This window comes from Bufo gargarizans, chromosome 10 (assembly GCF_014858855.1).
Source record: "Bufo gargarizans isolate SCDJY-AF-19 chromosome 10, ASM1485885v1, whole genome shotgun sequence".
NCBI classification, from domain to species: domain Eukaryota; kingdom Metazoa; phylum Chordata; class Amphibia; order Anura; family Bufonidae; genus Bufo; species Bufo gargarizans.
In genome coordinates this window covers 38,743,142-38,815,230 of record NC_058089.1, presented here as the reverse complement: position 1 = coordinate 38,815,230, position 72,089 = coordinate 38,743,142, and the positions used below count along the sequence as shown (strand labels likewise).

General features: G+C 45.6%; 2 protein-coding genes across 2 annotated transcripts; one reads left to right on the top strand and one right to left on the bottom strand.

The window, feature by feature from the left end:
* Window positions 1-1,960: 1,960 nt before the first annotated feature.
* On the top strand, window positions 1,961-4,200 carry ZNHIT2 (zinc finger HIT-type containing 2). Its single transcript, XM_044270317.1, has one exon. It carries the CDS (start codon window positions 2,320-2,322, stop codon window positions 3,805-3,807), a length of 1,488 nt encoding a protein of 495 aa, XP_044126252.1. The 5' UTR covers window positions 1,961-2,319; the 3' UTR covers window positions 3,808-4,200.
* A 23,917-nt stretch (window positions 4,201-28,117) lies between these two features.
* TM7SF2 (transmembrane 7 superfamily member 2) lies at window positions 28,118-58,173 on the bottom strand. Its single transcript, XM_044269769.1, has 11 exons — window positions 58,094-58,173; window positions 47,903-47,968; window positions 47,612-47,808; window positions 46,718-46,772; window positions 44,139-44,333; window positions 39,495-39,598; window positions 36,645-36,764; window positions 36,372-36,540; window positions 33,711-33,791; window positions 29,746-29,868; window positions 28,118-28,505 (listed from the first exon to the last, which is right to left on the bottom strand). The coding sequence occupies exons 2-11, from the start codon at window positions 47,958-47,960 to the stop codon at window positions 28,345-28,347; spliced, it is 1,263 nt and encodes a 420-aa protein (XP_044125704.1). The 5' UTR covers window positions 47,961-47,968; window positions 58,094-58,173; the 3' UTR covers window positions 28,118-28,344.
* Window positions 58,174-72,089: the final 13,916 nt, after the last annotated feature.

The following is a 72,089-nucleotide window of genomic DNA, read 5'->3' as shown; positions in this document are numbered from 1 at the left end:
CCTTTCTCCTCTGCCTGGGTTCTGGGCCTAAATTTATGAAAATTGACTCTTACAGTGGTGGGTGACGTGAAGCCTGATTCTCTGCTATGATATGAAGACTGATTCTCTGCTGACATGAAGCCAGATTGTCTGTTACGGGACCTTTCTCCTCTGCCTGGGTTCTGGGCCTAAATTTATGAAAATTGACTCTTACAGTGGTGGGTGACGTGAAGCCTGATTCTCTGCTATGATATGAAGACTGATTCTCTGCTGACATGAAGCCAGATTGTCTGTTACGGGACCTTTCTCCTCTGCCTGGGTTCTGGGCCTAAATTTATGAAAATTGACTCTTACAGTGGTGGGTGACGTGAAGCCTGATTCTCTGCTATGATATGAAGACTGATTCTCTGCTGACATGAAGCCAGATTGTCTGTTACGGGACCTTTCTCCTCTGCCTGGGTTCTGGGCCTAAATTTATGAAAATTGACTCTTACAGTGGTGGGTGACGTGAAGCCTGATTCTCTGCTATGATATGAAGACTGATTCTCTGCTGACATGAAGCCAGATTCTCTGTTACGGGACCTCTCTCCTCTGCCTGGGTGCTGGGCCTAAATTTATGACAATGGACTGTTGCAGTGGTGGCTGACGTGAAGCCTGATTCTCTGCTATGACATGCAGACTGATTCTCTGCTGACATGAAGCCAGATTCTCTGTTACGGGACCTCTCTCCTCTGCCTGTGTGTGTGCTGGGCCTAAATATATGCCAATGGACTGTTGCAGTGGTGGCTGACGTGAAGCCTCATTCTCTGCTATGACATGCAGACTAATTCTCTGCTGACATGAAGACAGATTCTCTGTTACGGGACCTCTCTCCTCTGCCTGGGTGCCGGGGCCTAAATATCTGAGAATGGACTGTTCCAGTGGTGGGTGACGGGAAGCCAGATTCTCTGCTATGGAACCTCTCTCCAATTGATTTTGGTTAATTTTTATTTATTTAATTTTTATTTTAATTCATTTCCCTATCCACATTTGTTTGCAGGGGATTTACCTACATGTTGCTGCCTTTTGCAGCCCTCTAGCTCTTTCCTGGGCTGTTTTACAGCCTTTTTAGTGCCGAAAAGTTCGGGTCCCCATTGACTTCAATGGGGTTCGGGTTCGGGACGAAGTTCGGATCGGGTTCGGATCCCGAACCCGAACATTTCCGGGATGTTCGGCCGAACTTCTCGAACCCGAACATCCAGGTGTTCGCTCAACTCTAGTCGTGACGTTTCGGCTGACTCACAGCCTTTATCAAGGTGTTTGATAAAGGCTGTGAGTCAGCCGAAACGTCACGACCCTCTGCACGTTTGTTCACCTGAGCGGCTCCCAATAAAGGGATCTTTATGTATCGGACATGCTGCCTCCATCTTCTTTTATGGGACTTGTTACATAGGAGCCCTGATGGATCTTGGACTCCAGGTAGGCTACTGCATTCCGGGTGACCACGAGATCTGGTGAGTGCGATTCCACAACACTTTGTTACTGTCTGGAGTCACAGTTGCAGGCATAGTCCAAGCACGCATGTTAGGATACGTAAGGGAATATAGCGTTAAGTAAGGAGGCCGAGTCAGTAGACGCAGCTTTCATTTTCATATTAATATTCAGGATGGATATCGATCATTAATATTTTCCTATTACAACTGAAATCCACTGTCTGGACTCCTGCGCAGGCGAGGATGAGTCTGCTCCATTCTGTTACCGCAGCAGTCCGGACGGTTTGTTTCTGCGCAGCTTTGGGAGCGGACAGCGGTGGAACTGAGGAGCTGTAGGAAAATAAAAGATAGTGACCTGGACTCCTCATGTATTACTTCAGATAGTAGTCCAGAATTTAGGCTGACACGTTCCCTTTAAAAACAGGGGGAAATTACTTTTATTTAAGAAAGAGTGGCAAAAACTCCATTTGGGAAAGCTGCACCCAGGGTTGCAATGTAGGTCACCATCACATGGATGTCTGCCTGTGTGTTTCACTGACATCTGCCCACAAACCTCGCACTTCTGATCTCATTGGGGAATGCACCTGTGTATTTTCCGGCAGATTCTATTGCGGGTTAAAGAGAGAGTTATTTTCCTGCCACGTTTAACCCGCAATCTTTCCATGTAGCAGACAATGTACATATGGCTCACAGGTTCAGCCACAGGCGCCCTCTACGGCCCACTTTGGAGTACTGTGTACGGAGAGCGCCAAGGATCAATCGCGCGCAGTCATACACGTGGTGAGGAGCGGCTTCCGGTTCCGGGGTCACTGGCGGTATGCTTCATCCTCATTGGTAGACGCTGGACATAGCGTAGGTCGGCACCACAATGGAGGCTCTAGAACCTGAAATCGTCCTGCCGGGTCGCAGTTCTCCTCCCTCACCTTCCGTAACCACGCGGAATGAAGATGGCGGCGCGGGCCCGGTGGTGTGCGCGCTGTGCCTGTCCGCTCCCGCCAAATACACGTGCCCGCGGTGTAACGCCCCGTACTGCAGCCTGCCGTGTTACAGGGGGGCCCGGCACTCGGACTGCTCCGAGCTCTTCTACCGGGACTCAGTGCTGCAGGCTCTGGGGGCCGAGGAACCGGGGAGCAGAGGGAGGAAGCAGGTGGAGGAGATGCTGCTGAAGCTGAGGGAGGAGGAAGAGCTGCAGGAGGAGGAGGAGGAGGAAAGCAGCTTGTGGAGCAGTCTCTCCTGCCAGGAGAAGGAGCATTTCAGCAACTTGATAAAGAGCGGCCACATTGCTTCTCTGGTCCCTCAGTGGAGGCCTTGGTGGGACACCCCTGAGCAGTCACAGCGATGTAAGATCATGATGCTCCGCCATGGAGATCCTCTGCCAACCAGTGGGCAAGAGCATGGCACCCAACAACAGGCCTGCCCTGCCCACAGTGACACCCCAGGAATGAAACCCTCGCAAAGTTCTGAGGAAAACAACCAGGAGGTCACTGAAGAAGCCAGAAGTCGTCCTGAGAAGACTGAAGATGTCCACGAGATGGCATCTCATATGGTCAATGGAAGGAAAGACTCTGAAGACTGTTTTCCTGCTGAGAATCTACGTAATGAACCATCTGCTAAACATGGCCACCATAGGAGCGCTTCATGGGAGGACAGGGTGAAGGAACGTGAAACACTAGGAAGAGACCCGAGTGTAGATGACATGTCTGTGGTATCGGAGGTCCCGCCGCTTCTCCATTCTATCCCACCCTTGTGCTCGCTGACTCGTAAGTCCTCCCCACTGGTCCGCTTCGCCGTGGTCAATGTCGTTTACAGCTATTCCTTCTCTCTCTTACGACACAACGGTGACCTGAGTGACGATGACATCATGCTGGACTTTATCGGGACCCTGCTGTCTGTGTCTGGCGCTCTCAGTACCACCGCGGTGTACCAGTCTACAGCCCATGCCTTGAAGAGTGCTGTGCGAGCCGCCTCTGACCCTTTGCTGGGCGGAGATGAAGGTGTCGCTGTTTTGGCAATGGAGGCTACAGGAAAGATTCTTGTGGGTGATGGCGGCAAAAGGTATTCCCTGGCCGCTCTCTCCCACTTATACCATTTACTGGGGAAGGTCCGTAAACTGGGGACTGAAGAGAAGGATGTGCGGAAAGGCGCCTTTAATGCCAAGAAAAAATGCTTGTTCCTGGCAGCGTGGGTGAACGAGAACGGAGAGCGTTTGGGCGAACTATCTGCAGAGGTTAGGATGGAGTATAATCAGCATCTCAAAGAGGTCAAGGAAGTGGAGGCGATATCAAAAGGACTTCAGAGGGTCTGGAGCGGAAAAAGACCACCAGCCAAAAAGAAACTCATAGAAGAAGTAGAGTGAAGGGTTATGTGGACGTGTATATGACATACATCCTGGTGATAGAACTGCACCTCTGGAGACATGTCTGCGAGCTCTACTGGTGGTTCTTAGGACTCGTTCACATCCTCGCCGAGCTTTCCATTCTTCTGATGCATCACAGGCACAGAAAACTCATACGCTTTAATACCCATTTGTTTGAAGGGGTATCAGTCGTGCTTAGTTTGCATCCGTCAGAACAGATACATTTTAAAAATAACTAATTAGTCTAAGGGTCCATTCACATTTCAATGGGGCCATGAAATCCGCGGACAGTACATCAAGTGCTATATCCACATCCGTACGCCTGTTCCATCGCCCTGCACACAAAATAGAACATATCCTATTCTTGTCCGTTTTGCAGACAAGAATAGGCATTTCTAACTAGGGCTGCAACGATTAATCGATGTAATCGATTATATTCGATAACTGGATTCGTTGTCGACGAATCCAGTTATCGAATAATCGCCGATTCGTTGCTATTCGGGCGGGCGGGCGGTCGCTGCATCTTTATTTTACCTTTTTACAATGACGCTCCCGCTCCTGTAACAGCCAGGCAGAGCGGACGGCGGCGTAACGTCACTCACGTGACACGCCTGCTCCGCCTCCTTCATTCATGAAGGGGGCGGAGCAGGCGCGTCACGTGATTGAGTGACGTTACGCCGCCGTCCGCTCTGCCTGGCTGTTACAGGAGCGGGAGCGTCATTGTAAAAAGGTAAAATAAAGATGCAAGCATCGGGGCCGGGGCTGTTAGGGGGAGGGGGGATCTGTCTATGGCACTGCTATGGGAAGGGGGATCTGTCTATGGCACTGCTATGGGAAGGGGGATCTGTCTATGGCACTGCTATGGGAAGGGGGGTCTGTGTATAGCACTGCTATGGGGAGGGGGGAGGCTCTGTCTATGGCACTGCTATGGGGAGGGGGGTCTGTGTATGGCACTGCTATGGGAAGGGGGGCCTGTGCATTGTTATGAGGAAAGGGATCTGTGCACTGTTATGCCCATAACAGTGCACATATCCCCCTCTCCATAACTACGCCGTCCACAGATCCCCCCCCTCTCCATAACTACGCCGTCCACAGATCCCCCTCTCCATAACTACGCCGTCCACAGATCCCCCTCTCCATAACTACGCCGTCCACAGATCCCCCATAATAGTGTCGTCCACAGATCCCCCATAATAGTGTCGTCCACAGATCCCCCATAATAGTGTCGTCCACAGATCCCCCATAATAGTGTCGTCCACAGATCCCCCATAATAGTGTCGTCCACAGATCCCCCATAATAGTGTCGTCCACAGATCCCCCATAATAGTGTCGTCCACAGATCCCCCATAATAGTGTCGTCCACAGATCCCCCATAATAGTGTCGTCCACAGATCCCCCATAATAGTGTCGTCCACAGATCCCCCATAATAGTGTCGTCCACAGATCCCCCATAATAGTGTCGTCCACAGATCCCCCATAATAGTGTCGTCCACAGATCCCCCCATAATAGTGTCGTCCACAGATCCCCCCCATAATAGTGTCGTCCACAGATCCCCCCATAATAGTGTCGTCCACAGATCCCCCCATAATAGTGTCGTCCACAGATCCCCCCATAATAGTGTCGTCCACAGATCCCCCCATAATAGTGTCGTCCACAGATCCCCCATAATAGTGTCGTCCACAGATCCCCCATAATAGTGTCGTCCACAGATCCCCCATAATAGTGTCGTCCACAGATCCCCCCCATAAGTGTCGTCCACAGATCCCCCCCATAAGTGTCGTCCACAGATCCCCCATAATAGTGTCGTCCACAATTTGTTTTAATATGACCTTTGAACATAATTTTTCAAGTAAGATCATATAAACCTCTCTGTTTTGTAATTTTGTCGTTTTTCCCGATTAATCGATTAATCGTAGAAATTAATCGGCAACTAATCGATTATTCAAATAATCGTTAGCTGCAGCCCTATTTCTAACTCTGGGTAGAATGTGCGGGACCACAAAATGGATACGGTCATGTGAATGGTCCCTTACTTTGTGCATCAGTTTGTGTCAGTTCTGTCAGACATCAGTTATTTTTTAGAAAAAATTCTGCCTGCTGTACTTTTTTTCTCCCGTTAAAAATAACTGATGCCTGACAACTTACGCAAACTGATGCACCCAGTTACTGGGAGCAGTTATTTTCCATTTATCTATTCTTCTGACGAATGAGAGGAATGAAAAGCTCAACCTAGGGGTGAACAAGCCCTTAAAGGGAACCTGTCACAGGGATTTTGTGTATAGAGCTGAGGACATGGGTTGCTAGATGGCCGCTAGCACATCCGCAATACCCAGTCCCCATAGCTCTGTGTGCTTTTATTGTGTAAAAATACAGATTTTATACATATGCAAATTAACCTGAGATGAGTCCTGTCCCTGACTCATCTCACATACAGGACTCATCTCAGGTTATTTACACAATAAAAGCACCCAGAGCTATGGGGACTGGGTATTGCGGATGTGCTAGCGGCCATCTAGCAACCCATGACCTCAGCTCTATACACAAAATCCCGGTGACAGGTTCCCTTTAAAGGAGTTTTCTGAGAATTTTTTTTTTTTTTTTTACCGATGACCTATCCTATGGATAGGTTATCAGTATCTGATCAGTGGGGGTCTGACACTTGCGACCCCTGTCGATCAGCTGTTTGAGATGGCAGCAGCTCACCTGTGAGCGCCACTGCCTTATCTTAGCTCTGCCTAGGACATGTGATGTCACTTTCATCGATCACGTGGCCTAGGAGCAGCTCTGGGGCTGAGCGCGATACCAAGCATGGTCGCTATACAATGTACGGCGCTGCGAGAAGGCCGTGGCACTCACAGCACTGCTTCCTTCTCAAAAAAGCTGATCAGTAAAAAATAAAATCTTGGAAACTCCTTTTAAATCCATGACTCTAGTAATGATTTTGTTTAAAGAGGACCTGTTGCCTGTTGCCACAAAATGCAGTGTAATCTGCAGGCAGCATGATCGGAGGAGCGGAGCAGATTGATACATAGTTTTATGGAAAATATTCAGTAAAACTTCTATTCTGACCTCATTGTTCACGTCATCTGTGATTGATGGCATTCTCTGCGTAAGTCCTCATGCCCATGACTGCATGTTTTTTGCGATCTGCAAAATATGGTTGACATCTGTGTTGCATTTATTTTATTGTGGATCTGTTGACCTCAGTGGGTCCGTGTTCTGCATTTTGCACCAAGTATAGGACATGTTCTGTCCTTTTGTGGAATGGACATATAGATGCAGAAAGCAAACAGATCATCCATGTGCTTTCTGCATCCATATGTCCGTTCTGCAAAAAGATAGAACATGTCCTATACGGACCATGGACCCATTGAAGTCAACGGGTCATCAAAAAACAAATGCAACACAGACGACATCCGTGTTTTGCGGACTGCAGAATACATACGGCCGTGTGCATGAGTCCTAAGGCCTCATGCACACGGCCGTAGTTTTGGTCCACACCCAATCCGCATTTCTTGCAGATCAGATGCGGACACGTTCACTTCAATGGTTCCATAAAAGATGTAGACCGCACCCCGTGTGCTATCCGCACGTCCTTTCCACAGCCCTGCAAAAAAAAAATAGAACATGTCCTAATCTTGTCTGTTTTGTGGACAAAGGATAGGACATTTCTACAGGATTTTGAAATAAAATGGTGACCGATACACTGTCAGGATCCGGACGTGTGCACGAGCCCTACGTGTGTTATACAGGGAGCTGTACGCTGGGGGGTCTTGCATTAGAAAAAGCTGAAATATAAATGTATAAATTACAAGTTTTACTAAATCTTTTCACACAAAACTATGTATCCAGATCCGCCTGCTGTATAACATGCTGCTGCTGCAGACTGACAGGTTTCCTTTAATGGAGAAGGCAGTTTTTCAGAAATTATCCTTTCTATATTTAAAGCACTTTGCGCTTTGTTGGGTTTCGTACGTCTTGGGGGGGCTCTGTTCCCAGCTAGAAGGGCTGCCATCATGTCTGGAATACCGACGTGTCGTACAACATAACTGTGACCTGAGCTTTTCTGTAGATCTGCTCAGGTAAAGCTCTGAGAGTGATCCTTTCGCATTATTATATTTTTGTTTTCTTAAATAAAACGCATCTATTTTTTTATCAAATGGCTGCAGTAGTGTTACAGATGTGAGCGGTGCAGGCCGGGGCATTCCGAAACCACCTCACCCGTGCCCAGGACTGTTTGGTATTGCACTTCAGTAACTTAGTAGTACCTTAAAGGGGAACTAAACATTTGTTAAAAAGGGCAGGAGTGCTCTGTTTTTTCAGGTCTGCTCGGCTTTTCAAGCGTGTGCAGTACGGATCCATGGAAGGTGTATGGGATCTGTACTTCATGTGTTACAGAAGCCAAGCGGAGCCGATGAGCGTGGAAGGACCAGGGCTCTGAGCAGCACTTCTGCCCCTTTATTTGTCAATGAGGGGTTTAACATAACCCACAGACCAGAGTGGTGCAGAGAGGAGAAAGGAGCATTTCTTTTCTCTGTCAGACAAAACTTTGAAACTGTTGAATGAGGCTCTTCTACCCCAGCAAACAGACGTCCAATGTACAGGTCAGACAATGGCAGCATATGCAGGTGATGCTCCTGTCCCTTCCAAGACATATATTGGATCCACAGCAATGTATTGTAGGTTACTAGACCTGCACACACTGCCATGGTTTTGGTTGTACGTTGGAATCCCAGGAAAAGAGCCCTGGGTCTGCAGCATGTCTTGCAGTTTGAGATCCCTCCAGTTAGATTGTCATCCCCTATCTACATTTTTAAGATCGGTAAATATTAGATTGGTGGGGGTCCTACCGCTGGGACCCCCCGATCATGAGAATACCCCCTGCAATGAAAAGCGTGGTCAGTTGGGCATGTGTGCGGCCACTTCTGTAGGAATTCCAGAGAGCACTGTACCAGGCAAACTGCGGCTCACTAGGCTATCTTCAGATCTCCCATAGAAATGAATGGAGTGGCTACGCACATGTGCGACCGGCTGCTCTGTTCAGTTCAGGGGGCTGCAGGCGGTACGGGACCCAGCAGTAGGACCTCCACCGATCTGAGTTTTTCCCTTATCCTAAATACAACCAGAATACTCCTTTAACCACTTCAGCCCCGCTAGCTGAAACCCCCTTCATGACCAGAGCACTTTTTACACTTCGGCACTACACTACTTTCACCGTTTATCGCTCGGTCATGCAACTTACCACCCAAATGAATTTTACCTCCTTTTCTTCTCACTAATAGAGCTTTCATTGGGTGGTATTTTATTGCTGACATTTTTACTTTTTTTGTTATTAATCAAAATGTAACGATTTTTTTTGCAAAAAAATGAAATTTTTCACTTTCAGCTGTAAAATTTTGCAAAAAAAACGACATCCATATATAAATTTTTCGCCAAATTTATTGTTCTACATGTCTTTGATAAAAAATAAAATGTTTGGGCAAAAAAAAAAATGGTTTGGGTAAAAGTTATAGCGTTTACAAACTATGGTACAAAAATGTGAATTTCCGCTTTTTGAAGCAGCTCTGATTTTCTGAGCACCTGTCATGTTCCCTGAGGTTCTACAATGCCCAAACAGTATAAAAACCCCACAAATGACCCCATTTCGGAAAGTAGACACCCTAAGGTATTCGCTGATGGGCATAGTGAGTTCATAGAACTTTTTATTTTTTGTCACAAGTTAGCGGAAAATGATGATGATTTTATTTATTTTTTTCTTACAAAGTCTCATATTCCACTAACTTGCGACAAAAAATAAAAAATTCTAGGAACTCACCATGCCCCTCACAGAATACCTTGGGGTGTCTTCTTTCCAAAATGGGGTCACTTGTGGCGTAGTTATACTGCCCTGGCAATTTAGGGGCCCATATGTGTGAGAAGTACTTTGCAATCAAAATGTGTAAAAAATGGCCTGTGAAATCCGAAAGGTGCTCTTTGGAATATGTGCCCCTTTGCCCATCTTGGCAGCAAAAAAGTGTCACACATCTGGTATTGCTGTACTCAGGAGAAGTTGGGGAATGTGTTTTGGGGTGTCATTTTACATATACCCATGCTGGGTGAGAGAAATATCTTGGCAAAAGACAACTTTTCCCATTTTTTTTATACAAAGTTGGCATTTGACCAAGATATTTATCTCACCCAGCATGGGTATATGTAAAATGACACCCCCAAAACACATTCCCCAGCTTCTCCTGAGTACGGCGATACCAGATGTGTGATGTGTGCATCTAGGCTGCAAAATTGCCCAAATTCCTTTTAGGAGGGCATTTTTAGACATTTGGATCCCAGACTTCTTCTCACGCTTTAGGGCCCCTAAAAAGCCAAGGCAGTATAAATACCCCACATGTGACCCCACTTTGGAAAGAAGACACCCCAAGGTATTCAATGAGGGGCATGGCGAGTTCATAGAAATGCATTTTTTTGGCATAAGTTAGCGGAAATTGATTTTTTTTTGTTTTTTCTCACAAAATCTCACTTTCCGCTAACTTTGGACAAAAATTGAAATCTTTCATGGACTCAATATGCCCCTCAGCGAATACCTTGGGGTGTCTTCTTTCCAAAATGGGGTCAGTTGTGGGGTGTTTGTACTGCCCTGGCATTTGAGGGTCTCCGCAATCATTACATGTATGGCCAGCATTAGGAGTTTCTGCTATTCTCCTTATATTGAGCATACAGGTAATGAGATTTTTTTTTCCGTTCAGCCTCTGGGCTGAAAGAAAAAAATGAATGGCACAGATTTCTTCATTCGCATCGATCAATGTGGATGAAAAAATCTCTGCCAAAAAAAAAAAAAGGAGGGGAAAGGCGTCTGCCAGGACATAGGAGCTCCGCCCTACATCCATACCCACTTAGCTCGTATGCCCTGGCAAACCAGATTTCTCCATTCACATCAATCGATGTGGATGAATAAATCATTGCCGGGATTTTTTTTTATTTTTTTTATATACAAAGTATTTGCCAAAGCATAGGAACGCCGCCTCCTCCTCAGCTCGTATGCCTCGGCAAACGTATCTGTTACTGCAGAGTAGAAATCTCGTCTTGCAGCGCCACATACACCGACTTGCGTGTAATCTGACAGCAGCGCAATGCTTCTGTCAGAATGCACATCAGTGCTGCAGCTAGTAGATCGGTTGGTCCACCTGGAAGGTAAAAAAAAAAAGAAAAAACCAGGCCACAACGCAATAATTTTATTAACTTTGGAACAGAACATATAAACTTTAACTTTTTGAACTAAACATTAACCTGTTTGCTTACTGGTGTTTTTTTTTTTTTTTTACCTTTATAGAACAAACCTCTCCTTCCCCATGGGTCAATGTGCAAAGCGCAAAGCGCCCAAAGATGTGGCGAAGTGCGTTATGCACTTTGTCCCAGGTGAAAGGAGACGTTTGCAGCAGCTGTGTGAGTGAATGGGCCCTAATAGCCCTGTGTGCCTGTCCTGGTGAGATGATCCCTATGCTAATAGTGTACCTGTGAGTGGTACTTCCGGAAACACTCTCCAAAGCATAGGGCAGGGTGGTCAGGACAGAAATAGCGGGTGTCACGCCTTATTCCACTCCTGCTACAGACACGACATCTTTTTCGGGGTGACTGTTGGGTTGAGGTACCAGGAACGACATTGGGGAAATGTCGCTCGTGTAGACGGCTAACTACACTGGTGGATAAGGCCACGGAACCTCCTGGGTACAGGAGGTTCGCGATGATCTCTTCCTGAAATTTGAGGAAGGATCCAGTTCTCCCAGCCTTACTGTAGAGAACAAAACTATTGTACAGAGCCAATTGAATTAAATATACAGACACCTTCTTATACCAGCGTCTGGTTCTGCGGGAAACTAAATACGGAGCCAACATCTGGTCATTGAAGTCCACCCCTCCCATGTGAAGGTTATAGTCGTGGACTGAGAGGGGCTTTTCAATGACACGGGTTGCTCGCTCAATTTGGATTGTCGTGTCTGCGTGAATGGAGGAGAGCATGTAAACGTCACGCTTGTCTCTCCATTTCACCGCGAGCAGTTCTTCGTTACACAGTGCGGCCCTCTGCCCCCTTGCAAGACGGGTGGTAACGAGCCGTTGGGGGAAGCCCGTGCGACTAGTTCGCGCGGTACCACAGGCGCCAATCCGTTCTAGAAACAAATGCCTAAAGAGGGCCACACTTGTGTAAAAATTGTCCACATAAAGATGGTACCCCTTGCCGAATAAGGGTGACACCAAGTCCCAAACTGTCTTCCCACTGCTCCCCAGGTAGTCAGGGCAACCGACCGGCTCCAGGGTCTGATCTTTTCCCTCATAGATCCGAAATTTGTGGGTATAGCCTGTGGCCCTTTCACAGAGCTTATACAATTTGACCCCATACCGGGCGCGCTTGCTTGGGATGTATTGTTTGAAGCCAAGGCGCCCGGTAAAATGTATTAGGGACTCGTCTACGCAGATGTTTTGCTCAGGGGTATACAAATCTGCAAATTTCAGGTTGAAATGGTCTATGAGGGGCTGAATTTTGTGGAGCCGGTCAAAAGCAGGGTGGCCTCTGGGACGGGAGGCGGTGTTGTCACTAAAGTGCAGGAAACGCAGGATGGTCTCAAATCGTGTCCTGGACATAGCAGAAGAGAACATGGGCATGTGATGAATCGGGTTCGTGGACCAATATGACCGCAATTCATGCTTTTTAGTTAGACCCATGTTGAGGAGGAGGCCCAGAAAAGTTTTAATTTCGGAAACTTGGACTGGTTTCCACCGGAAAGACTGGGCATAAGAGCTTCCCGGGTTGGCGGATATAAATTGTGTGGCATACCGATTTGTTTCGGCCACGACTAAGTCCAAGAGCTCCACAGTCAAGAACAGCTCAAAAAATCCCAGGGCCGAACCGATCTGAGCTGTCTCAACCCGAACTCCAGACTGGGCAGTGAAAGGGAAAACTACAGGTGCGGCTGAAGTTGGGGACTGCCAATCAGGGTTTGCCAGCACCTCAGGGATTCTAGGGGCTCTACGGGCCTGTCTATGCGGTGGCTGCGACGGGTAACTACTGCACGTGCCACCGTACCAGCTTCAACTGCCCTTCTGGTGCTCGCTACTTCACCAGGTTGTACGGCAGTGCTGGTACTAGGTCCAGGAAGGGCTGCGCTGCTGGTGTATGCCTCACCACGTAATCCGACAGCACCAGCCCCACTCTGCTGCTCTTGAAGCGGATCCTGCGCAACCTGTGGTCTAGCGACACGGGGCCGGGTGCGCCTGGTGGTATCAGGGACCTCAGCCTCCTGCTTTCTACAGGTTCGTATTCTGACCCGCTAGATTCATCAGATGAGGGTTCTCATTCCTCATCCGACTGGGTCAGAAGCCTGTAGGCCTCTTCAGAAGAATACCCCCTGTTAGACATTTGGGCAACTAAATTTAGGGGTATTCCCTGAGACTACCCAAGAAAAAAAAAGCAAGCCTGTCTTACAAAGGGGAGGCTAGCGAAGTACCGGAGGCCGCTGCGGTTGATAAAAAATATCAAAACTGATTTTTTTTATCGCCGCAGTGCGTGTAAGGCCTCATGCACACGACAGTTTTTTTTCATGGCCCGCAAAAACGGGGTCCGTGATCCGTGAACCTCAGATCCGACAGTATATTCTAACACAGAGGCGTTCCCATGGTGATGGGGACGCTTCAGGTTAGAATACACTACAAACTTTGTACAAGACTGCCCCCTGCTGCCTGGCAGCACCCGATCTCTTACTGGGGGATATGATAGCACAATTAACCCCTTTAGGTGCGGCACCTAAAGGGGTTAATTGTACTATCATATTCCCCTGTAAGAGATCAGGGCTGCCAGGCAGCAGGGGGCAGCCCCCCCCTCCCCAGTTTGAATATCGTTGGTGGCACAGTGTGCCCCCACCATCGCCCCCCCCCTCCCTCCCTCTATTGTATTAAATCGTTGGTGGCACAGTGTGCCAACCACCATCGGCCCCCCTCCCTCCCTCTATTGTATTAAATCGTTGGTGGCACAGTGTGCCAACCACCATCGGCCCCCCCTCCCTCCCTCTATTGTATTAAATCGTTGGTGGCACAGTGTGCCAACCACCATCGGCCCCCCTCCCTCCCTCTATTGTATTAAATCGTTGGTGGCACAGTGTGCCAACCACCATCGCCCCCCCCCCTCCCTCTATAGCAGTAACATTGGTGGCAGTGTGCGGTCTCAACAGTAGAAGATTCATACTTACCTGCTTGCTGCTGCGATGTCTGTGTCCGGCCGGGAGCTCCTCCTACTGGTAAGTGAAAGGTCTGTGCGGCGCATTGCTAAAGAACTGTCACTTACCAGTAGGAGGAGCTCCTCCTACTGGTAAGTGACAGTTCTTTAGCAATGCGCCGCACAGACCTTTCACTTACCAGTAGGAGGAGCTCCCGGCCGTTCACAGACATCGCAGCAGCAAGCAGGTAAGTATGAATCTTCTACTGTTGAGACCGCACACTGCCACCAATGTTACTGCTATAGAGGGAGGGGGGGGCGATGGTGGTTGGCACACTGTGCCACCAACGATTTAATACAATAGAGGGAGGGAGGGGGGCTGATGGTGGTTGGCACACTGTGCCACCAACGATTTAATACAATAGAGGGAGGGAGGGGGGCCGATGGTGGTTGGCACACTGTGCCACCAACGATTTAATACAATAGAGGGAGGGAGGGGGGCCGATGGTGGTTGGCACACTGTGCCACCAACGATATTCAAACTGGGGAGGGGGGGGGGGTGGGTATGTCCCCTGCTGCCTGGCAGCCCTGATCTCTTACAGGGGAATATGATAGTACAATTAACCCCTTTAGGTGCCGCACCTGAAGGGGTTAATTGTGCTATCATATCCCCCTGTAAGAGATCGGGTGCTGCCAGGCAGCAGGGGGCAGCCTTGTACAAAGTTTGCAGTGTATTCTAACTAGAAGCGTCCCCATCACCATGGGAACGCTTCTGTGTTAGAATATACTGTCGGAAATGAGTTTTCACGAAGTGAAAACTTAGATCAGAAAAAGCTTTTATGCAGACGGATCTTCGGATCCATCTGTATGAAAGCAACCTACGGCCACGGATCACGGACACGGATGCCAATCTTGTGTGCATCCGTGTTCTTTCACGGACCCATTGACTTGAATGGGTCCGTGAACCGTTGTCCGTCAAAAAAATAGGACAGGTCATATTTTTTTGACGGACAGGATACACGGATCACAGCCTCGGCTGCAAAACGGTGCATTTTCCGATTTTTCCACGGACCCATTGAAAGTCAATGGGTCCGCGAAAAAAAACGGAAAACGGCACAACGGCCACGGATGCACACAACGGTCGTGTGCATGAGGCCTAAAGTGAATGTGCAGTGATCAAAAAAAATAATTTTTTTGTCACTGCGGTGGGGCGGGTGTGGGCGAACGCACGTGTGGGCGACCGATCAGGCCTGATCGGGCAAACACTGCGTTTTGGGTGGAGGGCAAACTAAAGTGACACTAATACTATTATAGATCTGACCGTGATCAGTTTTGATCACTTCCAGATACTATAAAAGTACAAATGCTGATTAGCGATACGCTAATCAGCGAATAACGGACTGCGGTGCGGTGGGCTGGGCGCTAACTGATCGCTAAACTACCTAACCAAGGGGCCTAAACTAACCTAAAACCTAACGGTCAATACCAGTGAAAAAAAAAGTGACAGTTTGCACTGATCACTTTTTTCCTTTTCACTAGTGATTGACAGGGGCAAGAAGGGGTGATCAAAGGGTTAATTGGGTGCTGGGAGGTGATCTGGGGGCTAAATGTGGTGTGGTGGGTACTCACAGTAATGATGTGCTCCTCTGCTCCTCTGCTGGAACCAACCGACCAAAAGAAGGAGCAGAGGAGCACAGCAGCCATATAACCCCATCATATTTACTAATATGATGGGTTATGTGGCTTCTGATTGTTTTTTTTTGAAAATCATCAACCTGCCAGCCAATGATCGTGGCCGGCAGGTTGATGACGAACTTCTTCTTTGAATTTTGCCGGGCCGCGATGCGCGGGCTGGCTTCCCCGGAAATCTCGCGTCTCGCGAGAGGACGCACCGGCGCGTCCACCCAGAGCTGCACGACCGCCGAGAAGACGCAATCCTGCGTACGGTGGTCGTGAGCAGGTTAAAGGATATGGACACCTCTGTAAAAAAAGAAATACAAAATGTTTACACAATTTATTTTGTGGAGAAAATCATTTCTCCAATTGGTTCTCTGTATCTATTTTAGTTTTTGTTCTACAGCAGCTGTGCTTCCTATGTAACTCCTGTGTGCACTGTCTCCCTCTCCTTCAGAGACAGTCTGCTTCAAATTGCAGACATAACCCCTTCTATGCCATGTTCCTTAGGGACCGCTGTATGGAAGGTGCTAGCCATGGGGCCATTTCTCTGCTAATAACCGTGCCAAAAAAAGCCCACATTTTTTTTATCACCTTAAAACACACTAAGCCAAGCGATCAAAATGTCATATGTGCCCCAAAATTATACCAATCAAACCGCCATCTTGTCCCACAAAAAATGAGACCTATCTAAGACAATCGCCCCCAAAAAAATATGGCTTTCAGAAAATGGAAACACAAAAACATGATAAAAAATAAATAAAATGTAATTGTGTAAATCCCCCCCCCCCCCCCCAAAAAAAAAAGACATTAGGTATCGCCGCATCTTTAAAAATATCATATTATCTACTCTGTCAGGTGAACATTGTAAAAAATAAAAACTGCGCCAGAACAGCCATTTTTTGGTTACTTTGCCTCACAAAAAAAGTTATACACACACACAAACACTGCACAACTACCCCTAGAAAAAGATTTAAATACTGCAGGAATAACCCTAGTAAATATATACAGGTCCTTCTAAAAAAAATTAGCATATTGTGATAAAGTTCATTATTTTCTGTAATGTACTGATAAACATTAGACTTTCATATATTTTAGATTCATTACACACCAACTGAAGTAGTTCAAGCCTTTTATTGTTTTAATATTGATGATTTTGGCTCATTAAAACCCAAAATTCCTATCTAAAAAAATTAGCATATCATGAAAAGGTTCTCTAAACGAGCTATTAACCTAATCATCTGAATCAACTAATTAACTCTAAACACCTGCAAAAGATTCCTGAGGCTTTTAAAAACTCCCAGCCTGGTTCATTACTCAAAACCGCAATCATGGGTAAGACTGCCGACCTGACTGCTGTCCAGAAGGCCATCATTGACACCCTCAAGCAAGAGGGTAAGACACAGAAAGAAATTTCTGAAGGAATAGGCTGTTCCCAGAGTGCTGTATCAAGGCACCTCAGTGGGAAGTCTGTGGGAAGGAAAAAGTGTGGCAGAAAACGCTGCACAACGAGAAGAGGTGACCGGACCCTGAGGAAGATTGTGGAGAAGGACCGATTCCAGACCTTGGGGGACCTGCGGAAGCAGTGGACTGAGTCTGGAGTAGAAACATCCAGAGCCACCGTGTACAGGCGTGTGCAGGAAATGGGCTACAGGTGCCGCATTCCCCAGGTCAAGCCACTTTTGAACCAGAAACAGCGGCAGAAGCGCCTGACCTGGGCTACAGAGAAGCAGCACTGGACTGTTGCATGTCATTCGGAAATCAAGGTGCCAGAGTCTGGGGGAAGACTGGGGAGAGAGAAATGCCAAAATGCCTGAAGTCCAGTGTCAAGTACCCACAGTCAGTGATGGTCTGGGGTGCCATGTCAGCTGCTGGTGTTGGTCCACTGTGTTTTATCAAGGGCAGGGTCAATACAGCTAGCTATCAGGAGATTTTGGAGCACTTCGTGCTTCCATCTGCTGAAAAGCTTTATGGAGATGAAGATTTCCTTTTTCAGCACGACCTGGCACCTGCTCACAGTGCCAAAACCACTGGTAAATGGTTTACTGACCATGGTATTACTGGGCTCAATTGGCCTGCCAACTCTCCTGACCTGAACCCCATAGAGAATCTGTGGGATATTGGGAAGAGAAAGTTGAGAGACGCAAGACCCAACACTCTGGATGAGCTTAAGGCCGCTATCGAAGCATCCTGGGTCTCCATAACACCTCAGCAGTGCCACAGGCTGATTGCCTCCATGCCACGCCGCATTGAAGCCTCCTGGGCCTCTATAACACCTCAGCAGTGCCACAGGCTGATTGCCTCCATGCCACGCCGCATTGAAGCCGTCATTTCTGCAAAAGGATTCCCGACCAAGTATTGAGTGCATAACTGAACATAATTATTTGAAGGTTGACTTTTTTTGTATTAAAAACACTTTTCTTTTATTGGTCGGATGAAATATGCTAATTTTTTTAGATAGGAAATTTGGGTTTTCATGAGCTGTATGCCAAAATCATCAATATTAAAACAATAAAAGGCTTGAACTACTTCAGTTGGTGTGTAATGAATCTAGAATATATGAAAGTCTAATGTTTATCAGTACATTACAGAAAATAATGAACTTTATCACAATATGCAAATTTTTCTAGAAGGACCTGTATATATATATATATATATATATATATACAATGGCAGCACATCTGGCCAAATACAATTTACAGAGGTGCGGGCCAATGGGTCCGGCAACAAATCCAGGACAATAAAAGAATAAATAAAAAAATGGCAGCACTCTTAAAACGAACGAGTGAAAAGAAAAACACTTTATTCACCCCTGTGGTCGCAACTAGGGATGAGTGAACTTGTGTTTGAAGTTTGGTGTACAAAGTTCAATTTCGGGTTATGTAAGAATTCTGTTAAGGGTCCATTCACACGTCCCCATAATGGGTCCGCATCCATCCACACTTCCGTTCCGCGGCCCCGCATAAAAAAAAATGGAGCTTGCCCTATTCTTGTCCGCAGCCACAGACAAGAATAAGCATTTCAATCCTAGTGCTGGCTATGTGTGCTTCGCAAAATGCGGAACGCACATGGCCGGTGTCCGTGTTTTGCAGATACGCAATTTACGGACCGCAAAACAGTTGCAGATGTGCGTATGGACCCTTATGGTCGGTGGTAGCGGAATCCATAACGGAATTCTTAGGCTACTTTCACACTAGCGTTCGGGGCTCCGCTTGTGAGTTCCGTTTGAAGGTTCTCACAAGCGGCCCCGAACGCATCCGTGCAGCCCTAATGCATTCTGAGTGGATGCGGATCCGCTCAGAATGCATCAGTCTGGCAGCGTTTGGCCTCCGCTCCGCTCAGCAGACGGACACCTGAACGCTGCTTGCAGCGTTCGGTTGTCCGCCTGACCGTGTGGAGGCAAACAGATCCGTCCAGACTTACAATGTAAGTCAATGGGGACGGATTCGTTTGAAAAATAAAAGCTGCTTGCAGCGTTCGGGTGTCCGCCTGGCCGTGTGGAGGCAAACGGATTCGTCCAGACTTACAATGTAAGTCAATGGGGACGGATCCGTTTGAATTTGACACAATATGGCTCAATTTTCAAACGGATCCGTCCCCCATTGACTTTCAATGTAAAGTCTGGACGGATTCGTCTAAAGCTACTTTCACACTTAGAATTTTTCTACAATATAATGCAGACGGATCCATTCTGAACGCAAGTGTGAAAGTAGCCTTAGATAACCTGGACCTTGCAAGCCGAACTTGAAACACAAACTCACTCAACACTTGTCGCAACGTTTTAGCTCATAGCTTGAAAAGAGACTCTGTGAATGAGCTGAAAACATTGCAACCACAGGAGTGAATAAAGTTTGAGAGCGCGGACATTTTTACATATATATAGTCATTTATCAAACTGGTGTAAAGTAGAACTGGCTTAGTTGCCCATAGCAACCATTCAGATTCCACCTTTCGTTTTCCAATGAAGCTGTGAAAAATGAAAGGTCGAATCTGATTGGTTTCTATGGGCAACTAAGCCAGTTCTATTTTACACCAGTTTTGATAAATCTCCCCCACTGTGTACATAGCATTGTGTGCGGTCACACTGTACTGATCTGTGTTGGAAAAGTGACCGCTCACTGTGCGGACTGCACACGATACTGTGCTCAGAAGAGAGTCCATGTAGTGAGAGCTGTCCGTAATGAGATTAGAGATGAGCGAATTTCATATTTTGAAAATCGTTCACGCTTCGTTTACTGGTAAAAGGTGAATTGCGTTATGTATTCCGTTACCACGGTCCATAACGCAATTCTATGATGGAATGCATAATAGAATGCTTTTAGAGGCATTCCGTTATTTATTCCGCCATAATAGAAGTCTATGGCCCGCATAACGTATCCGTCCCGTCTGTTATGCAGCCCATAGACTTTTATTATGACGGAATCCATAACGCAATTCACCTTTTACCAGTGAACGAATCGCAAACTATTTTCATAACTGGAAATTCGCTCATCTCTAAATGAGATCTATATCCTACTTATAACGCTATGGTTCTGACTATTAGATCGCTGCACTAACATTATCAGCAGAAACATCTATTGTGTCTACAAATAATGGACTTTCTACAGAATGGAAAGTGAGAAATAGATCTGCTGATTACAGGCTGTAGCATACTGGAACGCTCCATTCACACGTCCGCAATTTTCCTTACGGTCCGTTTTTTTGCGGATCCGTGTTTCCGTAAAAACCTTCAGTTTTTTACAAAAGTGCATCCACATCCATTCCGTGTTTCTGTTTTTCCGCAGATATAAAAAAGGAAGGAGGAATACATGCTGCTAGGGTAATGCGGATGATAAGCGGATGACATTTGGTGTCTTTCCGCATGTCATCCGCTTTTTTGCGGACCCACTGAGTACAATGGGTCCGCGGACCGCATTTGCGGCCAAAAGTAGGACATGCTTCATTTTTTTTGCGGAACCGCATCACGGAAGTGCTGATGCGGACAGCAATTACTCCCCCATTGAAATGAATGGATCCGCATCTGTTCCGCAAAATTGCGGAACAGATGCAGAAGGAAAATTGTGGACGTGTGAATGGAGCCTTAGACTCACCATGTTGTGGATTGGAATGAAATGTTACAAGTTTCAGCAGCCTATATGTACGTGGCTGATAGCTGTGCTGTGTAACAGGATGCGTGGGCGGGGCAGCAGAGCTTGTGCTGGTGCATGTGAAATCCACAACAACGCCCACAGATTGTCACAGGAGATGACAGCAGTGAGCAAAACTCATAGAAGAGCATTTCTGAGTGCATGTGAAGCAAAGCTGATACCAATAAACTAACAAGTGCAATTGTATTATGTGCTGCATTACGGTAAGATATGGGGTTATTGATTATTAGTGCACAAAGGTGTCCATAGCCTTTAAAATCGCAAGGTACCTGCACATGACATGCATTTGTTGGAGTTGTGTGCATCTATAACACAGGTGAGAACATTATCCTTTGCTCTGATTGGTTTATTGTATCATGTTACCTAGGCTATTGTGTTTGTATTGAACCTTTCTCTTTTTCCCCCTCTAGAGTCTAGCAGGTTTTCCATGTCTGCACATCATTCAGTAGTGTCATGTAGCCTGTCCCAACCACAGGGTTCATAACCCTAACAGCATCATACACAAGCTGAGGAAATATTCTGCTCAGTACCTGTAAGCCAAAACCAGTAGTGGGTCCAAAACACCAGAAATGTGCATTTTTATAGTTTTTCTCTTAGGCCCCTTTCACACGGGCGAGTTTTCCGTGCGGGTGCGATGCGTGAGGTGAACGTATTGCCCCTGCACTGAATCCTGACCCATTCATTTCTATGGGGCTGTGCACATGAGCGGTGATTTTCACGCATCACTTGTGCGTTGAGTGAAAATCGCAGCATGCTCTATATTGTCCGATTTTCACGCGACGCAGGCCCCATAGAAGTGAATGGGAAGCGTGAAAATCGCATAGCATCCGCAAGCAAGTACGGATGCGGTGCGATTTTCACGCACGGTTGCTATAACATGGTTATAAGGGAAAATAATAGCATTCTGAATACAGAATGCATAGTAAAACAGCGCTAGAGGGGTTAAAAAAAATAAAAAATAATTTAACTCACCTTAGTCCACTTGATCGCGAAGCCCGGCATCTCCTTGTGTCTCCTCTGCTGAACAGGACCTGGGGTGAGCATTAAATAGAGGTTAAGGACCTTTGATGACGTCACTCCGGTCATCACATGGTCTTTTACCATGGTGAATCACCATGGTAAAAGATCATGTGACGTACCATGTGATGACCGGAGTGACGTCATCAAAGGTCCTTAACCTCTATTTAATGGTCACCCCAGGTCCTGTTCAGCAGAGGAGACACAAGGAGATGCCGGGCTTCGCGATCAAGTAGACTAAGGTGAGTTAAATTATTTTATTTGTTCCTCTAGCGCTGTTTTACTATGCATTCTGTATTCAGAATGCTATTATTTTCCCCTATAACCATGTTATAAGGGAAAATAATACAATCTTCAGAACATCAATCCCAAGCCCGAACTTCTGTGAAGAAGTTCGGGTTTGGGTACCAAACATGCGCGATTTTTCTCACGCGAGTGCAACGCATGACAATGTTTTGCACTTGCGCGGAAAAATAGTGCATTTTCCCGCAACTCACCCGCCTCTTGTCCAGGCAAAAAAACTGACGCCCGTGTGAAAGAGGCCTTAAGGTTCCACTCCTGGATTTAGCTTGCATAATATTGCCTTTGTTGCCTCAGTATAAGGGCTCATGCACACCACTGTATGTATTTTGCGGTCTGCAAAACCTGGATCCGCCAAAAATACGGATGACGTCCATGTGCATTCCGTATTTAGCGCAACAGAACAGCTGGCCCCTAGTAGAACAGTCCTAGTCTTGTCCATAATAGGACATGTTTGATTTTTTGGGCGGAACGGACATACAAACTGAATGCACACGGAGCAAATTTCCCTTTTTTTTGCGGATCCATTGAAATAAACTGTTCCGCATACGGTCTGCAAAAAAAAAACGGAATGGACATGGAAAGAAAATACGTTTGTGTGCACTGTGTTCACACAGTTAAAATCCTCAGCAGATTTCATAGCAGAATGTGGCCATATTCTGTGGCAAAATCAAGATGCTACCGACAACTGGTTTCTAATTTGCTTCAGAAATAGCATGTTACTACTTAGAAGCAGATTTTAGCTGTGTCATTCCCTGTTGAAGTCAGAGAGGACTAAAATAACTAGGATTAGTTGGCAGCGCCACCAAAAACGCTCTGTTTAGAGGCGTATCATCCTACTGATCTGCCACTTTTCTGCACAGCAGGTTAAAGTGAAAACAGCCTAAATTATAGGCTCACTGATAGTCTGTTCCAGCAGCGTAGCAGACTACCAGAGTTACCGTATCTGTAATAGCCGGACACAGTGGGTTCCCTAGTCACTATAATGGGATCCAGCAGAAATTTGGCATTTATGCAGGAAATCTGCCAGACCCCATCGTAGTGAATAGGGATCCAGCGTTGTCTGACTATGCCAGATATGCAGAAAACGAAAAAACAAAAAAATTTATTAGTGGCAATTTTGGAGGAGCTGCTCAACCCCAGACACAGTAGCGTGTCCTCAATCAGGGGGAGCAACCCGACCGCATGTGGACCGCGGTAATCGACTAACCCCAGCAAAATATGCATACAATGGAGGACGTCGGCGCGGTCCACATGCACCACAAGAGCAAACTACACAGAATGTAGCAATCATATGAAACACAGAGAAAGAATGCACCAAACAGATATAACACTGACTATACTGGCAAGACACAAATAAAGATATTAAAAGCTGAGACTTTAGCCAATATATACCAGTGATGGATATATCGGAGCCCATCATGCACCACGTCACGGTTCTCAGCATGGCAAGGGGTCCTAACCGCTGCTCTAACTATGGTGTGAACACGGTCTGGGGGTGATATAATTCAGCTCGCAGCAAAGCTTCCCACAAACGCCCAGCATGAATGCTGCGGTTGTGCGATGTGAATGAAGCCAGGCTGCAAGCCACACCCACATCAGACCATGTGATGGAGGTGACCAGGTGCAAAGGAGTGTTTAAATGCCAGGTAAAGGCAGACACACTCGAATCTAGCAAAGCAGAAAACGAAAAAACAAAAAAATTTATTAGTGGCAATTTTGGAGGAGCTGCTCAACCCCAGACACAGTAGCGTGTCCTCAATCAGGGGGAGCAACCCGACCGCATGTGGACCGCGGTAATCGACTAACCCCAGCAAAATATGCATACAATGGAGGACGTCGGCGCGGTCCACATGCACCACAAGAGCAAACTACACAGAATGTAGCAATCATATGAAACACAGAGAAAGAATGCACCAAACAGATATAACACTGACTATAGACTACCAGATATGGTAACTGGTAGTCTGCTCCTCTGCTGATGTACAGATGTAAACATAGCTTTAAGGCCTCCTTCACATTTCTGTGTCCATTTGATGTCCATGGAAAATCCGTCCAGAAAGAATCTGTTTGGTCCATTTGTCCGTTTTCTGCCCTGCATGTGTCGCCCATATTCCATGGACACTGACCTTTGGGGGCATTTTTTATTTATTTATTATTAGTATTGCATTGTACTCATTTTGAGCTAAAAAAATCTTTTTTCAATTGGTCTTTATTAAAAATATGGAGCACATTTTTTCTGTACGTAGCTGAGATGCTCTAGCAGCAGCCTCTTGATTTTCTCTCTTTTCCGTCAGTTGGGGAGCTGACATAAACGCTCATTATAGCTCAGTTCTTATTTTACTGATAAGGGCTCATGCACACGAACGTGCCGTGTTTTGCGGATCCGCAAAACACAGATGCTGCGCATATGCCTTCCGCAATTTGCGGAATAGACGGCCCATTATAGAAATGCCTATTCTTGTCTGCAAAACGGACAAGAATAGGACATGATCTATCATTTTTGCGGGGCCACGGAACGGAGCAATGGATGCGGACAGCACACGGACTGCTGTCCGCATCTTTTGCAGCCCCATTGAAGTGAATGGGTCTGCATCCTATCCGCAAACCACATTCGTGTGAATGCGCCCTAAGTGTTTATGACCACTTAGGGTTATCGGATGACCGTCAGAAAGTGAAAGTACCAGTCACACAGTCAGAAAAACAGATAATCCTTTGTGACCGAACGCCTAAATATTTTTAATAAAGGCCAATTAAAATAATTATTTGGTCAAAAATGAGTAAAATTCAATCATAAATAAAAATTGCCTCCGAAGGTGTACATAGCCTTTACCATCAGTGGGCAGGTGTGCAGAACTTGGACAGCGCATGTTCGTGATTCGCTGAAGTGTGTATGTACGTGTGAAACCACGCACCCTTTTGTAGCAGTGGCTGGTAGAAAGCAGCCATAGATGACACTGGCACATTCAGCCAGTGGGTAGCGGCTCGGGTGACTTCTATTGCTGCACAGGTAGTTACTGGCGCTGATATGAAAGGAGACATCTTTTCTGCAGAGCATTAGTGCAGATGAGGCGGTAGAGGCAGTAGTCCTACTATACAAGGTGAAAGTGTGTGGCAGTGCTACTAGTGGGGAAAGAAATAGTATCATGATTGAACTGGGAGCAAAGTTACCCAGGTATAGGGGGCAGGCTGCCGCCATTATTACTGGAGAACCCCTTTAAGGCTAGTTTCAAAAGAGCTTGTTCATTCCAGGAAACCTGCCCTGTGTTGTAGTGTGAATGACACTCTTGTGACACGGACTCACAACATTATAATGATTTATGGTGCTGTGGGTTCCTGCCCACATTCCAGTCAGTACAGTTCATTACAGCGGACATCAGGCAGGAACGAGCAGTCATATCATTATAATCATGTGAGTACATGTCATAACAGCAGTGTTCAGGACGGGAAATAACGCACACGGAGCATGTTGCCCGAAATGAACACATTAGTCAACGCCAACCTAGTCATACTCGCCAGCCCCATACACAAAACATCACTGCTGTAGTCACTAGAGATGAGCGAATTTCGGATAACAGATCTGTTATGCAGGCCATAGATTTGTATTATGATGGAATCTAAAGGGATTCCGTTATGCATTCCGTCATAGAATTGCGTTATTGTCCGTGGTAAAGAAATCAAATTCTGCTTTTACCACCAAACGAAGCGTGAACGAATTTCATAACATGAAATTCGCTCATCTCTAGTAGTCACAATAAAAGGACAATTTTTCTATTAATTAAAAAAAACTTTTTTTTTATTGCATTTTCTTTTTTTTTTTATTATAGAAATTGTACTGCACAAAAATGTTTTATGGGTTAGATCAATAATCAGAAATATTACTTCAAGCAGCCTTAGTACAGCTGTGTGTAGGAATTCAGTGCCACGAAGGCGATCAGATCCCATCCATCAGGCAGAGTTAGGCTAGGTCTACACAGCGACATTTGTTGCACCAATGTCGCGTGACAATTTTTATAATGGTAGTCTATGGTGTCGCACTGCAACATGCGACATGCTGCAACTGCGATGCGACAGTCGCAAAAAATCCATTCAAGGTGGATTTTTTTGCGACTGTCGCGTCGCAGCATGTTGCAGTGCGACACCATAGACTGCCATTATAAAAATTGTCACGCGACATTGGTGCGACAAACTGTAGTGCGGACCCCCGCCAATCTGATATTGATGACCTGTCCTGAGTATAGGTCAATATTAACGGCTGGACAACCCCTTTAAGGCCGTATGAATACAGCCTTAGGCCTCATTCAGACGGCCACAAATCTTATCCCACCGCAGGTCTAATGAGCTAAACTTAATGCATCGTAGATTCTAATGATGCGTTAGTTTGGGTCATTAGACTCTAAGGCCTCTTGCACACGACTATATGTATTTTGCAGTCTGCAAAAACCAGATCCGCAAAAAATACGGATGACGTCCGTGTGCATTCCGTATTTTACGGAACAGCTGGCCCCTAATAGAACAGTCCTATCCTTGTCCGTTTTGCGGACAATAATAGGACAAGTTATATCTTTTAGCAGAACAGATATACGGAAACTGAATGCACACGGAGTACCTTCAGGTTTTTTTGCAGACCCGTTGAAATGAATAGTTCTATATACGGTCCACAAAAAACCCAGAACGAACACGGAATTAAAATACGTTTGTGTGCAAGAGGCCTAAGTCGGGTTGGGATCTGAAGCTGTTGGGTTCGGCTACACAGAGATTTGTGCCCTGATGTGTCGCGAGCCCAAGTGTTGTAGCGTAGCAGGACAGCCATAAGAATGAAGGAGTCACTCACAGGTTTGCTAAAAATTCAACACTGCTGGATTTTTTGCGGTCGTGGCAAACCCCATTCATTTCTATGGCTGCCTGGCGACACTCCAAGACGTGTGGGTGCGCGTCAAGTGTGGTGCCCAAAATCGCCATATAGCTGAACCCTAAAACAGATACTAAGTGCATCCATATTACATGTCTGAATAAGGCCTTACAGAGACTGACTTTACATGAGATCACTTTCATTTGTGTTAAAAAAATCACATTGTTTTTAAAATTCTAAGGCCTCTTGCACACTAGTCAATAGTCCCGTGGGCGGCCCAACGTGCACAGCATCATTATAACGTATGATGCTGTGCGCTCCCGTGAGCACGATCAATGCCGCTCCGGGACATATGGAGCGCTCACGGACCGTATATCTCGGAGGGCATACCGTCGTGTGCAAGAGGCCTAAGGCGGGGGTCACACTTGACTGATTAGCTGCAGATTTTCGTGCCGCAGATCCACAGCGTTGTACAATACCAGTAAGTGGATGGGGATTTCTGAATTCAAAAGCTTCGGTATTGCAGTTTTGAAATCCGCAGCACCTCAGTTGTATAAGCAGATTTCACACTTCTTAATGGAGAGAGGGAAATCCGCTGGCTTTTCCGAAACCAAAACCGCTGCAGATTTTTCCATCACATTTCCTGTCATGTGTGTCCCTGGCCTAACATGGTTGTTGGGTCATTAAAAATGACTGAACAGCAATATCATTGTACCTTCTGCCCACGGACTCCCATTACATATAAACACTGGTGAACTCTTCCAGTCTTGTGCCCTATTATTGCCAGCAGTCTACTTTCCAGTAATTAAATGTCACCAGGAACGTCACTGTTACAGCAGGCACACATGCCAATCTGTTGCTTCATTCTAGAGAAAATGCTTCTAGTGCTCTTAATTCATATGCAAATGAGCAGTTAAGTGCACCGAGAGCAAGCCCAAGCCCCTCGTGCACCCTTGCTCCTCTGCCTTCTTCCATAAGACTCTCCTTTATTCATAGGGCCAAGTGTGATAACTGTGCAGGAACCTGGACCTGCCAATCAGGAAGCAGAGAGGCGTTGTCGGAGGAGGAAGGATGCACACGGTGTCTTGGGCCCGCCCTTGATGCACTTAACTGCTCATTTGCATATGGATTACAAGTACTTTTTCTCCAGTGTGAAGCAACATTCAGCTGAGCTAGTACTAGAAGGCATTGTCCCTGGTTGAACAGTGAATTTCCTAGTGACTTACTTTTCAGATAACATTGCGGTTTCTATAATGAATCTTATACCATTCACATCTCTGCAGGTAGCAGTCGGTTTTTCTTGCCCTTGCCAGACTACAGCTCAGCTATTAGTTGTCGGATGGATGAATCAATAGATATATGGAAATATCCTGTAAGGAACTCTTTTACAGTATTCCTGCCAGGCCAGGCCATACTTCTTCAAACACTGGTGCTCATCTCTTGCCTCGCGGTGAATCAGGAGACCAGTGAAATAAATAACGTAGAAGTATGGTAAGATGTGACCGAGACCTGTTGGAAATAAACACAGTCAGTAAAGTCCGTTTGTTTCGAAACTCATTACGACCAAGAGCTGTACATGTACGGAACAGGACTAAAGCTCCTGCCATCGAGCAGGTCAGGTGCCTAGCTGCCAGTGACTCCAGGGACCCCGAGGAGAAGACCAGTGGTTCATTACAGCTTCTGCCTTCTACTATTCTCAGAGCATAGCGCTCAGTCTAGGTGGACATGTTCCTTTTAGCTGCCTACACTAGATAGATAGTTGTAGGCTGGCCACATTTTTATTCTGTGCATAAAAATATAACATGGTTATAAGGGAAAATAATAGCATTCTTAATACATAATGCATAGTACAATTAGCGCTGGAGAGGTTAAAATAAAATAAAAAATAATTTAACTCACCTTAATCCACTTGTTCGCGCAGTCCGGCTTCTCTTCTGTCTTCATCTTTGCTGTGCACAGGAAAAGGACCTGTGGTGACGTCACTGCATTCATCACATGGTCCTTCACATGATCTTTTACCATGTGACGGACCATGTGATGAGCGTAGTGCCGTCATCAAAGGTCCTTTTCCTGTGCACAGCAAAGATGAAGACAGCCCTATTGTACTATGCATTCTGTATTAATAATGCTATTATTTTCCCTTATTACCATGTTATAGGGGAAAATAATACAGTCTACACAACACCTAACCCAAACCCGAACTCCTGTGAAGAAGTTTGGGTTTGGGTACCAAATATGCAGATTTTTCTAACGCGCGTGCAAAACGCATTACAATGTTTTGCACTTGCGCTGAAAAATTGTGCATTTTCCCACAACGCACCCGCATCTTATCCGGGCCAAAACCATGACGCCCGTGTGAACGAGGCCTTATAATGCTCTGTGTTCCTGGCTGAACTAAGCTGTCCTGAACTGTACTGATGGCAATATGTGAGTATATGTGGGCTGGAACACGCAGAATTATAAATCATTACAATGCTGTGAGTTCGTGTCACAAGGGCAGTGTTCAGTCCGGGAAATACTGACGTCACATGAAGCGTATTTCCTCCCATTGAATGTGATTGTGTGAATTTTAAATAAGGTTCAGGAGGGAAGGATCATTTTTAAAAGAAACTAAACCTTAGAACAAGGCGTGCCATCCTCTATTTATCTCAGATAATCCCTTTAAGACATTGCTTCCATTGTCCCGTCCTCTCCAGTTATTACGGCCTACTCAGGTTAGGTTTGCACTGGTAGCACTATAGTGACTCACCACACGGCAGTGACCAGGCCAGGGCCATAATTAAATCGCCAAGGTAATTCGGGTGACGAACAAGACCCCACCATCCAGATACAAGAAGCTTCTTTCCTGTTGCTGTTGGGATGGTTTCCAATCCTAAGATCGATGGAAGAAGTGTTTTACAAAATGAAAATGTTACACATTGACGTGCAAGGATATCGCATAGAGGTATAAATACTATTCCGCTACATCGTCATATACTGTGTCATCTTTCTCACGGAGACTCTACTTGTTCAGCTATTTATGGATGGCCGAGCTGAATATTATGGAGAAATGCTTCATTACCAAAGACAAGGTCGTAAAGGGGTTGTGCGGTATTATAATCCGGGATATCCGATATCAGATTGGCGAGGGGCGGACTCCTGGCAAGTGAATGGGACAGGCGATTGTAGTTACACTGTATTACCGGTACAAGGAAGGTGGCATAGAGGACGCAGCAAGAGCGGAGCAACCCCTTGAAATAGCTGATAAGTGGGGTTACCGTGAGTCAGACCCCCGCCGATCTAATATTCATGACCTATCCCGAGGATAGGCCATCAATATTATCCTACTAGACAATCTCTTTAAAAGGGTTGGCCTGTTTATAACAGCACGTGCATGCAGCTACTAACAGGTCATCAATATAGGAAGCCGGGAAACCCTTTAAAGGGTTTCTACCACCAGAAATACTGTTATGTAGCGGACTGACATTGGCGATGCGCTAATGTCAGCACTACATAACAGTGTGTTATTTACATTTCTCCCTGCAGCCGTTACACTAAAATACACACTTTTAAAATATGCTAATGAGCCTCTAGGTGCTATGTGGGCGTAAAATCAGCACCTAGCGGCTCCGTCTACTCACGCTTTATCCCGCAAAGGTTCTCCGTTCTGCCCGCCCCGATCCTCTTGATTGATGTCCAAGATCCATGCATCGTTGAGGAAATCCTGCGCCTGCGCCGTTCACTTCTGTATCTGGCGCAGGCGCAGTGAGTGAAGGCCGCGCTACTGGTGCTGGCTTCCTCACTGTGATGTAGTCGGCGCAGGTGCAGTAAAGGATCCGGCGCCAGGAGCGCGTCCGACAGTCACTGCGTCAGCGAAGATGGCCGCAGACAGAAGTGAAATAAGAACACTGTTATGTAGTGCTGACATTAGCACATCGCTAGTGTCAGTCCGCTACATATCACAAAATCTGGTGGTAGAAACCCTTTAATGAGGTCAGTGGTTGCTGTATACACACCCTTATTAATCAGCATTCAGAAAGATGGCCTTTTATTACTTGACTATGTTTGGGGAAGACCAATATTTGGAGCTCTATTAAGATTTATTATTCATTTAATCAGCACAAGATCATCTGTCACCAGCGACCTCCCCATCACACTGTTTGCATAGACACATAACTGTGGTTCATCTGATGAAAATGCTGTTTTTATTTTTGTTTATCCAAAGCTCTGTTCCCACTTTTTCTTAATATGCTAATTAGGTCTTTGGTGCAATGAGGGCGTCACCATTGCTGGGGTTGCACACAAGCTCCTCTCCTTTCTGTGGCCAGCCCCTCTCTGGCTGCCTTGCCACTGCCTGGTCCTGTCAATCAAAGCAGCCAGGGAGGGGCTGGCCACAGAAAGGAGAGGAGCTTGGGTGTAACAGGAGCAATAGTGACGTCCTCGTTGCACCAAAAGTCTAATTTGCATATTAAAAAGTATCATAACTCAAGAACGGAACCTGGGCTCAACAAAAGAATGAACTACAGCTATGTATCTGTGCAAACAGTGTGATGGGGAGGTCACTGGTAACAGATTCCCTTTAAAGCTAGATTGCTTGCAGTCACAGTTTTTCTGCACATCACATTTACTTTCTAGGAGATCATAAGAAATGTATCACCTAGTTTGGGGAAAGGGTTAAAATGTAACCAGTGTCTAAAAGATCCAGTTTGATACCAATTTATTTCACTAAGGAGTTAAAGGGCATCTGTCAGCAGATTTGTACCTATGACACTGGCTGACCTGTTACATGTGCGCTTGGCAGCTGAAGGCGTCTGTTTTGGTCCCTTGTTCATATGTGTCCGCATTGCTGAGGAAAATTTTTATATATATGCAAAAGAAAAAAGTTTTTATATATATGCAAATTAGCCTCTAGGAGCAAAGGGGGCGTTGCTGTTACACCTAGAGGCTCAGCTCTCTCCGCAACAGCCGTGTCCTCTGCACTGTGATTGACGGGGCCAGGCTGTGAAAATCATCATACCTGATCCTGCCAAAGTGCAGAGGGCGCAGCAGTTGCAGAGAGAGCAGAGCCTCTAGGTGTAATGTCAACGCCCAGTTGCTCCTAGAGGCTCATTTGCATATATTAAAACTTAATTTTCCTCAGCAATGTGGACCCATAAGAACATGGGACCATGGAGAGGCTTCCTGACACAGTTCTTCTCTGATTCCGAAATTGAGGGCATTATGAAACCTTTCACACTAACGAAGTGGTACCTAGAAGAGCAGTTGAAAGGGACGCTAGGTCGCTTGGCACATTGACGTGTTTTACTACGGCTAACTCGAGACGTTACTCGTTCACCGGCATACTGCCTTTAGCCCAGGTCTGTCAAGAGGCATAGTAATTGTTCTAGCAGGACGAAAGTTAGTTTTGGTTTGGGGTTGGGGGGAGGGAGAGGGAGGGGGGTTTTGGGTCTTCTTAGATCTGGGTGGGGGGGAGGGCTCTTAATAAGAAAATTGATTTTGAGGGTCAAATGGTCTGAATCTTTTACCTTCTGACTAAGGCATCATTGTATGTTTTATGATAATGACTTGTAACCGACAAGCATTGCTTTGAATTTTACTTTGTACATGTCTTTTTCTTGAAAAATAAAGAAAAATTTTGCTTTAAAAAAAAAAAAGAACATGGGACCAAAACAGACGCCTTCAGCTGCCAAGCGCGCATGTAACAGGTCATCCAGTTTCATAGGTCCAAATCTGCTGACACATGCTCTTTAAATAACTCAGTCTTTGCAAATTGTACACGTTTTCTTAAAGGGGTTGTCCTCAGGACAGGCATTCTCTGTCAGATCGATGAGAGTCCAACACTCTGCACCCCCTGTTCTGCAGTAGCTCCAGAAGACAGCGACAGAACTACACAGCTCCATCCACTATGTAATGGACGGATCTGGTTACTACAGTGCTGCTGCCATTCACATGTGTGCAACGTATGGAGCTGTGAAGTTCTAGTGCTGATTTACAGCACCAGAACTACTACAGAACAGCTGATCAATAGAGAGGAGGTGGAACCCTGCAGATCAGATAGTGTGGACGAAGCCAGTTACTGCAGCGCTGCTCCCACTGAAGTGAATGGAAGCAATGCTCCAGTAAGCAGCTCCGTCCATTAACAGTGGACTTCTGATGCCAAAGCTACTGCAAAATAGCTGATCGGTGGGGGGGGTGCAGTGTGGGGCCTTCACCGATCAGACTCTGATGTCCTATCTTAAGGATAGTCCATCACTTGTAAAATCCTGGTCAACCCTTTAAGACAGGGATGGCCAACCTGAGGCTCTCCAGATGTTGCAAAACTACAACTCCCAGCATGTCCAGACTGCCAACTGCTATCAGCCTACAGCAGGGCATGGTGGGAATTGTAGTTTTACAACAGCTGGAGAGACACAGGTTGGCCATGCCTGCTTTAAGACATAAGGAGGGAGATGTATCATAAGGGAATTACTTGAAGTCAGTTTTCTCCTATTGGAATGGGACTGCGACTTTAAAAAAAAGTCTCAGTGATAAATCTGGAGTGAAACATAGCTAACCACACCTAATTGTCCACCCATATGTCAAAACTGGAGTGAGTGGTGTAAAGTCCTGTTTTACAACTTTTTGAAGGCAGGTTAAATCTGCCCCATGGTGCAGAGACTTGGTTCCTTTGTTGCATTTCACTTCAAGGCAATGAAGACTGCACAAAATATATACTTGATCTCATTATTCTCTTACCAGCTACACTTGGGTCTGAGGGATTTCTTCGGAAGGCATTTTTCTGTGAGTTAGACCCTCGGAAAATGATGTATCCAACGGCTGTGAGAACATTTATTCATTAGATCAATTCATATAAAACTATTTGTGTACTCACACTTTATGGAAGAACAATATACAGTAAGAAGCAGCACATACAGGTGAAACTTGAAAAATTTGAATATCATGCAAAAGTCCATTTATTTCAGTAATGCAACTTAAAATTCGAATATTGTGAAAAGGTTCAATATTTTAGGCTCAAAGTGTCACACTCTAGTCAGCTAATTAATCCATACCCCCTGAGCAAAGGGGACCTGAGATTGTGACTTTGGGGTTTCATAAGCTGTAATCCATAATCATCCAAATTATAACAAATAAAGGCTTGAAATATCTTGCTTTGCATGTAATGAGTCTCATATGTTAGTTTCACCTTTTAAGTTGCATTACTGAAATAAATGAACTTTGCACAATATTCTAATTTTTCGAGTTTCACCTGTAGAATATAAACTTATTACCTACATAAAACAAGAAGGCTATAAATATACTGCGTGACTTATCTCATTGTGATCAGGAGTTACACCCTGTACTATAGTCCACGGTTAGGGCCGTTTTACACATGCAAAGCATAAAGGGCTTGTGTAAATGTATTGCCGATCCCCCCAAAACAGGTGATCGCATCTTTCACGAGGCACCAAAAGTTGTCATTTGTCAGCAGCACATCTCCCTGTGTAAACACGATAAAGGCCATTTACTGAAGTGAGACAACCCCTTTAATGGGGTTGTGTAGTGCTTAGATATTAATGACCTATCTACAGGATAGGTCATCAATATCAGATTGGCGGGGTCTGACACCATATGGCGATCAGCTGTTTGAAGAGGCCACCATGTCCTTTTCACTGTTAACCTGCTCTAGATGATTACACTTTCTTTTCCCGTTCATTTGAATGGGAAAGGAAGGTGCCATTAAACTGCGCTGCCACTTCAATCCTGGCAACGAGCGGGTTAAGGGCGGGTTCGCATTGGCCTTATTGAATCCCGTTATAGGTTACGTTATAACGGAATTCTAGGACGGAATGCAAAAGGAAGCCTTCGAGAGGCATGTCTATGGGGACACATAATGATTACGTTTGTATCCGTTATACATGACGGAGAATATAGTTATAACGGAATAAAAAAAAAGCCAATACAAACCCACCCTAATAGTAAAAAGACTGCTCCAGTGTCTCAATCTGTAGCCCGTATCTCTAGTTCCCTTACAGCTCATAAATATTTATTTAAGCTAAATTCTTATCAAATCAAGACTTCAACTTAAATGAGTGTTTATGAGCTGTCAGAAGATCATAGATAAGGACTAAATATTGAGCTGTCAAACAGTCCTCTGACAGAATTCACTGAAAAGCAGAATGAACAGTCTGCAAAGAGAGTAAAACTGAAGACTGTAGATGACGAACCGTTGAACATTTTTTAATAAAGACCAACTGGAAGAATTATTTTTACCAAAGATAAGGAGAATTCAGTAATAAAAAGTTAATAATAATTATGCAAGTTAAAAATAATAAAAACCCCAAAAGGTGTCCATAGCTTTTTAAAGGGGTTTTCTGGTACTTGTATATTGATGGCCTATCTTCAGGATAGGCCTTCAATATCTCATTGGTGGGAGTCTAGTACCTTGCACCGCTGCTGATCAGCTCTCCTGCAGTAGTGCTGGATGTGACGGCAGAACTACAGCTCTATCCATTGTTTGTAGTGGATGGAGCTGGTTACTGCAGCACTGCTCCCATTCTCGTCAGTGGATGGAGCTGGTTACTTACTGCAGCGTTGCTCCCATTCTCGTCAGTGGGCGTTGCTCCCATTCTCGTCAGTGGATGGATCTGGTTACTGCAGCACTGCTCCCATTCTCGTCAGTGGATGGAGCTGGTTACTTACTGCAGCGTTGCTCCCATTCTCGTCAGTGGATGGAGCTGGTTACCGCAGCACTGCTCCCATTCTCGGCAGTGGATGGAGCTGGTTACTTACTGCAGCGCTGCTCCCATTCCCGTCAGTGGATGGAGCTGGTTACTTACTGCAGTGCTGCTCCCATTCTCGTCAGTGGATGGAGCTGGTTACTGCAGCACTGCTCCCATTAATAAGAATGGGAGCACTGCTGCAGTAACCAGCTTCGTCCACTACACACGATAGAAAGAGCTGTAGTTCTGCCATGACTTCCAGCACTACTGCTAAACAGCTGATTGGCGGGGTTGTCATGGGTTGGATCCTGCCAATCAGATATTGATTGCTTATCCTGAGGATTTTCCATCCATATGAAAAGGACTAGAAAACCTCTTTTTAAGACTATATTTGGTGTGTATGATACAATATTTTACCTACATATAAAAGAGGCCTTACACAGACCATACCTACCATTGGACTCTGGAGAACCAGCAGGTTCTACCTGGTTTTAAGGATAAATATCAACTTCACTACACTCAAATGTTTCAACTGGTAGGTGACCAGATACAAACTCCACATCAAAATACAACTTCCAAAATGTTAAAATAATATAAATCATCCGTATCACTTTTAAAGATACTGTGTATGCTGAGATCTTGGGCCTATAAGACTACCTTGATACATGCAGTGTAACAGGGGGAGAAGTAATCATACCATTGAGAAGGACAATGCCAATGGCAGCCGAAGTGCTCAGTTCTTGTGGGTGACGGACTAGGAAGTATGCCTGCAGTGAATATGTGAACGGGACCCAGCATAAATCTCCAAATGCCAGCATGAAACCAAATCCATCGTGTACAATGTCCATGGTAGTGAGGATTGCTTCCTGTGGACAGAGAAAGTGGCCAAAACTTAATTTGGTTTAAAACACATCGGGGTCTGTGCTCCTCCGTCTAAATAAACCTGATAACGTCATATAGCAATGCTGACCTCATGCCATAGAGCATCCATGACATAAAGACCCTGGAATCCGCACACCAAAATCATGGAGAGGGAGGCAGAGCCACGGAGCTCGATGTCCTTCATCAGGAAACACAAGTTGATCAAACACTGGAAAGGAATATATAATGTTAGAGGGGTAATATTGTGATATTCACTCTGAAGACGTCGTGTGGTATCTGGTACCAAGAGGTTAGCAGCAGATCATTGCCCAGGGTATCACACTGCCTCTGCAGGCTAGCCTTCTTCCCATGGTGCATCTTGGTGCCATCTATTTCTATGATGTAAAAGAAAAATCTAAATCTTTAGACCAGGCCACCTTCTTCCATTACTCCATGATTCAGTAGTGGACAGCCCAGATGACTACCTCTGAAACCCTGCAGCTAGTGGTCCCAGTCCCAGTCCTTAATTATGGTGCACAACATTAGAAAAGCCAAATCCTCCTGTCCAAGATGATTAGGTGTGCGATGTCAACATGTACGACATCAGCCCACATTATGGGGGCTTCTCTATGTACACCCCTGGTTATAGATATAAATATGCCGCTGAACAGGAGGAGAAGGGCACACATCCAGTTTGGACTTGGGCAGGAGAGCACGCAACAATGGAAGGGAAAGTACTAACTAAACTGCCTTTCTTTCAGAGGACAGAACAGATAACCGATTTCTTAAAAAACATGGAAACCTCTTTAATTAGTACCTTCAGGTCAGGAAGCTCCTATTCTTCTACTGAGATCTTATTAGACTGGCTGGCCAGATAGGAACACCCAGCATTAGAAGGTGAGATAATGTGAGCAGGGTAATGGCTAATTCTCTGCATATTTGCCAGGTTGTGGCTGGATCTCCACCAATCTCCATTATAGTTAATGGGGCCAGCGGGTATCAAGTAGAGTCTGGCAATGCCAGATCCAAACCTCTCCGGCAGGCTGCTACCTGCCAGAACAGCCTGCCCGAGATGTCTGACGCTAGTGTGAAACTACCCTTAGACTAGACAGTCTTCAGATGCACCAAGATTTATTACAGTGACTTGTGCAGGATTTATTGGTGCATTTTCAGACATACTGAGGCAGATTTACTAAGATTGGGGGTTTCCTATGGTAGTCTTAGTAAAAAGTGCACTGGAGTCACAGGCCTCTTAACAAACTTGGCGCATCTTCTGTCATCCCATGCGCCAGACACACAGAGATCTACACTAGCTTTAAGCTGGAGTAGATCTCAGCTCTAATTACACCATTAGTAAATCCGGCAGGCGGCCCCCCCACCCCATCCTAAGCAACGTCCCCTTTTCTCCATTTCAGTTTCCAGCAAGAAGCTCAAAAAAGAATCCCACATTATGGAGCAAATATGGCGTGTGCCCTAATCTGTGATTAGACCTGATTCACATGCTGTTCTGCATAGCGTTGTTTCGATACCAAAATTTTTATTTGGTTTCGATACCATAAAAAAGTATTGCGATACTCGATACCACGCGGAAAAAAAAAAACACCAAAAAAAGCCACGTGCATTCTGCATTTTATGGAATATCCGGCCCATAATAGAACAGTCCTATCCTATTTTTTGGGGGGCCAAGGTGACAAAAAAATGGAGAATTGCGCAGTTTATTATTATTTTTTTTTTCTGTCACGGCGTTCACCGCATAGGACATTTTTTTTATATTTTAATAGTTTGAACTTTGCGGACGTGGCGATATGTAATGTGTTTATTTATTTATTGTTTATATATTTTATATGTAAAATTGGGAAAGGGGCTAGAACCTGGGATCTTTACATCCCTTTTCCTATTCACCCTGATAGAGCTCTATTAGGGTGAATAGGGCTTCACACTCTCCCTGCTGCCCTGGGCATAGTGCACACAGCAGCAGGGATCTTACCATGGCAGCCAGGGCTTCAGTAGCGTCCTGGCTGCCATGGTAACCGATCGGAGCCGCAGGATTACACTGATGGGGCTCCGATCAGAAGCTGCCACTGCACCACCAATGAGAAGGAGGGGACCCTGTGGCCACTGCCACCAGTGATTTTAATACTGGGGGGTTGAGGGGATGGGGCACACTGCGCCACCAATGATTTTAATACTGAGGAGGAAGGTGGGAGGGCGCACTGCGCCACCAATGATAATTAACATTTAATCCAGCACCCGTCTCCTAGATTTGTATTAAACATTTACTTTCATTGGTGGCGCAGTGCGCCCGCCCCTCTCTCCTCATTGGTGGCAGCGGCAGCAGCGGCACAGGGGGAAGGGAGAGACTGTTCCTTTTCCCCTGTGCTGCTGAGGAGAACACGGAGCGCGCTGAGAGCGCTGAGAGCAGCGCACTCCGTGTTCTCTGATACTAGACTGCGCAATAGCGAAGCCTAGTATCGAAAAAAGTCAAATCCCGGTATCGAGGTCGATACCAGACAAAAGTATTGATTGGGTTTCGAAAATTTGATACCCGAAACAACCCTAGTTCCGCAACTACGGTGTGCAGCCGTGCACTGCTGGAGGTTTTTCCAGCCCTGTTCACTATAATTGGTACCGGCAGAGATTCGGCCATAGCATGGCAAATATGCTGAGAGGCGGCCGGACAAATACCGCTGCACGTGGCATAAAAGCATTCATAAATGTGCCACATTTTGTCTAACTTTACCTATCAGTTGGCTTACCTTGCGCCAAAATTTTGGTGCAATTTTGGCACATCTTAAGCCATGCCACAATTCTCACTAAGCCACGCCCTCTTGTTGAGAGAGGTACAGAAATTCTCCAAAACACATGAGGTGCAAAGCATAAATTACATTTTTTTGGTGCAAAATTAGTAAATCTCCCTTACTGGCTCTCCCACTCAGAGGTCTTTGAAAATAATACTCACCCATCCCATAAGTCCTGGCCGAAGTTCGCAGAAATACTTCAGGTCAAAGGAACCAATACGAGGATTCAATTCATGCCCGATGAAAAAGTCATACAGCGGATTTCCTGAAAAAAAAAAAAAAAGGTCAAGATGAGAACAGAATTAAAGGGGTATCCAGTGATTTTAATATTGATGGTCTATCCTCAGTATAGGCCATCTATATATGATCAGTGAGGGTCTGACAGCCGGCACCCCCTCTCCAATCAGCTGGGTCACAGTAAGCCTTAGCGGCATCCCCTGTGTAGTGGTCAATGGGAGAAGTGCTGCAATTACCAGCTCTGTCCACTACACAATGGACGGCGCTGTGTAGTTCTGGAGCCGACACTGATCAGAAAAGGCAGATCAGCAAGGGTGAGGGGTGTTAGACCTACAACACTGATATAATGAGGATAGCCCATTAATATTAAAATCCTGGAATATCCCTTTACTAGAAGACACAATCTGTGCACACAAAAAATGATTGCAGAAGATTTTTGAAAACAGTCACTAAAAAAAAATCTGTTCAATCACATTGCAGTTTTTATTTTACATGAATACGAAATAAAAGTTGTCTTTTGATTGGTTGCTATGGCCAACCTAGACAATCTTACTTTTCAAGGAACCTTTATAAACCCCTCCAGCGTTGCACATGTACATTGCATGTACACATGTTGTTGAGCCACAGAAGTCCCACCAGCAGCCTGACCACTTTTGGTAAAAGTGGCGAGGATGAGGAGACAGCCAAGAAGTTACAAATTTTAGCGTAAACTGGGACTTGCACCAAAATTTAAAATTTTTGGACCCCAGTTTTCTGGCATAGAAGCTTAAGACTAATTCCAGTTTTCTGTCCGGATGCGATGCATGTAGCAAACACATATATCAGGACTGAGTCCTGATCCATTCATTTCAATGGGTCTGTGTTTTTCACGCATCATCTTTGCATTTAGGGAACTCTGCAGCATGATCTATATTGTGCGGTTTTCATGCAGCTCTGGCTCCATAGAAATGAATGGCCAGGGCTGCATCCGGATGCAGTGCGTTATTGACTGATGATTAGTAGGAGATGTAGATTGTTATTCTTCATGAGCATGAAAAACACATCAAAAACTGGTTGCATCCGTGCTGAAAAAATTGAAACGCTGAACGTAATCATGGATGAAACTGACAGCCATGCAGTGCAGTATGGACCCTCTTACGGCCTGGGCTATACTGACTTTCTATTGCGCTAATGATTGATTTTACATCTCCAGCCTAATTTTCAGTCCGATGGAATACATTCGGTCGTATGTAAACTTGTGGACTGCAGATGTCACTCAATCAGAAGCGCTACACAAAGTCATAGTGTAGCCCAGGCAAGGTCACTATCAAGGGGCAAATGATCAAAACGCTTTAGTTTTGTCCCCATTCATTGTCAAACAGAATTATGTCAACAGATTTTTTTTTTTCTTAAGTCTCATATTCCACTAACTTGTGACAAAAAATAAAAACTTCCATGAACTCACTATGCCCATCATGAAATACCTTGGGGGTGTCTTCTTTCCAAAATGGGGTCACTTGTGGGGTAGTTATACTGCCCTGGCATTTTAGGGGCCCAGATGCGTGAGAAGTAGTTTGAAATCAAAATCTGTAAAAAATGACCGATGAAATCCGAAAGGTGCTCTTTGGAATGTGGGTCCCTTTCCCCACCTAGGCTGCAAAAAAGTGTCACACATCTGGTATCGCCGTACTCAGGAGAAGTTGGGGAATGTGTTTTGGGGTGTCATTTTACATATACCCATGCTGGGTGAGAGAAATATCTTGGCAAAAGACAACTTTTCCCATTTTTTTATACAAAGTTGGCATTTGACCAAGATATTTATCTCACCCAGCATGGGTATATGTAAAATGACACCCCAAAACACATTGCCCAACTTCTCCTGAGTACGGCGATACCACATGTGTGACACTTTTTTGCAGCCTAGGTGGGCAAAGAGGCCCACATTCCAAAGAGCACCTTTAGGATTTCACCGGCCATTTTTTACAGATTTTGATTTCAAACTACTTCTCACACATATGGGCCCCTAAATTGCCAGGGCAGTATAACTACCCCACAAGTGACCCCATTTTGGAAAGAAGACACCCCAAGGTATTCCGTGAGGGGCATGGCGAGTTCCTAGAATTTTTTATTTTTTGTCACAAGTTAGTGGAATATGAGACTTTGTTAGAAAAAAAAAATTAAAAATAAAAATCATCATTTTTCGCTAACTTGTGACAAAAAAAAAAAATCCTAGTAACTCGCCATGCCCCTCACGGAATACCTTGGGGTGTCTTCTTTCCAAAATGGGGTCACTTGTGGGGTAGTTATACTGCCCTGGCATTCTAGGGGCCCTAATGTGTGGTAAGTAGTTTGAAATCAAAATGTGTAAAAAATGTGTAAAAAATGTCCATTCAGACGTCCGTATGTGTTTTGCGGATCCGATCCATGTATCTGTGGAGCCGTAAAAATCATACGGACGTCTGAACGGAGCCTTACAGGGGGGTGATCAATGACAGGGGGGTGATCAGGGAGTCTATATGGGTGATCACCCCCCTGTCATTGATCACCCCCCTGTAAGGCTCCATTCAGACGTCCGTATGTGTTTTGCGGATCCGATCCATGTATCCGTGGATCCGTAAAAATCATACGGAAGTCTGAACGGAGCCTTACAGGGGGGTGATCAATGACAGGGGGGTGATCAGGGAGTCTATATGGGTGATCACCCCCCTGTAAGGCTCCATTCAGACGCCCGTATGTGTTTTGCGGATCCGATCCATGTATCTGTGGATCCGTAAAAATCATATGGACGTCTGAATGGAGCCTTACAGGGGGGTGATCAATGACAGGGGGGTGATCAGGGAGTCTATATGGGGTGATCAGGGGTTCATAAGGGGTTAATAAGTGACAGGGGGGGTGTAGTGTAGTGTAGTGTAGTGGTGTTTGGTGCTACTTTACACAGCTACCTGTGTCCTCTGGTGGTCGATCCAAACAAAAGGGACCACCAGAGGACCAGGTAGCAGGTATATTAGACGCTGTTATCAAAACAGCGTCTAATATACCTGTTAGGGGTTAAAAAAATCGCATCTCCAGCCTGCCAGCGAACGATCGCCGCTGGCAGGCTGGAGATCCACTCGCTTACCTTCCGATCCTGTGAACGCGCGCGCCTGTGTGCACGCGTTCACAGGAAATCTGGCGTCTCGCGAGATGACGCATATATGCGTGACTCTGCGCAGCGCTGCCGCCTCCGGACCGCGATCCTGCGTTAGGCGGTCCGGAGGCAGTTAATAAGATTCAGCCCTTAGCAACCAGTCTGCATAAAACTGCAATATCACTATTCAGTTAAGATGGCCGCCACTGCCCTCACCCTGAGACTAATCCCGCCTGCCCTCACTAACCAGTAACAATAGCCCCCCAGAGGTGTCAGTAACCAGAGCCCTCCCCCCTAAAGGGTTAATCTCCTCCAGCAGAAAGGGGTCCTCTTACCACATGTTGCTTTCATTTATACACTGAGCAGATGGCAGATCTCCCTTCCCTGGTCTGCGCTGCTCCAACTCTGCATTCTCCAGCTCTGCTGAGTGAGGGAGCGTCTGCCAAGCGCAGGGACAGGGAGAAGTGCACACAGCCCAGGCACTGTTATCAGCTGCTGGGGAGGACCTGGCTTTAATCATTTACTTACAGTCCCTGGCTGTCTGTAATCTGACCCTGCACGCTGCATCCTCCGTCCTACAACACATAGACGGACCATGCCCAGCAACCTGATTTTAAGCTCAGGTAAAAGTGGGCAGTACAGGGAACAAAAATGTGGAATTGAGGGGTAATTGAATACACAGTGAAAAGTTGAAATAGGGCCACCAAGGAGATATATATCACCACAATCCAATACTCCCCCAAAAAATAATATGACAGTTATACTTTAATCCACTTGCTCGCGCAGCCGGCATCTCTTCTGTCTTCTTTTTTGCTGTGTGCAGGAAAAGGATCTGTGGTGACGTCACTCCGGTCATCACATGGTCCATCACATGATCCATCACCATGGTAAAAGATCATGTGACGGAACATGTGATGACCGGAGTGACGTCACCACAGTTCCCTTTCCTGCACACAGCAAAAAAGAAGACAGAAGAGATGCCGGCTGCGCGAGCAAGTGGATTAAGGTGAGTTAAATTATTTTTTATTTTTTTTAACCCCTCCAGCGCTATTGTACTATGCATTCTGTATTCAGAATGCTATTATTTTCCCTTATAACCATGCACTTGCTTGCGGATGCTTGCGATTTTCATGCAGCCCCATTCACTTATATGGGGCCTGCGTTGCGTGATAAACGCACAATACAGAGCATGCTGCGATTTTCACGCAACGCATAAGTGATGCGTGAAAATCACTGCTCATGTGCACAGCCCCATAGAAATGAATGGGTCTGGATTCAGTGCGGGTGCAATGCGTTCACCTCCCGCAATGCACCCGCGCAGAATACTCGCCCGTGTCAACTCAGCCTTAGGCCTCATGCACACGGCTGTTGTTTGGGTCCGCATCCGAGCAGCTGTTTTTGCGGCTCGGATGCGGACCCATTCACTTCAATTCTCGATGTTTTTAGGGTTAATGCACACTACCTGAATTGCCCCCTGGGGCCAGTGCAGACTCTGGTGCTGCCAGAGACTTGATGTAAAGAAAGATACTGAGAGCCAAAGATGTGATTCCAGCGGCAACAGCAAACTCCAGGAAGTGGTCGTAGACATAAGACAGGGGTAACCGGAGCGTCACTGCCACGCCTGCCAGGACGGCGCTCGCCAGGAAAGCATAAAAAGCTGCCAAAAGACACAAGATCAGACCAACCTGATTAGGTAGAAACATAAGATAGTTTAAAGGGAACCTGTCACTGGGATTTTGTGTATAGAGCTGAGAACATGGGTTGCTAGATGGCCGCTAGCATATCCGCAATACCCAGTCCCCATAGCTCTGTGTGCTTTTATTGTGGAAAAAAAACGATTTGATCCATATGCAAATTAGGCCTCTTTCACACTACCGTTTTTTTTTTCCGTTTTGCGGTCCGTTTTTTGCGTTCCGTATACGGTCCGTATACGGAACCATTCATTTCAATGGTTCCGCAAAAAAACGGAATGTGTTCCGTATGCATTCCGTTTCCGTATTTCCGTTTTTCCGTTCCGTTGAAAAGATAGAACATGTCCTATATTTGGCCGCAAATCACAGTCCGTGGCTCCATTCAAGTCAATGGGTCCGCAAAAAAAACGGAACACATACGGAAATGCATCCGTATGTCTTCCGTATCCGTTCCGTTTTTTGCGGAACCATCTATTGAAAATGTTATGCCCAGCCCAATTTTTTCTATGTAATTACTGTATACTGTATATGCCATACGGAAAAACGGAACGGAACAACGGAACGGAAACGGAACCACAACGGAAGCAAAAAACGGAACAACGGATCCGTGAAAAACGGAACGCAAAACACTGAATTCAACATACTGTAGTGTGAAAGAGGCCTTAACCTGAGATGAGTCCTGTCCCTGACTCCTCTCACATACAGGACTCATCTCAGGTTAATTTGCATATGGATCAAATCGTTTTTTTTTTTACACAATAAAAGCACACAGAGCTATGGGGACTGGATATTGCGGATGTGCTAGCGGCCATGTAGCAACCCATGTCCTCAGCTCTATACACAAAATCCCGGTGACAGGTTCCCTTTAAGGAAACTGATGAGCTCTTTACCCTATAAATAAAGTCATGTTCCGGCGGGTGAACAGCCTGTCGGGTCCATGCTGCCGCTAGTGCACGCGTGCCCCTGGACTAACGACATGTTTTATTCCGGCCGCCTCTCGGCATGTTTGCCGTGCTGCCGTCGGAAATCCGACTATTATAGTCAATAGGGGGACACGCGTGCACCAGCAGCAGCACGGATCCGACAGGCTGTTCACCCGCTGGAACAGCCTGCCGGAGTAATTTGCCGCTAGTGTGAAAGTACCTTTACTTACCCCAAAGTTCAAGGGGTTGGCCTGTGAACAATGTTCACCAACTATCTACAGGTTTGCTGATAAATATATGAACACTAGAGTTTCGGCCTCTGGCACCCACTGATCACAATAGCGCTGGCACCACTCCATTCACTTTTATAGAACTGACGGAATAGCGCTGTACTGTCCCATAGACAGTGAATAGAGCAGCGGCCATGCATATTCACTCTCCACCCCAGGGAACTTGGGTACCCCTGTTCTCATGAAGGGTGGAGTTTCCAGCAATTAAGGTGGCCATACACATAAAGGCCCCTTTACACTGCTCAATTGAGCAGACGAGTGTTGGGAAGGAAGTGTTCCTTCCTAACAATTGCCTGCTCGTCAGTGGAGGAGACCTCCACATTTACATGCAGCGATCTCCTCCACAGTAAGGGGAGGAGCGATCACTAATGTCGCTCGTCCCTATACAGAATCATTGTTTAGACACCTCAATCTGCTGCCGGCAAATGGTGATGCTATTTAACCGATGAACAAGCGCTTGGTTTGTTCATTGGGTAATTGTCAGCACCTTTACACCGCCAGATTAGCGCTAACGAGTGTTCCTATGAGTGCTTGTTAGCAATAATCTGCTGGATGTTTGCACAGTGTAAGGGGCCTTTAGTCTACAGTTGATCAAAATGGATGATTTCAACTAAAACGAACGTTGATCTGTTGAAATTTACCAAAACAATTGTTTTAGCTGACCATTATCATCTGAAAAGAAGCCGCCCGCCTCTAATATTGTCTTCCAATAGTAGGAACAAAAGATCGTTTGTTCAAAGAAACATTGTTCGTGAATGAAAGATCGTTCTTTGAAAGAACATTCCCTGAAAGCTCTTTTGTCCATCATCTGGTTTCATTGAACAACTGTAATGGCCAACATGGACAAAAGTGTGTATGGCCGTGTCTGTAAGAGGAACCTTCACCAGATGTTTGTTCAACCATCAACCAACTTCTGTCTCATGTGGACCTCCACTGACCATACATTTATCACCTATCCCATGGATGATGTTTATGGGCCAACCCCTTTAATGCCCAGAACACCTCTTTAATTAATAAACTATGGTTCACCTGTATCTGTAATGTTATAGACCCAGATGCTCAACTAAACATGGAGAACGTGTCTGGAGATGCTGGCAACTATAAACTGAAAATCACCCATCACCCTTTTGAACTCACCATTTATTTTATAGCTCAGACGGGTATTGTCTCTCAGAGTGATTCCTTCAGCTATCTGCAATGAGATCATTCCTTCGTTACCACTTGATATGTAGCATGGCTTTATTATAAATCACATGATGAATCACAGATGGTTTAAAATGACAATTTAGACTTTTAGACCATTTAGATTACTGCGATCACTGGTCAAGTCTTGTGATGTGACTGGTCACCACCATGCACTGTACTGGCAACCTGAATCTTGTCTTTTATTCTACCTAGTGAGGGCGAGGAGTGGGAACAACAATACCTGTGCAAAACGGTCTTGCTATCCGTTGGTACGTGCAGAGAATACACATGGAATATGGATCAGGTACAACATAAATCATATTTCCTACCATCTAGACTGACATGTATTAACAGCTGTTCATACTAGCCCTATGGTTTCTTTTAAAAATGCATCCAGCATGGCTGCCATGGGTCTGATATTGGCCGATACTGGCAAAACCGATGGACCAACCGCCATTAATTCCAAAGGCATCAGTTAGGGTTTTGCAATCTTTGATGGCAAGAACGGTCCATAGGTTCGAATCCAACCAAGGACAGAATCTGAATGGAGTTTGGTTAGTGGGCATGCTTAGCAGGTATTCTTAGCATCCACTGCTTTTATTCTTTTATTATGCAGAATGACATCTATCATATGTTGTAGCGACAGTAAGGCTACACAGCAACTCTGGTCGCACAACAGCTGTCACGTTGGATTTATTGCAACTGCTGCAGTGATCCTATTCATTTCTATGGGATCACCGCAACTCAGCGATCCTGGCCGCGGAAACTGTTGTGCGACAAGTGTCGCTGTGTAGCCCTAGAGTAAGGGGTGTTGTTACACAAAACACACACAAAAAGTTGACATACCGTTCCCATAGGCAACATATATAGCACCGCCTGCAGAGACATCCAGCTCAGCAGCAGTGTCAGGGCAAATGGATTCCACAAAGTCTCCAGCGGAGGAAGAGGACCTGGCACCTGTAATACGCTGGCATCGGCTGTGTTACATGTGAGAAGTAGGTAAAGGACTGTCCCAGGCAGGAATATCAACATAAGTAAGGCCCCTACAGACGGGTAAAAGAAAACCAAAATCTTTAAGTAAGCCTGTAATACCGCAGTGTCGAGCAATCCTTCCTCCCGAGGGTCAAACACGCTTACCAATGGATCCCCCAAACTCAAGCTCTTTGGTACGGGTAGTTTTTATCTTGTCCGCCATCCTTCTTCCTAGAATGGAAATGTTATTATTTAGTAGAATAATAAGAGTAATAAAAATGTATTAAAAATACAAAAACAAACTGCTGGCATTGACATTCTTAGAGGGGCTATCCTCAGGGTATCAGATCGGAGGGAGGGTCCGACTCCCGAAACTAGTACCATTCACTTGTTCAAAGAGGCTGCGGCGCTCCACTGGCTTCTTCCGCAGTGACGTCATCGTACATCGGTCACATGGCCTAGGACAGTTATAGCTAACCTCTGGCCATAGGAGCAGCTCAATCCCATCCTGAGGAGGAGCCATCAATATTAAATTCCAAGATAACGCCTTTAACCATGGCATCCAGCAGATTTATTAATCTCTAAGGAGGCCACTGAGTCAGGGTACTTGCCACACAACAAAAACTGCATGTGGATTGGGGTGCTGCCACATGTCATGGGGTGCTGTTTTTGGATGGGGGGGGACGTATAAAAAAAATGCGTGCAGTTTCAGCAGCAAAATATCTACATTTATGCTGCGTTTCCTTCCAGCAAAGGAAAAGAAATCAAATCACACAACAGAACTGAATTCCATTTATTAAATAATTGCGTTACATTCGTGTAATTCAAGTCTGCTCTGTGTTTTCCTTTGCTGGAAGAAAACGGCATAAAAGCTGATATATTTTGCAGAAACCACACGCAATTTCTTGCTGCATCCAAAACACAGCACCAAAATTGCCACACAATGTCCAGCTTCAGGCCTCCAGAGCAGGGAAATCGATGATAAAATCAAGTCCTGGAGAAAATGGCAGTAAGCGCTTCTTACCGTGAGCCTTCAGTAGTCTCGCTGTAATCGAGTGAGAAGGGGTGTATACCCTGAAACGCGTTTGGGCAAGTTGGGACAGTGAGTCTTTTTCCCCCCGATACTACAAGTGACCGAGTAGTGACAACGCCGGTCGGGGTGATTCGTAGAACCAGTCTCGCATCTGAGGTGGTGTTTACAAATATAAAGAGATACGCTACTACAGCTACTATAGCTCCAGCTGGTGAGTCACGTGAGACGTCACGTTTTGACTCTGTACCACGTGGGACGCCGCGTTCAGCTGTGCTAGGCTGACACTCCACTCGATTACAGCGAGACTACTGAAGGCTCACGGTAAGAAGCGCTTACTGCCATTTTCTCCAGGACTTGATTTTATCATCGATTTCCCTGCTCTGGAGGCCTGAAGCTGGACATTGTGTGGCAATTTTGCTTCAATTGATTCAATCTAACCACACACCTCTCACACTGCATTTAGGTGTATGTGGATTTACTGAGACTGATTTCTACTGTGGGCAGTGTCCCATGAACCCCTGAACTCTTTTACTGCAATTAGGACCCCACTGTTTATTTTATTTTATTTCATTAATCGATGTGGGTTTTCATATGAATATTATATGTGATGCGTGTGATTTATATTAAATATTAATTTAGATAACCATTTTATCTTGACTGCCGTTTTCTGTTCCCATTTAAGGAGTGCCCCTCTACTTTCTATTCCAGTTAAACGTCGGTCTTTGTAAATGACCCCCATTGTGTACAGATCCCCTAACCACAATCAATAGAAAGGGCTGCGCTGTCATTCTGTGTTTAGCAGCTGACTGCCTAAATGTGGAGGGAAAAAATAAAATGTATTGTCCCTGCGTTCTCAAGATTGATATTTTTTTGCCAACATGAAAGTTTACTATAGCCAGCTGTAGATGGCATTAATACAGTTTTCATTTTACGTATCCCATCACAATCAGATAGGACTTTGCTCTTCACCGTGTGCTGCTACAGATATCAAGGACTTGTGACCTTTGCGCTCTTAAGGTATCTCTAGTGCAGGGTACAGCAACCTCCGGCACTCCAGCCATCAGAAAACTACAAATCCCAGCAAGCTTCATTCATTTCTATGTGAGTTCAGAGTACGGCCAAGCAAATGTGCATGCTGGGATTTGTAGTTTTACCACAGCTGGAGTGCCAGTGGTTGCTGACCCCTGCTCTGGACTAAAGGCCATAAGCTGCGCCTATATTATGTAGGAAGAGTTCAATTCCTAAACCTAAGTAGTAAATGTCTGTAGAGCACATGTAGAGTTCTTCTAAACCTCAGAGATTTCTGCGACTCAAGATCTGCCACCACAACATCATGTTCTAACATGTTTATAGAAGATCAGAATTTATTTTCGGTGGAATTTCCTTTTAAACCATGTCTAGGTACCGGTGATGTATCAGTACCAGATGTGGATGTCTCCAGGACACACACGGTCAAGTCACATTATTATGACCAGCAGCTAATATCCAGTGTTACCGCCGTGTAGAGCATGGATAACATAGGCTGGGAGTGACTCAATAAGGTCCTGGTAGGTTGTCACAGGTACCTGGAGCCATGCTGACTGCTGTGTGCCCGACAACTGTGTGGGGAAGGATCCACAGAGCGAACAAGACGATCCTGGTGGTCCTACAGATGCTCAATTGGGTTTAAGTCTGGGAAATTAGGGGGCCAGGGTAGTACTTGGAAGTCTTGGTCATGTTCTTCCAACCAATGTCAGACATTTCTAGCCGTATGAAGGGTCACATTGGCTTGCTGGAAGATCCCATCTACCCCAGGGAAGAAAATCAGCATGTATGGGTGTAAATGCTCTGCAAGGATGGATTCATACCCAAATCGGTTGAGAGTGACTTCCACATGGATGAGTGGGCCCAGAGAATGGCATGAAAACATTCCTCAGACAATAACGCTGCCACCACCAGTTTCTGTTCTTCCAGCAATGGTTGCAGAGTGTTTGTTCTCTGATGTTTCTCGCCTGACACACCATCATCTATCCATTTGATGAAGCAGAAAATGTGACTCATCAGAGAAGATGACCCTTTACCAATCAGCAGAGGTCCAATTCTGATACTGCTGATGCAACTTCATTAGCAGAGGTCAGTGACCATCTGTCTTCTTCAGAACCCCATACACAGTAGGGTTCGCTGAACTGTTCTTTTAGACACACATCTGGTTCATTTTGGTGGTGAGCTGCTCTTCTGTAGCTGACCCTCGCACACCCATGTAGCTGACATTTACTTCTCACATCAATGGCATGTGGTGCTCCACAGTTTCCACATCACTTATTCACAATGGTGCCATTGATCCATGACAGCAACGAGGTATATATGTGCAGACAGCCTATCGCACACCTTAAATACCCCCCGAGCCAGCTCGCCACACGTGACTTCCTTCATGAGCTACAAGATGCCGACATCGAAAGTAGGAAGTGGTTATAATAATGTGACTCGATTGTGTATATGCCCTTATATTTACTAATTGCTTGGCCCGAATATATGCCAAGTGAGCCACGGACTAGCAAGTATACCTTCTTTAGTCCCTGTTAAAGGGGTTCTCTTGGTTTTTCTGAAAATTAGTCCTTTATTTTGTCCTTTGGAAGACAGACAGGTACTGAACACTTACCGCCCCGTCACACCGCCGTCTCCGCTGCACTCACACAGGCTGCAGGCTCCTCTGGCCGGATGTATGTTCTTTTTCTGTTCAGCTGCATAATAATAAATGCGGATGAACAGGAATAGAAGAGCAAACATCGGGTCAGGACCCGAGCGGAGGACCCGCAGCCTGTGTGAGCGCAGCGGGGATGGCAGCATCAGCTGGGGAAGTACAAACAGACAGAAGAAAGGACCGATTTCCTAAAAAGCTCAGAGAACCCCTTTAATCCCATCCAATAATTGCACACATGACACAAGGTGCCCATACACCTTCTAAATCTGTTGTCTGAACGCTTGGCAGTCAGAAAACAGCTACTGAAGGCGTATAGCCGGGCTGAACCTACAGATCAGGAGTGATGCAGAGCAGACGCAAACCAGGAAAGCATCTGTGTATATGAATGAGTGAAACAGGATGACATGACTGCTTACTGTGTGCCGGTAATTCCACAGTGCAGGGCACTACTGTATACTACTGTATACTCACAGTGCAGGGCACTACTGTATACTCACAGTGCAGGGCACTACTATATACTACTGTATACTCACAGTGCAGGACACTACTGTATACTACTGTATACTCACAGTGCAGGGCACTACTGTATACTCACAGTGCAGGGCACTACTATATACTACTGTATACTCACAGTGCAGGGCACTACTGTATACTACTGTATACTCACAGTGCAGGGCACTACTGTATACTCACAGTGCAGGGCACTACTGTATACTACTGTATACTCACAGTGCAGGACACTACTGTATACTACTGTATACTCACAGTGCAGGGCACTACTGTATACTCACAGTGCAGGGCACTACTATATACTACTGTATACTCACAGTGCAGGACACTACTGTATACTCACAGTGCAGGGCACTACTGTATACTCACAGTGCAGGGCACTACTGTATACTACTGTATACTCACAGTGCAGGGCACTACTGTATACTCACAGTGCAGGGCACTATTATATACTACTGTATACTCACAGTGCAGGACACTACTGTATACTACTGTATACTCACAGTGCAGGGCACTACTATATATTACTGTATACTCACAGTGCAGGACACTACTATATATTACTGTATACTCACAGTGCAGGACACTACTATATATTACTGTATACTCACAGTGCAGGACAGTACTATATATTACTGTATACTCACAGTGCAGGAGACTACTATATATTACTGTATACTCACAGTGCAGGAGACTACTATATATTACTGTATACTCACAGTGCAGGGCACTACTAAATATTACTGTATACTCACAGTGCAGGGCACTACTATATATTACAGTATACTCACAGTGCAGGGCACTACTATATATTACTGTATACTCACAGTGCAGGACACTACTATATATTACTGTATACTCACAGTGCAGGGCACTACTGTATACTACTGTATACTCACAGTGCAGGGCACTACTATATATTACTGTATACTCACAGTACAGGACACTACTATATATTACTGTATACTCACAGTGCAGGGCACTACTATATATTACTGTATACTCACAGTGCAGGGCACTACTATATATTACTGTATACTCACAGTGCAGGGCACTACTAAATATTACTGTATAGTCACAGTGCAGGACACTACTATATATTACTGTGTACTCACAGTGCAGGGCACTACTATATATTACTGTATAGTCACAGTGCAGGACACTACTATATATTACTGTGTACTCACAGTGCAGGGCACTACTATATATTACTGTATACTCACAGTACAGGGCACTACTATATATTACTGTATACTCACAGTGCAGGGCACTACTGTATACAACTGTATACCCACTGTGCAGGGCACTACTATATATTACTGTATACTCACAGTGCAGGGCACTACTGTATACAACTGTATACTCACAGTGCAGGGCACTACTGTATACAACTGTATACTCACAGTGCAGGGCACTACTGTATACAACGGTATACTCACAGTGCAGGACACTACTATATATTACTGTATACTCACAGTGTAGGACACTACTGTATATTACTGTATACTCACAGTGCAGGGCACTACTATATATTACTGTATACTCACAGTGCAGGACACTACTATATATTACTGTATACTCACAGTACAGGGCACTACTATATATTATTGTATACTCACAGTGCAGGGCAGTACTGTATATTACTGTATACTCACAGTGCAGGACACTACTGTATACTACTGTATACTCACAGTGCAGGACACTACTGTATATTCACAGTGCAGGGCACTACTGTATACTACTGTATACTCACAGTGCAGGGCACTACTGTATACTACTGTATACTCACAGTGCAGGACACTACTGTATACTCATAGTGCAGGACACTACTGTATACTTACAGTGCAGGGCACTACTATATATTACTGTATACTCACAGTGCAGGACAGTACTATATATTACTGTATACTCACAGTGCAGGACACTACTATATATTACTGTATACTCACAGTGCAGGACACTACTATATATTACTGTATACTCACAGTGCAGGGCACTACTATATATTACTCTATACTCACAGTGCAGGGCACTACTATATATTACTGTATACTCACAGTGCAGGGCACTACTATATATTACTGTATACTCACAGTGCAGGGCACTACTATATATTACTGTATACTCACAGTGCAGGGCACTACTATATATTACTGTATACTCACAGTGCAGGACACTACTATATATTACTGTATACTCACAGTGCAGGGCACTACTGTATACTACTGTATACTCACAGTGCAGGGCACTACTATATATTACTGTATACTCACAGTGCAGGACACTACTATATATTACTGTATACTCACAGTGCAGGGCACTACTATATATTACTGTATACTCACAGTGCAGGACACTACTATATATTACTGTATACTCACAGTGCAGGGCACTACTATATATTACTGTATACTCACAGTGCAGGACACTACTGTATACAACTGTATACTCACAGTGCAGGGCACTACTGTATACTCACAGTGCAGGACACTACTGTATATTACTGTATACTCACAGTGCAGGGCACTACTATATATTACTGTATACTCACAGTGCAGGACACTACTATATATTACTGTATACTCACAGTGCAGGACACTACTGTATATTACTGTATACTCACAGTGCAGGGCACTACTATATATTACTGTATACTCACAGTGCAGGGCACTACTATATATTACTGTATACTCACAGTGCAGGGCACTACTATATATTACTGTGTACTCACAGTGCAGGGCACTACTATATATTACTGTATACTCACAGTGCAGGGCACTACTATATATGACTGTATACTCACAGTGCAGGGCACTACTATATATTACAGTATACTCACAGTGCAGCGCACTACTATATATTACAGTATACTCACAGTGCAGGGCACTACTATATATTACTGTATACTCACAGTGCAGGGCACTACTATATATTACTGTATACTCACAGTACAGGGCACTACTATATATTACTGTATACTCACAGTACAGGGCACTACTATATATTACTGTATACTCACAGTGCAGGGCACTACTATATATTACTGTATACTCACAGTGCAGGGCACTACTATATATTACTGTATACTCACAGTGCAGGACACTACTATATATTACTGTATACTCACAGTACAGGGCACTACTATATATTACTGTATACTCACAGTGCAGGACACTACTATATATTACTGTATACTCACAGTACAGGGCACTACTATATATTACTGTATACTCACAGTGCAGGGCACTACTGTATACAACTGTATACTCACAGTGCAGGACACTACTATATATTACTGTATACTCACAGTGTAGGACACTACTATATATTACTGTATACTCACAGTGCAGGGCACTACTATATATTACTGTATACTCACAGTGCAGGGCACTACTGTATACTACTGTATACTCACAGTGCAGGACACTACTATATATTACTGTATACTCACAGTGCAGGACACTACTGTATACTACTGTATACTCACAGTGCAGGACACTACTATATATTACTGTGTACTCACAGTGTAGGGCACTACTGTATATTACTGTATACTCACAGTGCAGGGCACTACTATATATTACTGTATACTCACAGTGCAGGACACTACTATATATTACTGTATACTCACAGTACAGGGCACTACTATATATTACTGTATACTCACAGTGCAGGGCACTACTATATATTACTGTATACTCATAGTACAGGGCACTACTATATATTACTGTATACTCACAGTGCAGGGCACTACTGTATATTACTGTATACTCACAGTGCAGGGCACTACTATATATTACTGTATACTCACAGTGCAGGGCACTACTATATATTACTGTATACTCACAGTGCAGGGCACTACTATATATTACTGTATACTCACAGTGCAGGGCACTACTGTATACAACTGTATACTCACAGTGCAGGGCACTACTGTATACAACTGTATACTCACAGTGCAGGACACTACTATATATTACTGTATACTCACAGTGCAGGGCACTACTATATATTACTCTATACTCACAGTGCAGGGCACTACTATATATTACTGTATACTCACAGTGTAGGACACTACTATATATTACTGTATACTCACAGTGTAGGACACTACTGTATATTACTGTATACTCACAGTGCAGGGCACTACTATATATTACTGTATACTCATAGTGCAGGACACTATTATATACTCACAGTGCAGGGCACTACTGTATCCTCACAGTGCAGGACACTACTATATATTACTGTATACTCATAGTGCAGGACACTACTATATATTACTGTATACTCACAGTGCAGGACAGTACTATATATTACTGTATACTCACAGTGCAGGACACTACTATATATTACTGTATACTCACAGTACAGGGCACTACTATATATTACTGTATACTCACAGTGCAGGGCACTACTGTATATTACTGTATACTCACAGTGCAGGACACTACTGTATATTACTGTATACTCACAGTGCAGGGCACTACTGTATACTCACAGTGCAGGACACTACTAAATACTACTGTATACTCACAGTGCAGGGCACTACTGTATACTCACAGTGCAGGACACTACTATATATTACTGTATACTCACAGTGCAGGGCACTACTATATATTACTGTGTACTCATAGCGCAGGGCACTACTGTATCCTCATAGTGCAGGACAGTACTATATATTACTGTATACTCACAGTGTAGGACACTACTATATATTACTGTATACTCATAGTGCAGGACACTACTATATACAACTGTATACTCACAGTGCAGGGCACTACTATATATTACTGTATACTAACAGTGCAGGACAGTACTATATATTACTGTATACTCACAGTGTAGGACACTACTATATACTCACAGTGCAGGGCACTACTGTATCCTCACAGTGCAGGACACTACTATATATTACTGTATACTCATAGTGCAGGACAGTACTATATATTACTGTATACTCACAGTGTAGGACACTACTATATATTACTGTATACTCATAGTGCAGGACACTACTATATACAACTGTATACTCACAGTGCAGGGCACTACTATATATTACTGTATACTAACAGTGCAGGACAGTACTATATATTACTGTATACTCACAGTGTAGGACACTACTATATACTCACAGTGCAGGGCACTACTGTATCCTCACAGTGCAGGACACTACTATATATTACTGTATACTCATAGTGCAGGACACTACTGTATACTCATAGTGCAGGACACTACTGTATACTCATAGTGCAGGACACTACTGTATACTACTGTATACTCATAGTGCAGGACACTACTGTATCCTCACAGTGCAGGACACTACTATATACAACTGTGTACTCAGTGCAGGACAGTACTATATACAACTGTGTACTTATAGTGCAGGACAGTACTATATACAACTGTATACTCAGTGCAGGGCAATACTATATACAACTGTGTACTCATAGTGCAGGACAGTACTATATACAACTGTATACTCATAGTGCAGGACAATACTATATACAACTGTATACTCATAGTGCAGGACAGTACTATATACAACTGTATACTCATAGTGCAGGACAATACTATATACAACTGTGTACTCAGTGCAGGACAGTACTATATACAACTGTATACTCATAGTGCAGGACAATACTATATACAACTGTGTACTCAGTGCAGGACAGTACTATATACAACTGTGTACTCAGTGCAGGACACTACTGTATACTCATAGTGCAGGACACTACTATATACAACTGTATACTCATAGTGCAGGACACTATTATAAACTACTATATACTCATAGTGCAGGGCAGTACTGTATACTGTATACTACTATATTCTCAGTATACGTATAACTGGGCAGACTGATATCAGTATCTGACAGCATTAGCATGGAGGACATGCGGCTTCTGCTGGCGAGTCTGCAGGACATGATCTGTGAATAGGACATTCTCTACAGTCTTCTGGTTATTAGATCATGTGGCTTTACTGATAAAGCTTTACATTCAAAAGATAAGCAGCCAACCCCAGTCACCCTGCTAGAATTAGAACAGCATGCAGTCAGCGGTGACAGTAAGTGTCCACCACCCCAACCCTATGGGCCTGCGCCGCACTTACATCTATCCAGCCACACACCTACCTGCAGCTCTGTCCCAGTGACTCCAAAGTCACGTCACTGTCCCTTTAATTCCAATCATCTCCTCATTGCCCATCTTCCTATAGTGTCACTAGAGCAGGAGCCAATCGGAAGCCGGCATGACAGACCACGCCTTCCTCTAACCAATCGCGTGCAGATAACGCTCGAGCCACGCTTGAGTTCTGACTTGGATTGGCTGTAGTGGTTGCCATGGGAACTAGCTGTTCCGCCTACAGGCGGGTATAAAGTTACGAAAGAAAGTCTCTTGTTTACATTCTGTTACGGTGGAGGAGTGACTAGAATGGATTAGCTCCTGGTAGCTATGATGTCACAGGGAGGGCGGGGTCTCGTGGTCTAATGGGCAGGGCCTCTCTGATTACAGATGTTACTTAGATGGGTCTGTATGTAGGAGAGGTGAAGGGAGGGGATAGATGTTACTTACATGGGACTGTATGAAGGAGAGGCTGAATGGATTGGATAGGTGTCATTTGCATGGGACTATGTTGGAGGGATTAAGAGAGAGAGAGAGATGTTACTTACATGGGACTGTATGTAGGAGAGGCTGAAGGGAGGGGATAGATGTCATTTACATGGGACTGTATGTAGGAGGGGCTGATGGTATACATGTCATTTACATGGGACTGTATGTTGGATGGACTGAAGGGGGAGATGTTACTTACATGGGACTGTATGTAGGAGAGGCTGAAGGAAGGGGATAGATGTCATTTACATGGGACTGTATGTAGGAGGGGCTGAGGGTATACATGTCATTTACATGGGACTGTATGTTGGCTGGACTGAAGGGGGAGCTGTTACTTACATGGGACTGTATGTAGGAGAGGTGAAGGGATGGGATAGATGTTATTTACAAGGGACTGTGTGTATGAGAGGCTGAATGGATTGGATAGGTGTCATTTACATGGGACTGTATGTTGGAGGTATTAAGAGAGAGATGTTACATGGGTATGTAGGAGAGGCTGAAGGGAGGGGATATATGTCATTTACATGGGACTGTATGTAGGAGGGGCTGAGGGTATACATGTCATTTACATGGGACTGTATGTAGGAGGGGCTGAGGGTATACATGTCATTTACATGGGACTGTATGTAGGAGGGGCTGAGGGGATAGATGTAATTTACATGGGACTGTATGTAGGAGGGGCTGAGGGTATACATGGCATTTACATGGGACTGTATGTAGGAGGGGCTGAGGGGATAGATGTAATTTACATGGGACTGTATGTAGGAGGGGCTGAGGGTATACATGGCATTTACATGGGACTGTATGTAGGAGGGGCTGAGGGCATAGATGTCATTTACATGGGAAGTAGAAATGTTCTGTAGAATGAAATGTATCTCCCAAGAAAGAGAACATCTCGCCAGCGCCACATGTGGGATCTGACTTTCTGACCTGCCAGATATCCATCCGTACACAGCTGTTTCGGTGGGGGTGCCCCTCATCAGTACGGAGTAGGATTCTGGGTGCGATGCCAGGCAGGGTATTGGGCAGATTCAGCACCCTGCCTAGGACGCATCACACCCAGCCAGAATCTTCCTCTGTACCGATGAGGGGCCCGCCAACCCCCCCCCCCCCCCCCTCCCCGCCCCCTGAAACAGCTGTCTACGGATGGATATCTGGCCTGGCTTGTTATAAAGTAGGATCTTGACTCATAGGGAGCCACTTCCACAAGGTGGCGCTAGCGAGATGTTTTCTTTATTGGGAGATACCTATGTGCATATTCAATGCGGAGCATTGGCTATAAGTCTTCATACCAGGAAGTCTCCACACGAGGCTGGTCTCCTTAAGGAGATTCGGCACGCTCCAGATCAGTGTAAAGCTATGTTCGTAGGGTGACTAATGACTGGGTCGTTTAATTTTCTCTATTTTTTTTCCTCCCGCAGCCTATGAACCCACAGCGCTCCGGCTGACCGAGAGCTTGGAGAAGCGGTCAATGGACCTGATGAGCGCCTTAGCAGCCCTCTGCTGCCCTCCCATGGGGTTCTAATGGCAGCAGCGCCTCCACCCTTTTGTAGTAGTAATATATTTGGTAATGTCGCTAATTTACAAAGTGGCTCCAGTTTACAGATTCAGCCCCCAGTGCTCTGAGCTAAGAGTCTGCTGCGACCATACACTACATTGTGGCAATAGGGGCTCATTTCATTTGCCATGATTAACCCTGCCTGGTTTATAATGTGGTTGATCATGCTATGCTGACAGATGCTCTTTAAGTTTTATATTTAAACATATTTCTATCTTTTGGATTTATAACTTAATAAAACAGAGGAGGATGAGAAAGGCTTCAAACTGATAAATATCTCCAATTACCTGAGAGTCTTGAGCTTGATCCATAATAACTGCCAGGTTTGCATAAAATGCCAAGGCAAATTGGGATGGAAGGTGTGACCTCCCTGGGGGGTTCCCTGTTGCAGGAAGGAGAGTGTCTGCCACTTGTACTGATGATGTCACTTTCATTAGTCTCATGACCGTTGAATTGGATGTGACTTAGAGTTGGGCAATCGATAAAAAACCAAACTGACCATCAGCAGTGACGGCACTTTGCCTATGTGTTTTTTTTCCCAGATTTTGGTTTTTCTGACGTCATATGAGGGCCCGGGCGGTCTCCTTAAATGCGCGCCACGTAGGAACATACTGGGGTGCCCGCACGCTCCCTCTGCTGGTAGTACCAGCATTGTGGCCTTTTTAAACTGCGCACTTCTGGCGTGCGCTCTCTTACAAGTGCGGGCCCGTCATTGCTGCCGCCTTTGGGAACAAGAAGCGCATCCTAGCACCGGGGTAAGAAGCCAAGTACTGCAAATGTGGAGTCATTAGACACTTACCACCACACCAAGCGCCAGGGCGCCAATGAAATTGCTCCTCAGATGCAGGGCCCTGCAGAATCGCTCCAACCCTAGACCAGTCACGGGGTCCCTACCTCCTCCATTGCTCTGCCAGCCCAGTATACAGCCTTCCCTGCCTGGGGTATATATGGGCCATGCCAGACCAGTATACGACCTTCCCTGCCTGGGGTATATATGGGCCAGGCCAGCCCAGTATACAATCCTTCCCTGCCTGGGGTATATGTGGGCCAGGCCAGCCCAGTATACGGCCTTCCCTGCCTGGGGTATATGTGGGCCAGGCCAGCCCAGTATATAGCCTTCCCTGCCTGGGGTATATATGGGCCAGGCCAGCCCAGTATACAGCCTTCCCTGCCTGGGGTATATGTGGGCCAGCCCAGTATACAGCCTTCGCTGCCTGGGGTATATGTGGGCCAGGCCAGTATACAGCCTTCCCTGCCTGGGGTATATGTGGGCCATCCCAGTATACAGCCTTCCCTGCCTGGGGTATATGTGGGCCAGGCCAGCCCAGTATACGGCCTTCCCTGCCTGGGGTATATATGGGCCAGGCCAGCCCAGTATACGGCCTTCCCTGCCTGGGGTATATATGGGCCATCCCAGTATACAGCCTTCCCTGCCTGGGGTATATGTGGGCCATCCCAGTATACAGCCTTCCCTGCCTGGGGTATTTGTGGGCCAGGCCAGTATACAGCCTTCCCTGCCTGGGGTATATGTGGGCTAGACCAGCCCAGTATACAGCCTTCCCTGCCTGGGGTATATGTGGTATATGGGAAGGGAGCTTGTCTGCACTTGGTTCGTGCGGTGAGCGGATGGACACAAGGCGCAATTCACAACCCAGTTGAGGATACAAAGTATTTTTTATTTTTTGGTTAGCAAAGACGACGCGTTTCGGGGTACGCAGACCCCTTTATCAAGTCTGTATCCTTGTCACCGTAGGCTAAATGGAGGTCACTCTTGTTGGAGATCCCTTTTAGGGGGGGTATGGCGGTCCGCACTGCTTAATGATGCGGCCGATGGGTTTCCTCCTGTAGTAGCGCTTCTGCACGTGTAGCCTGCGGTATATGTGGGCCTGCCCAGTATACAGCCTTCCCTTCCTGGGGTATATATGGGCCAGGCCAGCCCAGTATACAGCCTTCCCTGCCTGGGGTATATGTGGGCCAGGCCAGTATACAGCCTTCCCTGCCTGGGGTATATGTGGGCCATCCCAGTATACAGCCTTCGCTGCCTGGGGTATATGTGGGCCATCCCAGTATACAGCCTTCGCTGCCTGGGGTATATGTGGGCCAGGCCAGTATACAGCCTTCCCTGCCTGGGGTATATGTGGGCCATCCCAGTATACAGCCTTCGCTGCCTGGGGTATATGTGGGCCAGGCCAGTATACAGCCTTCCCTGCCTGGGGTATATGTGGGCCATCCCAGTATACAGCCTTCCCTGCCTGGGGTATATGTGGGCTAGACCAGCCCAGTATACAGCCTTCCATGCCTGGGGTATATGTGGGCCAGCCCAGTATACAGCCTTCGCTGCCTGGGGTATATGTGGGCCAGGCCAGTATACAGCCTTCCCTGCCTGGGGTATATGTGGGCCATCCCAGTATACAGCCTTCCCTGCCTGGGGTATATGTGGGCCATCCCAGTATACAGCCTTCCCTGCCTGGGGTATATGTGGGCCATCCCAGTATACAGCCTTCCCTGCCTGGGGTATATGTGGGCCATCCCAGTATACAGCCTTCCCTGCCTGGGGTATATGTGGGCTAGACCAGCCCATTATACAGCCTTCCCTGCCTGGGGTATATGTGGGCCAGGCCAGCCCAGTATACAGCCTTCCCTGCTGCCTGGGGTATATGTGGGCCAGGCCAGCCTAGTATATGGCCTTCCCTGACTGGGATATGTGTGGGCCAGCCCAGGGCCGGTTCTAGGTAAAATTGGGCCCTGGGGTGAAAAACAAAAGGGCCCCCCCCCCCCACCTACAAATGCACATTTCTCCAGTCCAACTGACTCCAAACAGAACCAGGGCGGGCTAGTACACTGGCACAGGTGAGATGGTGCCTGGGATGGATCCGATCCAGTTTAATCAACCAACCTAACAGTAACTGGCCCCCTCTCCCCCCCCCCCCCCCCCCAAGTGCACATTTCTCCAGTCCAACTGTCCAAACAGAACTATGGCAGGCTAGTATACTGGCACGGGTGAGATGGTGCCTGGGATGGTTCTGATCCAGTTTAATCAACCAACCTACCAGACTGGGATGGATCCCGATCCAGTTTAATCAGTTACTGGTAGGTTGGTTGATTAAACTGGATCGGATCCATCCCAGGCACCATCTCTCCCATCCCAGTGCCAGTAAACTAGCCCGCCCTGGTTCTGTTTGGACAGTTGGACTGGAGAAATGTGCATTTGGGGGGGTGAGGGGGCCAGTTACTGGTAGGTTGGTTGATTAAACTGGGTTGGATCCATCCCAGGCACCATCTCACCCGTCCCAGTGCCAGTAAACTAGCCCACCCTGGTTCTGTTTGGACAGTTGGACTGGAGAAATGTGCATGGGGGGGGGGGGGCAGTTACTGATAACTGCCCCCCCCCCCACCCGTGCCCCCCCAAATGCACATTTCTCCAGTCCAACTGACTCCAAACACAAACAGAACCAGGGCCGCAGGGCGGGCTAGTAGTACACTGGGACGGCCCGGACGGGTGAGCTGGTGCCTGGGACTAAGTAAGTCAGTGAGTGGGAAACTGGGAATGGATGGATGGGTCATCATGGATCCGATCCAGTTTAATTAACAACAAAACAATATAACCAGTGAACCTACCAGACAGTTAGTGCAAGTTTGGAACTTGGCTGGGGGCTGGCTGCCTTCTGACTGTGGGCGGCGGGCCTTCCCTGGCGCTGCTGGCAGAGTCAGACTGGGCTCTGGGCTGTGGCTGGCTGCCAATGTCGCTTGCTTGATTTGCTTTAAGTTCAATCCAAGTTCTCTGCTCTGGGTGGGGGGCGGAGCCCGTGGCAACATACGTCAGCCAGACGCTAGACGTGCCTGCCTGTGCCGTGCATGCCGCTGCTCCAGTCTCCAATCTCTTAAAGAGACAAGCAGCGCAGCACAGGCACAGTCAGCAGGGGGCCCCTCCACTCCAGACTACTCCAGCCCAGTTAGTTTTAATTACTGCGGCGCCGGCCCGTCTCCAGACCACACAGGCACACAATAGAATTATAGATAATATAGTAGTTGCGGCCGGGCCGGTGCTGGGGGCCCCTAAGGAGTCGGGGGCCCGGGGGCAATTGCCCCCCTTGCCTCTATGGTAGCGCCGGCCCTGGGCCAGCCCAGTATACAGCCTTCCCTGCCTGGGGTGGATGTGGGCCAGGCCAATTCATACTTAAAGGGGTTGTCTGGGTTCAGAGCCGAACCTGGACATACCCATAATTTGACCCAGGCAGCCCCACTAATATGAGCATTGGAGCATTTCATGCTCCGATGCTCTCCTTTACCCTTTGCTGAATCGCGCAGGGCAAAGGCATTGTCAGGAGATCCAGTGAACCTGGTGACGTCACTGGCACTAAGGGGCGGGCTGTAGTGCTGCACTAGCCTGTAAAACAGCTAGGGCAGCGCTAAAGCCGACCCATCAGGGCCAGTGAAGTCACCGGGAACACTGATGTGCGGAAGTCTCTGCCTAGCAGTGTACCAGAGTAAACAAACAAGCCCTTGTAAGTGCAAAACTCAAAATGTTATCAAACTACTGGTTATCAAACTATTCAAGCCAGACTCCAAAATAATCATTCAGTACAAAATCAAGCTTACGTGTTCAATTAATCGCAATTTTCATTTTTGTCATAATCGCCCAGCCCTAATGTGGCTGCTGCATAGCCAGAAGGCATCAGAGTGGTGGCTCGTCACCTTTTTAAAGGAGCTGTGCTGAGTTTTGAAGTTTTCCTCTATCCACGGGGATCAAGGTTGTCGTTCTATTGCTACGGCAGCCTAAGGCCTTTTGAAGGATCCGAGGCCTGCCAAAGCAAAGTTCCCAAAAAGCTCTGCCAGTGGCAGGGCTCCATAGGAACATGGTGAATCTCCCATAGGCTGCAATGGTAAATCATTGCATTCTATGGTAGAAGTGATCAGACGATAACACTGTAAATTCTTCAAGGGGTAGTCCATCCATCCATATTGATGACCAATCCTCAGGATAGATTATCAATTTCACCTGCTCACTGCTGCGGTTGCGACGGCGAGCAGGTAAACAGTGAAGAGAAGGCAGTGCAAGCATGGTCAGCAAGAGTAGACATTGACCGGCATTGAAACGCTGTAACGCAAGAATCTGCACAGCAACCAACTCCCACCACATTCATCTGGACCTGGCGTGTGTGCACAGAACAGCGGTATACAGTAGGGGATCAGCGATGTCAGTAAATGGTAGTAATGCCCACATTTGAAGTTACCTCTAGGAACCATTCTATCCAACCAAGTAGTATGTGGTCTGGTATATCTGCTCCTAACTAGTGATGAGCGAGCATGCTCAGCCAAACTGCTGTTCTGCTTTAGCATCGCTATGCTTGGCAGATCCGAGTGCTTGGCCGAATAATTCGGGTGCTTGAATACAATTTAATACAATGGAAGTCAATGGGAGAACCCCAGGCACCCCCTGCTCGGAAGAGAAGAGTGTCTGATTCATAAAAAAAGGTTAGATATTGATGGAAACCCCATCAAAATGGTTTGGCAAGAGGATAGCTGGATGCGTCTTAGACTCCTATTATGTACAACATACAATAGACAACCACACAAAGGCTATATGCTAAAAGCTAGATATGTGCAAGTAATCAGTCTATCCATGAGACAGATAACAGCCAGCATACCTTACAATGGCAGCCTTGTGCACTATGAGATATTCCAAACCAGCTCTCAGCTGACTGAGAGCCAGTAAGCCTCAGCGTTATTTTGCATCTGTGGGATGGCTTGGGTGGACCTGCACACCCAGATCAATATCATTAGGGCGACAAAAAGTTTTCTGATTATCCTAACATAATATTCAATAACCTTTCTATACAGTTTTGTCATGTAAAAACTAATTTGCATAAACATGGGTATATGGGAAAGACATGCAAATGAGCAGAATCTCTCATGAACAACACCCTCTATTAGGGCCCATTCACACGACTGTATGTACGGATCCGTAGCCGTTCCGCAATTTTGCGGAAGGTCTGCGGGTCCATTCATTTCTATTGGCCCTCAAAAGATGCGGACAGCACACCGTGTGCCGTCCGTATCCGTTATTCCGTACCTCAGCTCCGAAGAAAATATAGAACATGTCCTATTCTTATCCGCAATCAAGAATAGGCATTTTCTATTATGGTTGCGGCCATGTGCGGTCCGCAAATTGCGGATCGCACATTGCCGGTGTCCGTGTTTTGCGGATCTGCAAAGCCATACGGTCGTGTGAATGGGCCCTTAGTGTTATGACAAGACTATTCACTCACAACAGCGAATAGTCTTGTCATAACACTATGCAACTAATAGAGGGCGCTTGTTCATGAGTCATGATTCACATGACTCATGAATTATAACTTATGAACAGCGCCCTCTATTAGTTGCATAGTGTTATCATATTCGCTATATTGCTCTATATTTATTTTTTTAAATATTCGTAATATTCTAAAAACTAATATATAGCAATATAGTGAATATTATATAATAATTATGTAGTAAGTCAGTGATAATATCGGACACTGGAAAAGCTGGGTAATAACTCAGTGTAGATCGCAAGTTATTACCCAGCTTTCCCAGTCAGATTTTATCACTGAGTTATTACCCAACAAAACCCAAAAAGTCACAGCAGCACAGTGAAGGAAAATGTCCGGGTAAGTTATTACCCAGCTTTCCCAGTGTCAGATTTTATCACTGAGTTATTACCCAGCTTTCCCAGTGTCAGATATCATCCTAGTGTAGATCACGAATATTCTAATCGCAAATTTTTATCGTAAATTTTCCATGCAAAAGTCTACACTAATAATCTTATCATAAGACTTAGTCTAATATTCTTGTCAGAAGACTATAAAACCAATAGAGGGCGCTATTGAGTTATGAACAGTGCCCTCTATTGGTTTCATAGTCTTCTGACAAGAATATTAGTGGACGCTGTTCATAACTCCATAGTGCCTTCTATTGGTTTTCATAGTCTTATGACAGCTGAAAAACAAGGCAGATTCTGAGATTTTACATGACAAAACTGTATAGATAGGTTATTGAATATTATGTTTGGACAATCAGAAAACTTTTTGTCGTCCTAATGATATTGATCTGGGTGTGCAGGTCCACCCAAGCCATTCAACAGATGCAAAATAACGTTGAGGTTTACTGGTTCTCAGTCAGCTGAGAGCTGGTTTGGAATATCTCATAGTGCACAAGGCTGCCATTGTAAGGCCTCTTTCACACTTGCCCGGATCTGGCGTGTTCTCCACTTGCCGGAATTACACGCTGGATCCGGAAAAACGCAAGTGAACTGAAAGCATTTGAAGACGGATCTGTCTTCAAAATGCGTTCAGTGTTACTATGGCAGCCAGGACGCTATTAAAGTCCTGGTTGCCATAGTAGGAGCGGGGGAGCAGCATACTTACCATCCGTGCGGCTCCCGAGGTGCTCCAGAATGACGTCAGAGCGCCCCATGCGCATGGATGACGTGCCATGCGATCACGTCATCCATGCGCCTGGGGCGCCCTGACGTCATTCTGGAGCACCTCGGGAGCCGCACGGACGGTAAGTATGCTGCTCCCCCGCTACACTTTACCATGGCTGCCAGGACTTTCGCGTCCTGCAGCCATGGTAACCATTCAGAAAAAGCTAAACGTCGGATCCGGCAATGCGCCGAAACGACGTTTAGCTTAAGGCCGGATCCGGATCAATGCCTTTCAATGGGCATTAATTCCGGATCCGGCCTTGCGGCAAGTCTTCAGGATTTTTGGCCGGAGCAAAAAGCGCCGCATGCTGCGGTATTTTCTCTGGCCAAAAAACGTTCCGTTCCGGAACTGAAGACATCCTGATGCATCCTGAACGGATTTCTCTCCATTCAGAATGCATTAGGATAAAACTGATCAGGATTCTTCCGGCATAGAGCCCCGACGACGGAACTCTATGCCGGAAGACAAGAACGCAAGTGTGAAAGAGCCCTAAGGTATGCTGGCTGTTATCGGTCTCATGGATAGACTGATGGCTTGCACATATCTAGCTTTTGGCATATAGCCTTTGTGTAGTTGTCTATTGTTTGTTGTACATAATAGGAGTCTAAGACGCATCCAGCTATCCTCTTGCCAAACCATTTTGATGGGGTTTCCATCAATATCTAACCTTTTTTTATGAATCAGACACTCTTCTCTTCCGAGCAGGGGGTGCCTGGGGTTCTTCCATTGACTTCCATTGTATTAAATTGTATTCAAGCACCCAAATTATTCGGCCAAGCACTCGGATCTGCCGAGCATAGCGATGCTAAAGCCGAACAGCGGTTTGGCCGAGCATGCTCGCTCATCACTGTGGATAGACTGATGGCTTGCACATATCTAGCTTTTGGCATATAGCCTTTGTGTGGTTGTCTATTGTATGTCGTACATAATAGGAGTCTAAGACGCATCCAGCTATCCTCTTAATGCTGTTTCCAAACCATTTTGATGGGGTTTCCATCAATTTCTAACCTTTTATTATGAACCAGACACCCTCTTCTCTGCCGAGCAGGGGGTGCCTGGTTGTCTCCCATTGACTTCCATTATACTCGGGTGCTGGGCCGAGCACACAAATATAGCAATATGTTCGGGACGAACATCCGAATACTTTGGTGCTCTCTCATCACTTATCCTAACTGATACATCTTTAATGGTCGTACTTCTTCTTTCTACCAGTTCACCCACCTAACCCACATCTCCCTTTAACAAGCGCAAATTATTATGTATAGCATAACATATTACTGATAGTATTGAGCTGTGTTTAAAGAAGAAAGTTTTTTTTTTATAAAGTACCTCTTTGTATTTGTGATGCCTGATTGAGTGTCTCATCTGAGAATGCGTGGGGATACCCTCATTCCAATAACTGTGCACACAATTCATGTGCCGGATTATTAAAGGTTTCCTATAAAAGGTATTCGCCCCAGCATGCAAGGCCCAGGGGAAGCACAAGTGCACAAAATGCACCTTTCACTAATGTTATGTACCGCAATGGCGCTTTTAATTGTTATTTTAGAGAAAAGATGATTTTTAGTGGTGTGTGGTGCGATCTTTTTTCTAAAGTTACTACCAGCAGCGCTTGCATGAAGTGTGACCTTCTCTTCAAACCGCTGATCGGCGGGGGTGTCCGGTGTCGGACCCCGCCAATCTCATATTGATTATCCATCCTGACCAGAGGTCGCACTATGTTTTTTCCAGAAGAGTAAAAAATACTCCTCTGACCATTTTTTAGGAGTATTTTTACCCTAGGAGGAGTACGAAAGTTGCAGTATTTAAAATACATAATATGTAGGCCTCACATCTGCGTTAGAGCCTCTGTTGCAGGTTCTGATTAAAGACCAGATAAAGCCTTGTATGCAGAAACTGAAGGGACTCCTTCATAGTCGGCGGAGTCTGTTCAGCTTCTTCCCTGTCCGCTAAGCTGGGTTCACATTATGTTTTTGTCATACATTTAATGTACAGAAAAAAAAATGTATATGTGTTACCAGACGCCTCAGACAGACGCCATACTGTGGCATCCGTCACCATAGAGTTTCATTGTAAAAAAAAAAAAAAAAAGTACACGTTAGCCTACATGTTTTTTTCTGGACTGGAAAAACATTGTACCTTACTCTTTCCCATCTTACAGAGTCCTGCAAAAAAAGTATACAGCTCTACTGTGATGGATGCCACAGTACGGCATCTGTCTGAGGCGTCTGTGGATGCCACACATTTTTGTGTACATTAAACGTATGACAAAAACCCACCCTTACGTGCCCGAACCAGAACTTCAGTTATTTTTGTTTTTCTCATCTAACGGAGCAGAACAACAGAAATGAATAGCGGTGGTGTGAACATGGCCTAAGAGGTGGGTATGCAGGGAACTGGTCTCACAGCAGGCTATTACAGCCAAGTGATAAAGTCCAGTCCAATATGGCCGATCTTCCCTGTACTTTACCACTTGGCTATAATAACCTGCTGTGTATTCACTGCACCACATACATCACACACTGCACCACATACATCACACACTGCACTACATACATCACTAAACACTGCACCACATACACCACACACTGCACTACATACATCACTACACACTGCACCACATACACCACACACTGCGCCACATACATCACACACTGCACCACATACACCACACACTGCACTACATACATCACTACACACTGCACCACATACACCACACACTGCGCCACATACACCACACACTGCGCCACATACATCACACACTGCACCACATACATCACACACTGCACCACATACATCACTAAACACTGCACCACATACACCACACACTGCACTACATACATCACTACACACTGCACCACATACACCACACACTGCGCCACATACATCACACACTGCACCACATACACCACACACTGCACTACATACATCACTACACACTGCACCACATACACCACACACTGCGCCACATACACCACACACTGCGCCACATACATCACACACTGCACCACATACATCACACACTGCACCACATACATCACACACTGCACCACATACATCACACACACACTGCACTACATACATCACATGTGAGATGTATGTGGTGCAGTGTGTGATGTATGTAATGCAGTGTGTGATGTATGTGGTGCAGTGTGTGATGTATGTAATGCAGTGTGTGATGTATGTGGTGCAGTGTGTGATGTGTATGGACCCTGGGCAAGAGGGAGAACACAAGGAGTAGCTGATCATCACACACTGTACCACACACATCACACACTCTGTGGGCGTTCCTTCTCCCCTGGCTGTGAGCTGTCCAATCACAGCGCAGAACGTCACAGCCAGGGAGAAGGTGAGTTTGTTTTCTTCCTGGCTGTGATGTTCTGCGCTGCGATTGGACAGCTCACAGCCAGGGGAGAAGGAACGCCCACAGAGAAAAGCTGATGTCTCCTCCCTGGTGGTGCCCAGAAATAATAGTAAGTGTAGGAACATCCCCCATGTATGCCCTACATGTCCTGCTACTTAGTTAATAAAGTATGGACCCATGAAAGGCCCTCCAGTGGCCAGCGGGGCTCAAGAGGCAGCTGCCTTGGGCCTCCCATGAGCAACTGGGCCCGGGGAAGGCGGCCCTGAGTGTGTGATGTGTGTGGTACAGTGTGAGATGTACAGTATGTGGTGCAGTGTGTGATGATCAGCTCCTCATTGTGCACCAAGGACTGGAGCAGAAGACAGCGGTGGAGCCTGAGGAGGGGAGTCACCTGTAGAAAACAGGTACTTGACTTATTCTGTTCCATACATTTAACCCCCAAAGTCTGAATGTTATACAGTATGTTTTGCCTTAGAGTTTTAAAAGGGGTTACGTTGTGTTCTTTTTAAATAGAAATTAATCCAGTACCTGACTTCCATCTAGTGGACACTTGACATATTGCAATACTTCGCACCTAAGCCTATACTGCTCTCTAGTGGCCAAATAAGTGATACAAGCGATTCAATTAGTTCACTGTACTTTTAGGACCTCTCTTCCTTTCAAGAGCCATGACTTTTTTACTTTTCTATTCACTTAGTCATATAAGGACTTGCTTTTTTACAGGACAAGATGTATTTTTAATAGCACCTTTTAATTTAACATATCTTGTATTGGAAAACAGGAAAAAAAATCTTTTTGAGGTAAAATTGGAAAAAATGCAATTTATTGTTCAACCTTTTTCTATGGACCAGTTTGATTACGGAGATACCAAGTATATATAGCTTTTATCATGTTTTTCAAAATATCGCCATTTTCTGACACCCACAACATTTTTATATTTCCATTTACAAAAGTTTGGGAGGGCTTGTTTTTTTCCGACTCGGTCTGTAGTTTTATTGGTACAATTTTAAGGTACATATCAATTTTTTTAGGGGGCAAAAAAATTATCAATTTTTATTGTTTTCTGTTCACCATACATTCACCACACATGATAAATATTTTTTTTTATATAATTGACTGTGGCATCTTAG

Coding starts and splice junctions, on each gene's coding strand:
- TM7SF2 (XM_044269769.1), bottom strand. CDS start 47,960: ATGGCGGACAAGATAAAAACTACCCGTACCAAAGAGCTTGAGTTTGGG. Junction 46,773..47,611: donor ATATGTTGCCTATGGGAACG/GTATGTCAACTT, acceptor ATCTCATTGCAG/ATAGCTGAAGGAATCACTCT. Junction 29,869..33,710: donor CTCAGACCCAAGTGTAGCTG/GTAAGAGAATAA, acceptor CATCGATCTTAG/GATTGGAAACCATCCCAACA.
- ZNHIT2 (XM_044270317.1), top strand. CDS start 2,320: ATGGAGGCTCTAGAACCTGAAATCGTCCTGCCGGGTCGCAGTTCTCCT.